This window comes from Impatiens glandulifera, chromosome 6, assembly GCF_907164915.1.
Source record: "Impatiens glandulifera chromosome 6, dImpGla2.1, whole genome shotgun sequence".
Taxonomy (NCBI): domain Eukaryota; kingdom Viridiplantae; phylum Streptophyta; class Magnoliopsida; order Ericales; family Balsaminaceae; genus Impatiens; species Impatiens glandulifera.
The window spans coordinates 984194-1045141 of NC_061867.1; the positions used below are offsets into that span (position 1 = coordinate 984194).

The 60948-nt window shown below is 30.4% G+C and overlaps 7 protein-coding genes, 1 non-coding gene and 1 pseudogene across 9 annotated transcripts; 5 read left to right on the top strand and 4 right to left on the bottom strand.

The window, feature by feature from the left end:
* The first annotated feature begins 8099 nt into the window (after positions 1–8099).
* LOC124941755 (G patch domain-containing protein 8) lies at positions 8100–10539 on the top strand. The gene is made up of 9 exons (XM_047482108.1): positions 8100–8240; positions 8388–8449; positions 8531–8608; positions 8728–8914; positions 9094–9248; positions 9496–9639; positions 9717–9820; positions 9912–10065; positions 10378–10539. Exons 2-9 carry the CDS (start codon positions 8423–8425, stop codon positions 10459–10461), a joined length of 933 nt encoding a protein of 310 aa, XP_047338064.1. The 5' UTR covers positions 8100–8240; positions 8388–8422; the 3' UTR covers positions 10462–10539.
* Positions 10540–10891: 352 nt separating this feature from the next.
* LOC124941174 (aspartic proteinase A1-like) lies at positions 10892–13823 on the bottom strand. The gene is made up of 14 exons (XM_047481460.1): positions 13802–13823; positions 13355–13707; positions 13211–13271; positions 13041–13135; positions 12844–12956; positions 12593–12761; positions 12314–12353; positions 12149–12216; positions 11935–12048; positions 11782–11846; positions 11563–11710; positions 11367–11486; positions 11193–11281; positions 10892–11104 (listed from the first exon to the last, which is right to left on the bottom strand). Exons 1-14 carry the CDS (start codon positions 13812–13814, stop codon positions 11017–11019), a joined length of 1536 nt encoding a protein of 511 aa, XP_047337416.1. The 5' UTR covers positions 13815–13823; the 3' UTR covers positions 10892–11016.
* Positions 13824–19196: 5373 nt separating this feature from the next.
* Positions 19197–22543, top strand: LOC124941175 (probable L-cysteine desulfhydrase, chloroplastic). The gene is made up of 2 exons (XM_047481461.1): positions 19197–20732; positions 22227–22543. Exon 1 carries the CDS (start codon positions 19374–19376, stop codon positions 20730–20732), a length of 1359 nt encoding a protein of 452 aa, XP_047337417.1. The 5' UTR covers positions 19197–19373; the 3' UTR covers positions 22227–22543.
* A 6967-nt stretch (positions 22544–29510) lies between these two features.
* LOC124941188 lies at positions 29511–32322 on the top strand (annotated as a pseudogene).
* Positions 32323–33470: 1148 nt separating this feature from the next.
* LOC124941187 (inactive glucose-6-phosphate 1-dehydrogenase 4, chloroplastic) lies at positions 33471–39083 on the bottom strand. The gene is made up of 12 exons (XM_047481476.1): positions 38847–39083; positions 37847–38111; positions 37485–37702; positions 37086–37180; positions 36489–36603; positions 36030–36235; positions 35774–35882; positions 35538–35699; positions 35258–35463; positions 34682–34882; positions 34314–34585; positions 33471–33615 (listed from the first exon to the last, which is right to left on the bottom strand). Exons 1-11 carry the CDS (start codon positions 38967–38969, stop codon positions 34348–34350), a joined length of 1938 nt encoding a protein of 645 aa, XP_047337432.1. The 5' UTR covers positions 38970–39083; the 3' UTR covers positions 33471–33615; positions 34314–34347.
* Positions 39084–40511: 1428 nt separating this feature from the next.
* Positions 40512–44693, top strand: LOC124942306 (mediator of RNA polymerase II transcription subunit 17). The gene is made up of 9 exons (XM_047482783.1): positions 40512–40627; positions 41194–41293; positions 41373–41580; positions 41827–41940; positions 42068–42153; positions 42280–42631; positions 42965–43375; positions 43455–43733; positions 44251–44693. Exons 2-9 carry the CDS (start codon positions 41205–41207, stop codon positions 44563–44565), a joined length of 1854 nt encoding a protein of 617 aa, XP_047338739.1. The 5' UTR covers positions 40512–40627; positions 41194–41204; the 3' UTR covers positions 44566–44693.
* Positions 44694–46523: 1830 nt separating this feature from the next.
* On the bottom strand, positions 46524–46597 carry TRNAN-GUU. The gene has a single exon. It is a non-coding gene; the product is annotated as a tRNA-Asn (tRNA).
* A 2655-nt stretch (positions 46598–49252) lies between these two features.
* On the bottom strand, positions 49253–54596 carry LOC124942325 (shaggy-related protein kinase NtK-1-like). 2 transcript variants are annotated; one of them, XM_047482804.1, is made up of 13 exons: positions 54464–54596; positions 52673–52792; positions 52133–52225; positions 51553–51612; positions 51192–51464; positions 50759–50833; positions 50471–50527; positions 50239–50379; positions 50100–50150; positions 49907–50002; positions 49749–49832; positions 49562–49664; positions 49253–49487 (listed from the first exon to the last, which is right to left on the bottom strand). In XM_047482804.1, exons 2-13 carry the CDS (start codon positions 52787–52789, stop codon positions 49405–49407), a joined length of 1233 nt encoding a protein of 410 aa, XP_047338760.1. In that variant the 5' UTR covers positions 52790–52792; positions 54464–54596; the 3' UTR covers positions 49253–49404. The 2 variants fall into 2 exon arrangements, with proteins under 2 accessions (XP_047338760.1, XP_047338759.1); XM_047482803.1 differs by lacking the exon at positions 54464–54596 and adding an exon at positions 53922–53942.
* A 4225-nt stretch (positions 54597–58821) lies between these two features.
* Positions 58822–60366, top strand: LOC124941561 (protein FAR-RED IMPAIRED RESPONSE 1-like). The gene has a single exon (XM_047481901.1). The coding sequence runs from the start codon at positions 58822–58824 to the stop codon at positions 60364–60366; it is 1545 nt and encodes a 514-aa protein (XP_047337857.1).
* The last annotated feature ends 582 nt before the right edge of the window (positions 60367–60948 follow it).

The window sequence follows — 60948 nt, forward strand, 5'->3', positions numbered from 1 at the left end:
TGTGAAATCCGGTAATTATGATTCAGATATTTTGTCTAGTTCGTTATTTTAATGGTTTTTCTGTGCTAAAACCATTGCAGGTTCCGTTGTATCCTAGGAAGCAGTCACCGACAAAATTCTCCAACATAAATGGGAGACGGTGAAACTGTTTTAAGATAATTGTGATTTCATAAGTCTCAGAGAAAACGAGAAATTTTTTTCTTCATTTTATTTAATAATATATTGTATTTTTTCTATTATCATTTTGTTGTATTGATATAATATTTATTTGTGTAAGCACTACAAATCTATATCCCAATTTATAATATTAAAATAATTATTTAGATTTATTTTTAAATAAATACAATAAAATTAAATAACTCCGTATGACAAAAATCAATTAAAACAATTAATTAGGCTAATTATTATGATAATTAAAACCTAATTAATTAATGAAATTTTCAAAATAATAAAAATAAAATTATTTGGAATAAATGTTGTACACATTTATCTAATAATAATTTTAAAAAATTTAAGGGGCAAAAATAAATAATTTATAATGAATTGTTATATAATTTCAATTAAAACAATTATTTATTTAACCCTAAAAACATACTAATTTTTTTTTAAAAAAATGATAAAATATTTATCATATTTATTTTAATATTTTATATATTTAAAAAGATCAAAATTAAAGCCAAAATGATGAAAGAAAAATCAATTTCAAACAAACCCTTAAGAATTTAATAAAAATATATTAGTAATCCAGTGCAGTCGAAACACAAAAAGATTCATTACAGCAGGATTTACAGCCCTCAGAATCTAGATTTTCATCCAGGGCCCAGGAAGCATCCGTGTAGCCGGTTGTAGCCGAGGAGAAGCGCACGCATCACACCGGATCGGCTAACATCCATTAGAAAGATCGCTAACTGACTACCCAAACGCCAACGGCGTTGAACGGATCGCTAACGGAGCGCATCCCAGCATCAGAACGACGCAGTTTTGGACTCTAGTCTTCTTCTTCATCGCGACGTTGTCTAGAGTTTGAAGATTCGTAGTTGATTTCTCTAACTTGGAACTCCCTCGTTAGTCAATCATTTCGTTTCATTTAAATTATGAAATGATCACCCTATGATGGGAATCATTTCTCCTTATCAAAATAGGGATGATTCATCCTTATTCCGGCGATTTAAGCCAAGAACAGCCAGAAGTCATTAATGACTTTTGACCGATTCAGACCACTAGAAGCATCCACCGACTCTGGGAAGCTATAAATAGACCCCCCGAGTTATTCCAAAAAAAGTGAATCCAATCTCCACCCTCAAATCGCGATTTACAGAAAATCCACCATTGAAGCTCAAAGCTTCTGGATTTTTCAAAAATTCGTTTGAAGCCTTAAAACTTGGATCTGAGCATCTAAAAAGCTTCCCTAATGATCAAGGAGTGCTCTCCAATCCTTGGTACGGTTCCAATCACCCTCTAACTCATATTTACAATTTGAATTTGAAACTTTTATATTCAAATTGTATAAGCTTGTATGCTTGTTGTTTATGATGTTTTATGGTTAGAAATTCATCCTAGATGATTTAGAAACTATCTAGATATGATAGAACCGATCAATCGATCTAAATAAAAGAACCCAAATTTGAAATTGAAAATAAAATAATGGGTTTGTTGTTCTTGGGTTAATTCTGTTGAATCACATCCCAGAAAGTTTTCCAACATGATTGTAATGATGTTAGACAATTGTTTTGATCATTTTTTATCAAAATCAAAATTTTCAAATTAATTGAAATTTTTGAGTTCTTTATTTGGTTCAAACAAGCAGCCAGTGTTATTGTTTTAATACCAATCAAGTATATGTAATATAAAAAAGCTATTGGACAGCTCCTTACACCTCAAAACAGCTTTAAAATCAATAATCCTATTTTTTATCACAAACTATTTTAAACAAAATGATCATCATTCAGGTCGATCCATACCTTGAGATGATGAACAACATGTTCATGGGAGTTTTGTGAACCTATCCAAGCTTTTAGATCAAAGAATCAAAGCTAAAAAAGAATTTAAAAAACCCGCACTTTTGTGTTCCTGAGGATTGAGGCTTGTTATCCTAGGACTAAGAGGTACGACCGAGGATCCTCGTTCTGGACTATAACCTAGAACCAAGAAAAAAATGGAACAAATGGGACAATAAATTAAGTATGTAGCCCACAAACACACGTAACCATTTAACTAGGCGCAGAACTTGCTTCTTGACGGGCTCGAACCCAGGAACTTAGGGTAAGTATTTACCTCTTATTGTCACTACCTAGGACCGAGACCTAGGACCGATGTTCTTGGGCTAAGACCGAGATGTTCAATCTTGGGACCGATAATCCTAAACCTTAGGACTGATAGGTCCGACCTTGGGACCGATAATCCCAAGTCTGAGATCGAGAATCCTAAACCCTAGAACTGATTGGTCTGACCTTGGGACCGAGAATCCCAACCCTGAGACCAAGAGCTCTCGAACCCAAGACCGAGAGTTTTAGCCTAGAGCTAGCCTAGGACCGAGAGGTTCATACACCTTGACCGAGGGACCTAGCCCCAAGCTAGCCCAAGACTGATAGGTTTGTACACTTAGACTAGTAGATTAGCCAAGGACCGAGAGTCCTTAGCACCTAGACCGAGGGACTTTAACACCTAAACCTAAGATCTTGAACCTTGATCGAGAGGCTCCTAGACCCAGGTCGAGGGTCTTCTAACCTTGACCGATAAAAATGAACCTAAGACTTAGGACTCCGGTCCTAAGGCTGTTTGGTTCCACTTTTCAAAATCCAAAATTATTTTTGTAAGTTTAGGACTCCATATCATTTTATAAAAATCCCTAAAAATTAGAAAATGCTTTTAAAATATTTTTGGAATATTTCCATAAAATATTTCGATAAAAGCTCATATGGTGTTTATTTTTAAACCCTAACGCCTTTAAAAATGATTGATATTTTTTCATTCCTAAGTGATCATCAACAACAGGTACCAGCATTTAAATATTGTTGTTTCAATATTTTAAATAACGCACAAACTTTAAGTATTAGGACCGGAAGAATAATTGGTTAAAACGCAAACGTTATACAACCGATTTTCAAAAGTCAACTTTATAAGTAGAGACTGTTTTAAAATGGGTACGGAGGATGAAGCGCGAAAAATATCAGAAAAGTCTTAGAATTTAAAAATAATTCCAAACAGGGTTTTGGCCAAAATATTTGTTTGGGAAATATTCCGAAAATATTTAAAATTCATATTTTGACCTTTCGGGATTATTTGAAAATATATTAAAGTTCCAAAATTAAAAAAAAAAAACTAATTTTGGATTTTAAAAAGTGAACCCAAACAGGCCTTAGGACCAGAGTCCTAGGGCTTGGGTCCGTTTATATTGATTTGGGCTTGGATGGCTCGGTCTAGACCGGGAGTGGTCTAGATTAGGGCTCGAGACACTCGGTCATGGGACTGGAGGGTTCGGTCTTAGGGTTCAAGAGGCTCGGTCTTAAACTCTTGTTTCTCGGTCCTTGGTCTGGGAGTCTCGGTCCTAGATCTAGGATTCTCAGTCGTGGACCTAGGAGTCTCGGTCCTAGGTTAGAATCATCGGTCGGATATCTTGGTCCTTGCTCAAGAACACTAGTATTTGGTCTCGGTTCTAACTCAAGAACATCGGTAAATGGTCTCGGTCCTTGGTCTTGGTCAGGACTGAGAATTCTTGATCTTAGTCCTACAGGACTCGGTCATCGGGGACCGAGTGTTCTTCATTTGGTATGAAGAATTGCAGGCTTGTATCTTTTGATACATATTATGAAATCATGATCTATAAGTTGCAATCAACTCATATGAATGTAAGGATCATAATCTCTTACCCTAAACACGATCAATCGAACTCTATAACAATTAATTTTTCAAAATTATTTTTAGGGGGAAAATTGGAAACTTTTGAAATGGTGATTATAGTCGAACACAACCAAAACAAGAACATCATACAATCTTTGTAACAACTTTCAAAACCAAAATTCAAACTTTATTTTTTTTAATTTTAGTTGGATCAAACATGATCGAGATGTTAATTTTATGATTTAGAAATTATCCTAACATATTTACAAACATACTAGGGAATTATTTGAATCAAAATTCAAGCTTAAAAGTTCAAGAACACGAAATTCAAAATTTCTAGATTTTCAAATCAAATTTGAGTTTTTTTATTAAGGTTGAATTGATCAAATCTCTTTCGACAAAAAACTTATAAATCATCTAGGGATTGGTTTAAAACAAAGAAAATGCAAAATTGAACCATAAATATGATCACCCGATCAAACTTGGAAAAATCCAATTTCCAATCATAATTCAAATTATAGTGGATCTGGAAGCTTACAAGTGATTGGAGAACACTCTAATGATGTGTATAAAGTTTTCCCAAACCCTAGATCGAAACTTTGATCGCCGGAGAAGATTTCTACAAAAATCAGTTCGCCGGATTTCTTCAAGATATTCAATCAAGCTGTAATATTTGATGATTGTTTGATCGATTGGAAGAAGATCACTTGAAGACTATTTAAACCAAGTTAGGTCTGTTATCATGGACGAATTCAACTTCAATTTCTCTTCTGAAATCCTTCTTCCTCGTTTTTATTATGACTTTGACAGCCTAGCTAGGGTATTGGTTTTGACTTCGCATCCTAGGGGAAATGATGGCGAGGAAGAGACGTGCACATGGGTGAAAAAACTGAGGGATAAGGTTGAGAAACGGGGAAGATATGCCTTCTAGAAGACCGTCGGTGTCCGTCGCGGGCATTCGAAGTTTGCGAAGGAGACGAACGAAACAACGTTGTTTCGTTTAATTGAACACTCTGTTGGCATTCCATTGGAGATCCGTCAGCATTTGGGCGATCGAGCTAACAAGGTTAGCATCCCGTTAGCTAATCCCGTGTGGACCCAGGTGCAAGCGTTTGGCTACAGCCGATAGGCGTGGCGTCAACCTGGTTGCTGGATGAAAATCTAGCGTTGATCCGATGGTCCTAAATCTTGCTGCAAATTTTAAATATAATTTTTGTCACATAAGATTATGAGTTTATATTTTTAATAAAAATGGTTATTTGTAATCCTTTCTTGCGTTTTTCTTCACCAATTTAATACACAAAAATATTTTTGACAACATAATAAAAAGTATGATCGTTTATTTTATTTTTAAGTATTTTAGGGTATTTATTTAATTGTTTTAAGCCATAAATTATACATAATTTATGTTTAAAATCATAATTAAATAATTTCAACCCTTTTGGGGTTTAATTTGGATAATATAATTACAATATTTTAACCTCAAATTATTTTTAGATTTTTATTTAATTTTTCTAATTATGGTTTAATTATCACAATAATTAACCCTAATTTAATTTTTAATCTCTTTTTGGGTTATTTTGAATTTAAAAATTCAAAATATTATTTTAATATTATTATAAATTGAGGCATGTCAAATTTTCATATTTATAGATGTTCTATGTGGTCAAAAATAGAACATGTCACTAAAGTTACGAAAATCAAAACGAAATAGTCTTAAAATTAGTTTATTTAATTCTTTTTATGTAAAATTAGATGTCATTGTTGATATATTTGATTGTCGTTATTTTTAATTTTATTGTAAAAGTTTTACGGTCAAAAGTTTCGAATTTAATTACAATAAAAAAAATTAAATTAAAGTGGAACATAAGTATAATTATAATTAGGAGTGCAAATGAAGCTAGCAGACTCGTGAGCTTTTTAAATCGTCTCTATATATATTTGATTCAAGTTCGAAATTATTGAATTCGAGACGAATTCAAATATGTTTGATAATAACAAGGATCGTCAATGTTCTGGGTTTTGGTATTGGTGTCCTCCCGTCGTTATATCTAGGTATGTCATTGGGTGCTAAAGTTCGTTCTAATGTCTCTTAGGACCCGATTATCACTAAGATGGAAGGTAAATTATCAATATGGAAAAGTAAATTGATCTTGAAATTAAAGAAGGTCGTTTGGTTCAAGAGTGTTTTGGTATATCTATACCCACCTTTGTGATGTCCTTATTCGTTCTCTCCAAAAGTGTGGCGGTGAAGTTGGGGAGAATTAGTGTAAATTTCTTTGGGGGTCGTCTAATTCCTCATTTGATCATTTGGTCGGTTGGGATAAGATCAAGCGATACAAGGATTATGGAGGATTGGGTATCTAGGATCTAGTTTATTTTAACAAAGCAGCTGCTCACAAAATGTAGTAGATTAGCATATGAGTCGGATAGTCTTTGGGCATCATTGATCAAATGTATATATGGTCATGATTGGTCTGGGTTATTCACCAAAAAATCTAATCACCTTACGGGATATAGTATTTAGAGTGGAATATATTTTTTATGAAAGATTTATCACGATCAATCTAGATTCACGGTGGGGGATGGGGCCTCAATTAGCTTTTGGAAAGGGTTAAAAGTCTTGTTTTTGTATTTCCTGAGCTCCCCTCCATTGTCATTTGTAGGAATGTCATTGTTAAGGAAATGTTTGATTCTCTAACTAGCGATTTTGCTAGTCACGTCAGATATAAAAGGAGGTTGAACACCATGAAAAGCTCTTCTCATGTTAGGGTTTTGATCAAGGTGAGGCGTAAAGAGGTAAACTGATCATACGTGATGTTATGCGGTGACAAGATGTGAACTGTTTTCATGTGGGCATTGATATAGCTTGTATGTTGAGTTGCCCCCGTACAATTATTATTCTCGTTTTTTTTATGGAGTGTTAATCATTGTGGTATTTTGATGGACGACATTTTTTCATACTAGTCGAATGTGCCTTATAGAGGTTGCAACATCGTCTCACCTTCTTACGCATTATCGTGGGGTTGCAGGTATTTGGAGTCTTCTTTAGAGCATGACATATTCAGTGGGTGATGATACTTAAGTCTCTTAGTAGTTGTTGGAAAGTTTGGATTTAAACAACATATATGGAAAGTCTAAATCGTTTGGTTATTATTTTTATTATCTTTTGATGGACTATTTGACTTGAAAGGAATTGGTGTAGGTTTAATGATTGTATTTGACCGATGTGTATAATTTATAAAGTCATTATTATGATATTATCTAAAATTATTTGGAAAGCCTGTAGAGTCGATCAAGGAGATCATTGCCCTTAAAGACTTTTGTGCACGTCATTACTTTGTTGTACGTGGTCAACCGTTTATTTTATTTTATTTGTCTTTTTTCTTATGTCAAGCTTTGATTTTTTTTATGCTTGATCAAATCACATTTATTTTATATGCACTTTAAAAAAAAACATATATATTTCTAACTGAATTGGAATTCAAAATAATTTTTTTAGTTGTCCAGGCTACTCACACACTTTTGTTTAATATTTTTACTCTTTCTAAAAGCTAAATAAATATATTTTAAAAATATCACATTTTCATTTATTTAAACCTAATATTTTGAATTCTTTATTTGACTTGGTTTTGCAAAATCTCTCATAAATCATTATCTCATATTTCCTCTTTATCCTCATCTCTCATGGCTTAGTTGATATTAATTGAATAGGAATATAATATATACGTTTTAAAAAATACGGAATTTACTTAGGGTTCGGGTTGTATCCTAAATAAATAAATATATATATATATATATATAACATTATTTTGTAATTTTTTTATTTTTGTAATTTAATATATTATTTTTTATCTAATTTTTTTTTTAAAAAAAATTACATTTATATATTATCGTTTTATCTATAATTTTCTTGTTATTTTTGTTAATACACATCTAAAATAAATCAATCTCACCCAATTCAAATTTCTAGATCCGTCATACACGTATTTCATATATTAGAAGATAATTAAACTCAAATTTGAATTGTTCAAATAATTCAATTTATTTGATTTTTAAATTTTAAATCAAATTCTAATAAATTTCGAACTTAAATATTAATTTTTTTTATTACCATATCTTTTTAGCTTTATTTATATAAGTTTAATAAAAAAAAAATACTAGCAAAAATAATACAATAAATTTTCAAACAAATTTTAACTTAAAAAAAATAAATATATTATAATAAATTAATAAAGCCACAAAATCGTCTTGACTACTCGGGATAACCAAGCTGAGTAATCTCTCTCCAGGTTCGTTTAGAAGGAAGAAGTTATTACGCAGGCGGGCGGCGGCAAGTGTTGCCTGAACGGCGATTTGATTCAGCAGTTGATTCTCTTCTTGTGTTTATTCGGTGACTGGTAAATCCGATTCCAAGCTACATTTTTTGTTTGATAGGATTTGATTCATCGACCATAGAATCTATCCCCCTGTTCTCGTTAGAACTAATTGACTGAATTGATTTCCGATTTACTGAATTCGTGTACCCTTTCTTTCGTTTATGATAGGTCAACTGGGTTTTGAAGGAAATGGTTGGTATTATATGAGATTAGAAATTCGAATCCCTAAAGTTGGATCTTTTCTCTCTGTGATTAATTGGGTGTTTTTCGTATCTTCTTTAGTTTTAAGGGTTTTCGTTTAATTTATACAGGATAAAATGAATCACCAAAGATGGTATAACAGCAGACAAGGAACGAATCCGGGAGATACACTGCCGGAAAAGGTGGATGTAAGTATTGAGATGTTTCTTAGGTTGCTGGTTGCTAGTTGTTGGATTTCTACAAAAGTAAATTTGATTGTGTTACATGTATACTTCAGATATTCATACTCTTGTGTTTGATTCTATAGGAGACAAGTCTTGAGGATCTTGTAGAAGACTTTTATCTGCCAATTAATCACAGGCCTACTGAAAATGTTGATCTAGATAATGTAGAACAAGCTTCATTGGATACACAATTGTCATCTTCTAACATTGGATTTAGGCTTCTTCAAAAGATGGGTTGGAAAGGAAAAGGTCTTGGGAAGGATGAACAAGGTAAAAATAAACTCCAATTCTTCTATTGAAATAGATTGATTATAATATGTTATAGCAAGGTTTTATGGGTGGATTGGCTCTCATGTGATCATTTCTTGAGGAACTTCATCTTTTGTGCATCTGTTATGTTTTTTTACCAAATAATTGGGTTTTGATTTATTTTTTCTGTTTATATTAAGGAATAACTGAGCCAATAAGGTCTGGTATGCGAGATGCAAAACTGGGAGTTGGCAAACAGGAAGAGGATGATTTTTATACTGCTGAAGAAAATATCCAAAGGAAGAAACTTGACGTGGAGTTAGAGGAGACGGAGGAGATTGCTAAGAAACGAGAGGTATGTTTTTTGCAGTTTGTATGTGTGCATACCCGAGAATTGGAGCTTGATGCTTGCTTCCTTTTTTTTTTACAAAACCTACATTTAATAGCAGAAGGCAGCACATATTTCTTTTATATGTGTGTCTTTTGAGGGGAATTGGTATCATCGAGTTTGGAAGGTCTTGAGAATTTCGTGCAGTTTTTATTACCTGGTTGCTTGCTTCTACTGCCGTGTCTTCCTTCCTTCCTGCACATGAAAAATCCAGGTTATAGCAGAGCGAGTGCAGAAAATTGAGACTGAAGTTCAAGACATCCGTAAAGTGTTCTTTTGTCAGCTCTGCAACAAGCAGTACAAATTTGCTGTGGAGTTTGAAGCTCACCTGAGCTCGTACGATCACAATCATAAGAAGGTGATGAAAGAAATCTAACATTACTACTCAATAAATAAACAAAAACAAAAATTGACAATTTGCTAGAACATTTGCAGCGATTCAAAGAGATGAGAGAAATGCATGGAGCTAGCAGCCGTGATGACAGGCAGAAAAGAGAACAACAACGTCAGGAGAAGGAGATGGCGAAATTTACTCAGATGTCAGAACCATTTTGTCTCTCTTTCTCACTATTATCGATATTTTGTTGACATAAAATTGAATTGTATGTCCATGTTGTTGACTCCAAACAGGGCTGACGCCCGTAAGCAGCAGCAAAACGACAACAAGACAGATAATAATAGTCCTTCAATTACTGCTGCTGGAAATCTTGCTACTGCAGTTGCAGATCAAGATCAACGCAAGACATTGAAGTTTGGATTTTCCTCAAAAATTGCTCCAACAAAGGTATTTTGCATAATTTGGTTATTTGAAAAAGTGGTTACTTTTGTAGACACTCATTTACAACTTGTAATTATTTGGATTGAATGACTAAAGTTTATTATGTATTTAATATTTTAAAATGTTCCAAAATATAAAATAAAGGTATTTTGAATAATTTGATTGATGGTTAAATCCAAATAACCCTTCATCTAACAAGGTCCAAGAATCTGCAAAACAAGCTAAGCCAAAAAGGGAGGCAATTGTTTTTCCTTGTTACTTCTGTTGGGACTCTTGTCATTGTTGTTTCCTAATTAGGCAGTTTCTTATGTTGGCCAGATGTCAAACAGTAGCTCGATAAAGAAGAAGGCAAAGATTCCAATAGCTTCAGTTTTCGGGAATGATAGTGACGAAGATCAGTGAAGTATGTTTGTTGGGTTGAACCAGAATTTGTTTAAGTTTGTAAACTATTACTGTTTTTATGTCTCTCTTTTGCATCATCTTTAAATCTTTAAGCAAACACTATGCCAATTACAGTTAATTTATGTAATTTTTACAGTCAGATTGTTGAGTGAAAATTACAGTTTATTTGTGGAGTTTTACCGTCAGTTTCTATCCAAATGTTTATTATTTATTTTTGCTAAACCCATTATGTTATTAAGACCGCTGGCTGAAAAATGGGAAAAAAAGAAAGATGTTATCAATATACTCGATACCCGTTTGGATATGAAAACCGAAATCAGATGATAATTGACAAATCGTTGTCTAGTTTCATTTTATGAGTACAAATTTATAAGCATTTTTCATCATAAAATTTGCCCAACCTCTTAAAGTGATATCTAAAATATCCTCTATAAAACATACAGATTTTTCTTTATTTCATGTCAATCCGACAGACTGATGCTTCAACAACTATAATCTTAATGGAATCACATCACAATTGCACAAAAAGGGTAAAGTAAAAAAAAACTATTTTCACTAATATATCGCCTTTGCAAAGCCGAGTTGGAGATTTCCATAGTCGAATATTGTGTGGTACACGCCCATGAAGACATCTCCAAGAATCCTGCATTTTCAATCAATAAGTTAACTTAATCAGCTCTCAGACTCTTTTAACTTGTAATATTTAACTATCTTTTTCTTTTAAACATTACCATAGAGGGCCACGAGGCGGAGGGACATCAAGTGCGAGGAAACCGCTAACACAGACCTCAACCGGGCCTTCCCCGGATCTCAGGATGTACTGAAAAGATTGATAAAAGTTAATAATAATAATAATAATAATCAGAATTGTCGCGATTAAATGAATTTCTTTTTTGAAAATGAACCTGTTCAGGAGTGAGTTTATAGTTTCTGCCTCCAATTATGAATGTCAAGACAGGCATGGTGGCCAATTTGGAACAGTCTACAACCGACTCGCCCATCGGACTAGGAAGGCTCTCGCAGAGCTGTTTATTCGTCGAGGAAGAAACAGTTAAACCTCGGTTCTATATTTCAAAAATGAAGGAAAAGAATAATAATTACCTGATTAGCATATTCAAAAACTGACTCCTTGGTTTGCTTTTGTTTCAGTTGGTTTTGAATCCAAACAACAAGCATCTCACAAGATGTGCAAAATGGGATTGCTTTAACTTCATTTTCTTTCTCAACAACTGTCTTTATCTTTCCATTACTGCAAATATATACATAAAAGATCAAAAAAAGCACCAAAAAATTGATGATTTTTATGAGCTTTTTCCAAACCTCTCAGAATGGGGATCTTTCAAAATGCATAACCCAATCCTTTGACAAACTTCTTGAGGTTGTACCTATAAAAACATTGAAACAAATATAAATAAAAATACACATTTTTTCTATTGATGTTAAAATGAAAGAATAGGACATAAAGAAACAAACCCCTGCAACTAGAAGGTCCCAAATCTGTTCTCCATATTGTATCACTATTTCCTTACATTGCATACTCGCTACGCCTTCAGCTCCGATCGCGTGGTTTATTTCAGCTACCACACTCTGAAATTTTCGTATCGAAATATCAATAACTTAACTCAGACCCATGTGAAAAAAAATTAAAAAATCTACTTAAAAAACATATAATTCAGATAATACATACACTTGGACCAGCAATTAGCGACGTTCCAGAGTCCACAATAGCGGCGCATCCACCAACGCCGCATAAACCTACAACCACCCATTGAAAGTTAGAGGAAAAATGTCACAAAAAGAAATTTTTAATATTTTTTCTGATTAGAAAATAGAGAATTATAAAGATTAATACCTGTTGTGTGGTTTCCAAGGATAAAATCATCCATTTGAAACTGCAAAAAAAAAGAATAGATTAGTACTCAATTAATACGAGCTCGATAATCGATTTGATAACATGTTCGTATTTTTCTTATTTTTATGTGTTTTGACATCTTTTTTACTTTCTCATGTTATTCTTTATTATTTTGATTAAATGATTCTTATTATCTTTAAATATACATCGACCATTTTAAAAAATATATAATAATCTTATTAGTGACATTAAGAAATGGAATCGCAAAGTTTATTTTACCTGCCAATAACCTTTTTGAGTCAATGGGACATAGTTATGTTTCTTCTTGAAACGTCTCGTGTTTACGCCTCCCAAAACAATCTCACCACCTTCTTTTCCGTTAGGATCGCGGTTGATCCAAAAAGAGAACACTTCCTCTTTCAAAAGCTCTTGTTCGACCATGTTGTACCTGAATTTATTTATATTTTTGTTATGTTTTTACGATTAAATAAAATTGTACCAAAATAACTCCCGTTTAAATTAAAAGTTACCAGACTGGAACTACGTCTCCAACTGCGATTTCCTGAAAACCGAGTCCAAATATCCCATCGAATTGAGATGTTGCGAAAGAAAGTCCCCCTTCCCTTGTCGCCTCCATAAATATCTTAACACAAAAATACAAACAATTATTTGGCCATTAGAGATAAACCTTTTACGTCGCTATATGTTTCTTTAAGAATTAACTAACCTGATCATGAACAATAAGTTCACCAATCTGAACACTATCTTGACTGAGAACTCCAGAAACCGTCCCAGACCCATAATGTATTTTACAACGATCACCTAAAAATTATATCAAAATTCAATCAACAAATGTTCGTATAGCGACATATTCATAAACGGTCGCAAAAAGATTACCAATATTTTTATATGTGCTGGATTTCTTGTGCTTGTATCTGTTATGAACTAAGCAACCAATCTGCAAACAAAGAAAACATTCAATTATTAATGAATAAGAAAAACTTAAGGTGTTTTAAGTGATAATCGAACTCGAACACTTACGGAAAGAATGCATTTTGAAGATGGAATCCATAAATTGGCGCTGCCGGTATCGAAAACAACAGTGAAATTCTGAGGAGGAGTGCCAATACTGATTTCTCCATAGTATTGTGCATCAAGATAGTTCTTCAAGATTACAACTTCTCCATCAAAATCTCCAAAACTGTTATCTTCTCCAACATAACGTTTTTGAAGTTGCAATCTGGATACTCTTGCAGCTTGAATAGAATGTAAATCCAAAGGTTTCTTCTTTAAACCAATTTTAACTAACCCATCTGAAGATGATGAAGATAGAGCAAAAAGAAGAGAAAAAATGGCTGCCCAGATATAGGAATTTCCCATGATGATGATGAACCCTGTTTCAATAAAGAGAAAAAACAGAGGATGAGTATTAATAATTAAGTAGAGAAGAAGGAATGATGAATTAGGGTTAGGGTTTGAGAGAGAGACGTTGTTGTTGCATGAAGATGAAGATGATGAGATCTTTAGGTGGAAACCAGAGACGTTTTTATCAACAGAGATTAAGGAAGGCGGGAGAGATTGATTCTATTCACAATCATCATTAACAAAACAACAAAAATTAATCACCACGCGCATGGTCTCTTGTGGAGGAGCGTGGGTGACACTTATTTCTTTTTTTTTAAATTGTTTAGTGAATGTGAGATAATTATTTAGGAGCAGGTGTTTCGATTTTTTTTTTTTAACTGTATAGATTTGAGTTCGTATTATATTTGGTTCGGTTTAGCATTTTATTTAGTTGGATTAAATTTTTATAATTTTAAATACTTTTTATAAATTGTTTGTCGTTCATACTCGTCAAGGCATTGACGATGTTTTCTCGAGTTCTTGTACCTCTCGTTAAGAAGGAAAGGAAAGAGATATGAATCTGATCTTTCATTTGGAAACCATCTTATATGTATTTTTTTATTGATTTGTACGGTTTTTTTTTATCATATAGATAAATAGTCAGTTATCACTTCACAAAGTTTTTTTCGGTGTTGCTTATCAATTCACGAACAATAACAAATTTACTACCACTCAAAATATTTAGTAAAAATTTTTCCGACACCCCATTATTAGTTTATTTTATTTATTTTACTTTCTCATCATCGTTATGGAACTCAAACGAATTCATATTTAAAGTCACTCTTAAGAAATTTCAAGATTTTAGATATTTTCATTAAAATTTTAATTTAAAAAAAATTGTTATAATATTTAATATCTAAATTTTTATTTAGTTATTTTTATTTTGTAAATGTTATTTTTATTATTTACAAATTAATATTTCATACAAACTTTTTATTTGAATTAATGAAAAATTAACAAAAATATACCGACCAACCAAAATAATTTAAAACTACCGCAATGAAAATAAGAAAAAAAAACATAAATATTATTATCCAATAAATTATCCTTGAAAAAAATGATTAGAATTCACCCATATTCCCCTTAACATCTATTTCAATATAAATATATATATATATATATATATATATTGTGATTTTAGTCTTTTTAAAATTATAGTTATATTTATTTATTTTTTAAAAAATATTAATTTAAAATGATCATTTTAAATAGGCTTATTAATTTATATAAATATATAATTTATGTAAGTTATATTTTATAATGAGTAAGAATACATTATAGAACTAATATACCAAGTTTTTAAATGGGATATTATTATTATTAATATTTATAATATAATATAATTTAAAACAAATGGGATATAAAAATAAATAAAATAACTGTAGATAGGCGCGTGTTAGAAGGAAGGTTACATGTGGCGGACAAGATGATGTGAAGTTACCCAGAAATTTCATTTACAAGCCATTGCATTGCACGTACTATCTCTCTTTATTTAATAAAACACCATTTTTTTTTGTATTTATTAATGAGAGATTTTTAATAATATTTTCATTTTTTATGTTGGATTATTTCAAATAAAACATTTTTTTTTATCAATTATGAAACATAAAGTTTAGTTTGTGATTCACTTTAAAATTTATTTGAGAGTATATTTTTTTTTTTAATTTTGTGATAGTAATATTAACTAGATGGATCATGCATAGAACTAGATACTCTACCGAATTATTGATCTTCCTCCCTATTATATTATGTAGCTAAGATTAATGGACATTACTCTATATATAAATGATGTTTTTTAATGATATTGTTTTCGTTTTTTTTATTGGTTGAATTGAAGAAAAGTTGTGATATATGGTAATTATGGAAGACTCTTGTTTAGACATGGTTGGTTTAAAACAATTTATGGGTAATTGTTCTATTTGTATATATAGTATACACTAATATCAAGGGGAAATATTGCCGATTGATAATTTTTTGTCATTAAAAAAAAATAGCAATAGTTAACGGATTTATTTTCTTTGTTTGCTTGATATTATTTTCGTTCTAATCCGAATAAATTTTAAATTTTAACTCGTGGCACATATTTGATGTATTTTTGTAAAGAACATCAGATCCGACCCAAAAGTCTCTAACCATTTTGATGTCCGAAAATCGGGCAAGCAACTAGAGCTAGTGCAAGAGGGTAGAATTGGGCCTAAAATATGATTAAATAATTTTGAGCCAACAAACTTATATTTGAAAACTTTCTATAAAAGCTCAATGCATCACGGGATTTAAAAATAATTAATTAATTCGAAAATGGAGTTATGTGTTACGAATTTACGAATTAATTATAAATATCGAATATATTTTAAACAAGTTAGAATAATACAACTAAATAACTATATAACTAGTTTAGATGTTATTAAATAAAAAATGTTGAATTTGTGTTTGTAATTTTGTAGGTAAACAAACAAATATCCGGCCTAAATTCATATAGAAATTAATATTTCATGGATCCAAATAGGAAATAATATTTCTCATACAAAGAGGAAATCACATTAATAATAATAAGAAAAATAAATACTACCTAGTTGAGCGATCATAACAATGCCGCACTCACCTTTGGGCATCCTCAGTAAAAAAAAATCACATTAACAATTAATATATAATTACTATTACAATATATAATTACTTAAATATACATAAATAATAATGGTTTTTTTATTTACGGTTTATAAATATATAAAATATTTTAAAAAATAGTTATTACTAAGATTTTTAATGGGTTTGTCAAGAGCAATGCTGAATCAGTATAATCCTAAACGATGTCTAAACAAATAGGTTGAAATTGAGAATTTATAAAAAAATCTTTAACTAATTATAAACTTATAAAATCTGGAATTTATTTTTGAGAAAAATTAGTTATATATTATCATTATTATTATTATTATTTATATATAATTAAATATTTTATACCTAATTAATTTTAAAAAATTATATATTTAAATATAAAATTAATTAAAAACAATAATAAATAAATAATACTATAAAAAATTATATTTACAAAATTAATTATATTAATTTATTTATTTAAATAAATAATAAGTTTTCTTTAGTTTATAAAGTATTAATTTGTTTTTCTAATTTAAAATATTATAAAAACGTAAAATCGAAATTATTTATAAACTCGTAATACTTAAATAAATATTAAAATTTTAAAAGTAATCTAAACACTTCTTCTATTTTTTATTGTTAATTTTTTTTACCATAAGACACGTTGAATATTAGAGCACAAAAACACAAAGTCATGAATTCGAATATTTATATTAGAACCATTTTAAAAATTAAATCTACATGGTCATAATAAAAGAAGAAAGAGCTTGGTCCAATAGTTTTTTTTAAACAATCTTTAAATGATTTAAAAATATTGATGTAGGGTAATTTTAAAAAAGTATATTTTTTTATATAAATATTTAAAGAATATTAATATATAATGATAAAAAAAAATAGTAATTTGTCTAAGTTATAATCCCTAAGAATATTATTATACTTATAATATTCAAGACTATTTAAATAATTAATTACTCTGTATATTTAAAAAAACTAAAATATAAAAATTATATATATTAACAATTTTATAAATTAATTTTGAAAATTTTGTTAGTTATGTTATTTTAGTTTAGTTTTTTTAATTTAATTTAATTAAATTAAGTTAGATTAGTTTTGAATTCAAATAAATTTGTGTTTTTATTTTCCAATTCTTTTTATTATAAGATTAAGTTTATAACTTTTCAACTTAATTTGTTTTAATGGTTAATTAGAATTATTTATTTAGAATATGAAAAATAAATAAAATCTTTTTTCCTTTTATTTATTTTTGTTTAACATTTTGTAGACAAAATAGGAGAAATCGTGTGATTTTCAAGAATTTCAAGTACGTCCAAGATCCAACCCAAGAAGGTGGTGAAATGATCTAAAAGTTCCTAACTATGAGCAGGAAATGTGGAGAACTTCTCATTATTTGAATTTTGAGTTCAAAACCAAAGGAAGGTGGTGGAAAGATTTAGAAGATTCCTATCTATGAGAAAGAAAGAGAGAGTTCATGACTTGCTATTTTTTAATTTCAAGTTCAAAACGAATGGAGGGTGGTTTTACATTAATGTGTAAATGATTTTAAATGACAATTAGCTATATATATTTCAATTTTCAAGTCGTATTTGTACATGATTCAGTTTTCAAGTCGTATTTCTTGTACATGATTTAGTTTTCCAGCATTATAGGTCGTATTTGAATATTAAACCAAATATTATAAATGATTTTAACAAGTTATTATTTTTTATTTTTTAAGCACTTCAGTAAATCGCATTACATGTATGAAATACGGTATACATGAATGTAAAAATGGTTTTACATAAATATGTAAATGATTTTAACATGATAATTAGTTGCATATTCGGTTTTCAAATATTTTAAATAGTATTTCATGTATATATTTCAGTTTTCAAGCATTTTAAATAATATTTCTTATATATATTTAAGTTTTCAAACATTATAAGTCGTATTTGAACATTTTAAACCTTATTTGAACATTCTAAATGATTATAGCATTTAAAATGATTATCTAAATGAACTAAAATTAACTTATTCATATAAACGAATTAAAAACAAAGCATTGATTTTTACATGTTATCAATTTCTTGTTTATATAATGAATACTATAAAAAAAAAACTACAATACTAAGAACAAATTAGAATTTTGTCCTTAAGAACATACATTTTTCCAATGACAGCAAAAAATTTGTTTCTCTTAGAGAAAGTTGGATCAGCTCGAAGGTTGAAATTAAGGAGTGATTTAGTAACGTTCTGGTTCGATCGAAAAAGGGTCGCGTTGAGAGAACCCCTTCGCGTTTAGAGAGAAGATTACATTTTAAAGAGCTAGGATTCGATGTAGCATGGCACATCGTATTCACTACTTTCATTCCATGTGTTATATATATATATATATACTCATTAAGGATGAGAGACAAGGATTACGTTTATCATTCCACACTATTATATTTAGGGATTTTTTTTGTACTCATTAAAAATAAAATAAATTTTTTAATAAAATGATATAAACTATTTTTTTAATATTATTTATATGGTAATAGATTGAAAATTTATATTATTATAAAAAATAAATTTATAAAAAATATATATATTAACGATAGTATATATTTAATTTTTTTTATTTGTGTTGGTAACCGAAACAAAATTAAATAAAGACAGTTACACAAATATAATCTTAGTCTTATCCCCAATCAACTATTAGTCAAACTAAAAGAAAATGTTTAATAAAAATACAATTTTCAATAAAAGTAATAATTATTTTCTTAAAAAAGAAAAGACAATTAATAAACTTACCAAAACAAAAAACAATACTATAATTAGGTATATGTGTGTAAACAGCATAGGGTCACGCAGATATCACGTGACTATCCACTTCGTCGTTCTCCTTCGTTCTCTTCTGTAAATCGGAGCTTTCTATTTCTATTCCCATGTCATCCATCTGTCTTCAAGCCACTATCTCTCTCTCTCTCCTCTCTCTCTCTCTCTCTCTCGATCTCAATCGCAGATGCAACCGCTGACTTTCCAATCGTAATCTCCTTCCTCTGAAACCCTAACCCACAAAAAAATGGATTCAAATAACCATCTCCAATTCGACCTCAACGAAAACGGCGACGGAACCCACCACCACAACAATTCCCCCAACAAAAAGATCAAATTTTCACTCATAACTGATGCCGAAATCCGCTCCGAATTCTCCCACCATCCTCATAACGTTGCCCGTATCAACAACGGCAGCTTCGGTTCCTGCCCAGCTTCAGTAATCGCCGCCCAGCAGAAATGGCAGCTTAAGTACCTTGAACAGCCAGACGATTTCTACTTCAACAAGCTGAAACCCTCCATTCTTCGCAGCCGTCAAGTGATAAAGGAACTGATTAACGCTGATGATGTTTCGGAGGTCTCAATTGTTGATAATGCTACCACCGCCGCCGCTATTGTTCTTCAGCAGACCAGTAGAGCTTTCACTGAAGGCCGGTTTTCTAAAGGAGATGCTGTTGTTATGCTTCATTACGCTTATGGAGCTGTCAAGAAATCTGTTCAGGCGTATGCTACTCGTGTAGGTGGACGGGTAATTGAGGTTCAACTTCCTTTTCCAGTAATATCTAATGATGAAATTATTAGTGAATTTAGGAAGGCTCTTGAAGAGGGAAGATCAAATGGTCATAGAGTTAGGTTAGCTGTAATTGATCATATTACTTCCATGCCTTGTGTGGTGATACCTGTTAAAGAACTAGTTAAGATTTGTAGAGATGAAGGTGTTGATCAAATATTTGTAGATGCAGCTCATGCGATTGGTTGTGTTAAAGTTGATATGAAAGAGATTGGAGCTGATTTCTACACTAGTAATCTTCATAAATGGTTGTTCTGCCCACCTGCTGTTGCTTTTCTGTACTGTCGTAAATCCGAGAAGTCATCGGATTTGCATCATCCTGTTGTTTCTCATGAATACGGGAATGGATTAGCGATAGAGAGTGCGTGGATTGGAACAAGAGACTACAGTCCACAGCTTGTGGTTCCGGAAGTGATGGATTTTGTGAATAGGTTTGAAGGCGGCATTGAGGGTATTAGGAATAGGAATCATGAGAAGGTTTTGGAGATGGCTAATATGTTGGTTAATTCATGGGGTACGGATCTTGGTGCTCCTCCTGAAATGTGTGCGAGTATGGCTATGATCGGGCTCCCAGCTTGTTTAGCAATTAGGAGTGATTCTGATTGTTTGAAGTTAAGGGCTCATTTGAGGGATTCCTTTGGTGTAGAGGTGCCTATTTACTATCAGGTACCTAAGGATGGAGAGGCTAATCCAGTGACAGGTTATGCGCGTATATCTTATCAAGTTTACAACACTGTTGATGATTACAATAAGTTTCGGGATGCAATTAGTAAGCTTGTTAAAGACGGAATGACCTGTACTCATCTCTCGAAATAGGTGCTATTTCTTGCCTAACTCTCTTTTACTTAATTATATCTCTAAGATGAAATGGTTGTAGTTTTCTGTATGAATCCTGGAGCACCATGTTTGATTAATGTTTCACCTTTCAAATCAATACTTTAGTTTCATTGCATGTTTCTATTTAGAACCCCCTCCCCCCCCAACATGGATTTTGCCTACGAATCTAGTACCAAACAATCTAATACAAGTTTCCAAACTTATCATCTGAGATTTGTCTGATTATCTATTATTTTGAGTACGTCAATCCTTAATTGCACACACCATTGTTGTGAATTCTGTTGTACAATATTATTCTTAGATTTCCAAATGTTGTAAAAGGTTTTCAGTGGATATCTATTTTTTTTTCCAAAAGATTCATACTGTATGTCTGTCTTCTCTTCTTAAAGAAAACTGATCATTCTTTTCCACTTTGTCCATCTCCTAGTATCAAAGCTTTCTCCTTGAGTAACTTTCAACTCGACTTGAGTATTGTTGGTTTAAAAAATTATGACTCGACTCTCATCATTTCCTCAGGTTAGTTAAGCCACAAATGTTTCCATTGTTAGGCTTGAGTAAGGCTTTTGTATATGTTTGGAACTCATCTTCAGGAATGTGATCTCTTACCCATGACAGTAATGAATTAATAATTATAACTTCCATAGCATACAAAGTTATTTTTTACTTTCGGAATTATTCAAGCTTGAGATGTTGGAAGAGTCATGTGTACTATTTGCTATCACAATGCTCCCACCCTTGAATAACGATGGTCTTCAATCCAGCCAAACTTTTAACTGTTCTTTCATGTATAGATACTGACCCACTAAGCCTAACTCTTAATTCGACTTTCTAAGCATAATTTCTACCCCTCTAAGCATCGAGTCTCCATTGTTGAACAAATTCCACATTTTGCAAACATTAGAAACCCAAATTGCAATATCTTTCAGTATTTACCTAATGGAACTAAATCAAACTTGCTGATGTGAACATTATAGCAGAACCTACAAGTCACTTAAATGCTCTGATTTTCATTCAGAAAATACAGGGCAGGGCATCTTTTCCCCAAAATCTAGTTGTGGGCATGAGGATTTTGCTAAAGAAATTTGTATACATGTTTTTTCTAGTCATAAGGTGACGAACTTTTCATATTTGAGAGGAGTGTGTTGTATACTATACTTAAATGTATGCGTGCTTATTAGTTTCGTTGCTATGATTTTCCTGTTATGTTTACTTTTTTCCTCAATCTGCTACATAGTTTTGCTTTCTGTGAGGAAATTTCTGTTCTGAGCTTCTTTCAATATTCCTGAAGGATCCTTATTTTGCATTGTAAGCCTCGTGGAAGACAAATTGATTAAGGCCTTTTTTATTTGGATTTATTTGAATAACCGACTTTTTATTTCGAAATAACCTTGTTTGGATAAGAATACATTAGGGGTATATATACAGCAGTTGTTTTTACTATATACTAACTTTTTGATGATTTTGGACTTGTAGTGCAAATGAGGAAGAAGGGGGGGCAAGCAAATAAAAAGGGTGCATCTCAAAACCAAGCTCAATGTGTTTGGTCACATTTTATTACTACAAAGAACCATGAAGAGTTATTATTAGTTGTTTATGGGAGAAAAATGGATGGACCAACCACCGACCGACCACAGCATTCTCCATGTCTGCCTGTTTGTCTGTCTTTCTGTCTGTTTTAAGTAGTTGTTGCAATGGAGATACTTTTTTTTTCTTCTTGTTATTGAATTGCAAGTACTATTTTAAAGTGTTATTAGAACAAATAACCCTTAATTAGACATTTCTTCTTCTGACTTGACTTATTGTTATTAAGCCAGTTTATTTGAAACTAGCAAATTTTCTTCAAATCTAATATTAGAGCTTGTTTGATATTAGTTTTTTTTTTTTTGAGAATTTTACCCAAAACCCAAAATACCCTTTGTTCAATATCTTCTTTTTTAAAAATTTTCCATTTCATCTATCAAACAAAATCCAAGATCAAACAAGCTCTTAGCTGTGGGTCTGGTCTGCTTGGCTAGGTGGTGGTTGGGTTTTATGATGAGAGTTTTAAGACAGACTGCCCTACTATGCTTTGTTTGGTTATTGAAAAGCCATAACCCACAATTCAAAATGTCTAATTTTGTAAACTTAAATTATTGAAAACCTCAGATCAAACAAGTCCTAGATGTTATGTGTCGTGTTTGACCGTATAATTAAAACTTAAAGAGAGAGAGAGAGTAGTACTAAATTAACTCAGTAGTACGATGTACGTTTATTGGTTGATGGATTAATCTTTTTCTTTGTTGTATAGAAAGTGAAATGTTTTTGTACTTGTTCATCAATTGAAATACTACTTTTGTACTATGAGGGATCGAATGGCTACTTGTTCTTCTTCTTCTTTCAAGTACAAAGTACAAATTAGTTTGTGATGATGATTATAAAAGAAGATGCAACATCTTATACAATTCATTGATTCATTCATCAATTTATTTCAATTCAATCCAATATAGTATATGTATTAATGTATGATTGTTGTTATTAAAGAAGAGAAGAGAATAGACGGGGACGAGACAGAGCATGAGATGAGATGAGAGTCTTCAATTATCTATTAATTGCTCTTCCCCTGCACTGCCTCTTCCCTGGCTATCCTCTTTCTAATTCATAGATTGTTCTTGTTCTTGCTCTTCTCACTGTTGTTTTGCAGGTATCTATCTATCTAGATTTGTGCAGGATGATCGATCGAGACTGATGGGTGGATGGATGGAGGCTTCTTCTTCATTAGATTGCCCTGCACGAATCATGATCACAATCTGCTGTAACCAATTTCAGATGATGATTGATTTTCTTCAATTTCAGGGGAGACTTTTAAGTTCATTCAGAGTCTTCATTTGTATAGTAGATAAGAGAAACATGGGGCTGAGAATCACTAATGTATCATCGGACTCGGACGAATCTTCTTTAATTAATATATATCCATTAAAAAAAATGCGACTTGAATACGAAAAACATAGGTTTAATTAATGTATTTTTGGGTTCGGGTCGGAATTAGGTAATATGATTAATAAACATGTTAAAATTAGATCGACGTCAAATGACTCAAAATATTCATGAACCCATTTTTTTTAGGGTTTTGTGTCGCTCCTTTTTCCTTATTTTGTGTTTATGTTCTTTAAAGATATATGATCTTGGGTTCGAGCCGGTAGGATGATTAAGTGTATTTATATGATTAATCTGCGGGAATAAGTCGCATTCAAATAGAAACAAAAACGGAACTCAACCTGCAAACCTAAATTCCATCATGTCTGAATTGTCACCCATGAATTTAATATTATACCATTTTCATTCTAAATTATTATGAAATTAAATTGTTCGTTTTCAGATAATGTTCATTATTATTTTAATAGGTGATTTGTAAGCCATGAGTCAAAATTTATTAACTATTATAACATTATATGAGAATTTAGAAAATAAAAATACATAATAAATACAAATTTTACATAAAAATAAAACAAAACAAAAAAAAAAAGTTGAATAATTAAAGTTTATTTAGTTTATAATTTGTTTAGAAAAAAAATTTTAAGTTTGGAATCACGAGTATTTCAAAATACGGTCAAAATTATTTATAAATATTTTAAATAAAATTAATATTATTCAAATTTAATTAATTTAAAATTATTTTTAAGTCGTAAAAGATAAGTTAATTTAAAATTTATGTTAAAATTCATTAAATATCAAGTTTAAAATTAGTTTTATAATTTGAAAACACTTCAAAGATATATAGATTTTTTCTTAGTGAAAATCAAGTCAATTACACAATTTATCTTGTTAATTTTTATAAATTGATTCAAATATTTATTTAAAGTTGTGTCATATATTTTGTCATATCTAAAGTAATATTAGACGTATTTTACACTATTACCAACCTCTTATCTATTATTATGACTTTTTTTTATTACTATTTGGACAAACCAACCACCAATCACATAGTTCACATCTCATGTCATGACTTCAGACACTTTCACATACCTATCATCTATCGTCAAATTAACCACAAATCGCAATCGACCTCTCATATCATGACATCACATTTTTCACATGCTACTTATCACACTCGACAAATCAATCACCAATCTCAATCGACATCTAGTATCATGAGCTCACACATTTTCACATTTCGATCAATTAAAATTTCATTCATATTATTTTTAACTTATCTCCTTTATTATTAGTTTTTTATCCCCACAAATCCCACCTTTAATCTCATAATTATTACCCTTACCTTTTTTTTTATCACAATCGACTTTTTATCTTGTGACTCACACTTTTTCATATTTCTTTTTATCCACTTGGAAAATCATTCACAAATCTCAATTAACATTTAATCTCCTTATCTCACACACTTTTACAATTCGATTAATCAACATCTCATTCATATGTTTTAACCACTAATATCTCATTTATTACTATCCTCTTTTATATTACCACGACCTCTTTTTTTGTCCCATTTTTGGTAAACCAACCACCAAATCTCAATCGACATTTCATCTCATGATCTCACACACTTTAACACACCTCTTATCATTGTCAAACCAACATCAATCCCTCAATCTACCTCTCATCTTGTGACTCACACTTTTTCATATTTTTTTATCACCTCGACAAATAACTCACCAATCACAATTGACCTTTAATCTTATGACCTCACACACTTTTACATTTTGGTCAATCAATATCCCATTCATATATTTTTAACTATTAATATCTCATTTGTTACCAACCTCTTAAATTATTCTCCACTTCCGACGAACCAACCACCAAATCTCAATCGACATCTCATCGCATCTCACGACCTTACACACTTTCACACACTTCTTATCACCCGTCAAACCAAAATATCAATCTCCCTAATCAGCCTCTCATCTTGTAATTTACACTTTTTTTATATGCCTCTTTATCCCCTCGACAAACCACTCATCAATCCTAATTTTGACCTCTAATCTCGTAACCACACACGTTTATACTATAGTCAATCAACATCTCATTATATATTTTTAACCGTTGATGTCTCCTTTTATTATCGATTTCTTATCCCGACAAATCAACCACAAGTTCTCACCTCGCATCTCATCATATTTACTCTATCGCGACTTCTTTTATCCCCCACTTCAACAAATCAATAACCAATCCCCTAATCAACCACTTCGGTCAATCAACATCTCATTCAACAATTACTTTTAACCACTAATATTTAATTTACTAAGAAGACCTCTTATATTTACCCTCACTTCGGCAAATCAACCACCAAACTCAATCGACATTTCATCTTTATAACATCACACACTTTCACACACCTCTTATCCCCTCGGAAAACTACCCATGAACCTTAATTGACCTCTTATGACTCACACTTTTTCATACGCTTCTTTATCCACTCGACAAACCACTACCAAATCTTAGTCGACCTCTTGTGACTCACACTTTTTATATGTCTTTTTATCCCCTCGACAAAACATCCACCATTCTTAGTCGACATCTTTTACACCCACTTCAATAATCAATTTCAATTGATCACACGCTTCTTATTCCTCGTCAAACCAATCACTAACCCTCAATATATCATCATCTTTTAACTCATATTTTTTCATATGTCTCTCTTTATCCTCTTGGCTAACAAACCACCCACCACCCAACCTCTATCTCGTAATCTCACATTTTCAAAAGCTCATCAAACCAACCAATAAATTTGACCTTATACATTCCTCCTATCCCTCGTTTTAAAGTTGTGCCACAATATATTATACTCAAAAATACATTTTTAACATTAATCTCTCAAATATTTATAATACTCACATTTAAATTTGGAGTTTTGGGGATTCGAACCCTAGTCTTAAATATAAAATATGAACAACTTAACCACTAAACCACTTGAGATTATCAAAATAATTTTATAATTTTGTGTATGTATATATATTTTATATTTATTATTTATTACGTCAATTGACGGTAAATTTAATCCAAATTATAATTAAATATTAATTATTTAATTAATATTTAATGCCTAATTAGAAAATTAAAGTACGATAAATATTTAACTTTAATTGGCCTATTAATTGACTAACATATATACTCTTCAATTAGCTAGCATTTGAATGTCTAATATTGTATTTCAATAAATTATCGTATAATATTCATTGCTAATTGACAAATTAATGAGAAATATTTATTGCTAATAAAAGTTTCATGGTTTTATCTGAAGATTTAATTCTCAACAATATATACCCATTCTTTATCCATTTCATCACACAATACATCAAGTTTTTGCTCGATATCTTTCGTTGAAACCCGGTGATAATTTAAGTACATTGATCAAGTTTGATGCGTAGTGATTTCAGTGTAGAATCACTACTAGATTCGTTGTACCATGGGAGATAATCATCTACGATAAGCTCCAGCACAAACGGGAGACGATTGAACTATTTTAAAGAAAATGTGTTAAGCACATGTCTTGAATCAACATCTCAATCGGTGATTTTGTTTTTGTATATTTAATTTAATTTTATTTATTTGTAACATCATATGTACATATATTTATGTTTATTTCAAGATAAAATTTCTAACAAAACCAACCACCAATCTCAATCACATTTTCAAACAATTTTTATTCCTTAAAAAATCAATCATCAATCACAATTTCACATGTTTTTTATTCTTCAGCAAACTAACCATCAATCTCAATCAACCTTTAATCTTGACCCCACGATCATTTGTTACCCACCTCTTATCCTTTGACAAACCACATCTCAATCACACTTTCACACGTCTTTTATTCTTAGGAAAATAAACATCAATCTCAATCGATATTTAACCTCGTGACCTCACACTTTGGTCGATCAAATATTTGATTCATATTTTTTAACCACTCTCATTTGTTACTGTTCTATTATCCCTTGGAAAACTACACATCAATCATACTGGGTTAAAGGGTTTTTGTTAGGTTTCAAGTTCGAAACATAACTATAACATTTTTAAATTTATTTTTAACCGTTTTAAATTTATGGGCGGGTCAACCTACAATCCGACTCAATTATCCAATTACTCTCACATATATATCTAAATTAACCACAACTCTCGACCCGACAATCTAGACACTTTGAAATTAAGCATTATTATATATATATTAGTTAGTTAAAAAGTTAAACTTATATTATTAAGAGTGTCCACGTTTATAAATTTTGTGTTGAATTTAAAATATAAGGTCTTATTAGTTTAGTTGGTTAAAATGTTGTACTTGTTTTGTTAGGTTGCAAGTTTGAAACATACATATAACATTTTTTTAACCGTTTCAAGTTTATGAGCGGGTCAACCTACAATTCAAACCAATTATTCATTTACTCTCACATATATATATATATATATATATATATATATATATATATATATATATATATATATATATATATATATATATATATATATATATATATATATATATATATATATATATATATATATATATATATATACAAATTAACCATAACTCTCGATCGTCAAATTAAACAAATTCAAATTAAGCATTATTAGTATGTATGTATATATATATAATATTTAGTTAAAAAGTTGATCTTATATTGTTATAAATGTCGAACGTTTGTCAAATTTGATATGAAATTTAAAATATAAAGTCTTATTAGTTTAGTTGGTTAAAAATTTGTATTTATTTTGTTAAATTGTAAATTTGAAACAAACATATAACATTTTTAATTTAATTTTTAATTATTTAAAATTTATGATTGTTCAACTAATCATCCAACCTAATTATTTATTTACTTTCATATATATCCAAAATAAAACATCATAAAACAAACAAATTTAAATTAAACATTATTATATATATTATATATGCTATTCCTGAATTGATTAAAAATATATATATATTTAAAGTTATTTTCAAATAAAAGCATAATATTAATAATATAAAACAAATATCTGACTAAAAAGTAAAAGCTGCAACACTTTTATCATAAATAAACCAAACTTTATTCAAACAACTTACACAAATCCAGTAATTTCAGTGTAAAAAAAATAATTTTAAAAGTGAACACCTAGATCTTGATTGATATTGGTTTTATTTTATTTTATTCAAAATCTAATATTTTCTTTTTTTTTAAAATATCATTTATTTAAATTTTTTATATTCTCATCTATTTAAAATGATTAAAAAATATTAAATAAATAATATTTAGATGGATAAAAAATACCAATATCAAAGTTCTAAAATTTGGAAAAACTAATTTTTTTTTTTTAAAATTAAGTAAATAAATATAAAAATTCAAGATTAAACTCCCCATCTTGAATCTGGGTTTGAATTAATTTTTTTATTATCTTATTAGATTAGATGAAATAATGATATATATTTTAATTAAATATATAATATTTATTCATTTAAACTTATATTCACTCGAATTCAAACCAAATTTAAGTATACCATGATTATGTTTACTTTTAATTTAAAATTTTATAATAATAAAACAAAATTTTAATTAATTTACTACATTTTATTTAAACATACCATGATTATGTTTACTTTCAATTTAAAAATTTATAATAACAAAATAAAAAATTACTACATTTTATTTAAACAAATGCAATTATAATATATTATCCCACTATAGTTATTTGATTAAATGACCATTAAATGACTTCTTGCTAATTTATTAAAAAAAAAAAAGTAATCAATTTTTTTGTATTTGATGTCTGTTGTCCCGCTTTTACTTCATTGTTAGGCGTTTTCCAAATCACCCACCGCCCACCGCCACCGCCATCTCCGACGATCTCCTCTTCATTACCAGCTACCAACTTCTCTTTCTCTTCCTTCAACCTCAAACCAGATCCATTCATCAAATTTCTTCAAAAAAAAACACCATAGATTTGATCAAACACAACCAAATCTCACAATGCTGCTCATACCCACCTAATTTACCTTCCTTCTTCTGCCATGAATACCCTTTCTCCACTCAGATCTCACCTTCAAGTACCCATGGATCAAATGACATGGAATATTATTGATGGGTTTTCCGAGATCTGACTCCTCCACTCTTCAAATCGGTAAACACACCAAAATTTTATCTTTTTTACTTTTTCATCTTCATTACTGTCTTATCTTTATATTTCTGTAGGTATTTTATACAATTTATAAGTCAACAACAAGAACAAAGATATGGGTTCAAATCTAAATGAAGAATTATCAAAAAATGTGATAGGTAACAGTGTTAAAGTTTGGGAACTAATAGCAATTGTGGTTAGTATATTCACTGTTACTATCCTCTTAGCATTAACATGTTATCTAACTTCACGAAAGAAATCAAAAGATAACCTTTCCACTCAACCATTCAACCAAATCCCTGTTATATCCAAGGAAATTAAGGAAGTACGATTAGAACGAGTTCCTACCAATGAACGCCAAGGTATTCACTTAACAATCCATGACAAATCAACCGACAACAACATAGAGTTGGTTCATAGTAGCCGATCAGGTTCATTTCATAAAGAATCAGGGGGAGAAGAAGGAGGAGGAAGCTCTGGTTCATTTGCTGTTTTAAAACCATGGTCTAATAATTCATCACATCCAATAACTGCTCCTTCACCATTGGTGGGTCTTCCTGAATTTTCTCATCTGGGTTGGGGACATTGGTTCACTTTAAGGGATTTAGAAGTTGCTACTAATCGATTCTCAAAGGAGAATATTCTTGGCGAAGGTGGATATGGAGTTGTTTATCAAGGATGTTTGATTAATGGAACTTCAGTTGCAGTCAAGAGACTTCTCAACAATATGTATGATTTTGTTTTGTTCCATAATTTCATAGCATCTTCATCATTCGTGATTCATGATTCACGATTTCTTCAGGGGACAGGCTGAAAAGTAGTTTAGAGTTGAAGTTGAAGCTATAGGCCATGTTCGACACAAGAATTTGGTCAGACTGTTGGGATACTGCGTTGAAGGAACTCATAGGTTTGTTTGTTTGTTTAATTTGAAATTATTTGAAATGATCATCTCTTAAGTATGATATGGTTTCAGGCTGTTAGTATATGAGTATGTTAATAATGGAAATTTGGAACAATGGCTACATGGAGCAATGAGGCAACAAGGGTATCTAACTTGGGAAGCTAGAATGAAGATTCTTGTTGGCACAGCCAAGGCGTAAGTTTTTGATTTTTGTAAATTTTGGCAATGTTTCTATTTTAAAAATAACGTGGTTAATTGGTTTGAGACAGGCTAGCGTACTTGCACGAGGCGATTGAACCGAAAGTGGTGCATAGGGACATAAAGTCGGGTAACATATTAATTGACGATGAATTTAATGGGAAGGTTTCTGATTTCGGTCTTGCCAAGCTTTTAGGAGCTGGAAAAAGCCATGTTACAACCCGAGTTATGGGGACATTCGGGTCAGCATTTTGTATTCTAAAAAAATGTAAAGAAAATAATTGACTTTGCTTTCGCTTGAACTAGTTCTGTTTGGATCGGTGCAGGTATGTTGCTCCTGAGTATGCAAATACAGGCCTTTTGAATGAAAAGAGCGATGTTTATAGCTTTGGAGTTGTGTTGTTGGAAGCAATTACAGGTCGGGATCCTGTCGATTATGGTCGTCCTGCAAATGAGGTATTTCAAATACATTTATTTCTTCAAATTAAGGTATTAATTTGTAAGCTAGGAATGACTTAGATAGTATAATATGAATATACAAAAGACAACTTTAATTAAAATAGTTTGTAGGTATTTTTCAATATTAATTTCACATTTGTCATTCTAACACTTAATTTTAAATTTTATCAAACACAACCCTTAGTCAAGTTTATACAAACAAACATATGAAACAATTAGTGGTGATGTTTGAAAGGTGAACCTGGTTGAATGGCTGAAAATGATGGTTGGGGGAAGGCGATCAGAAGAAGTGGTGGACATAAATATCGAAACAAAACCTTCGACAAGAGCACTAAAACGAGCTCTTCTAACTGCTCTTAGATGTGTTGATCCGGATTCAGACAAACGTCCTAAGATGGGGCAAGTTGTACGCATGCTTGAATCCGAGGAATACCCTATACCAAGAGAGGTAACTATCAAATATTTTGTCAATCACTTTTTTGCGAAATTTGTTGATCATGCTACAAAAACAAGCACCATATCGATTGGTTTTGCAGGATCGAAGGCATAGAAGAAGAAGTCGGGGAGGTAGCATGGAAATCGAGGCTCAAAGGGAGAATTCCGATACTGACAAGAGCGATCACACTACAGACAACACAACATAAAACATGGGAACATAAGCATCTTGTTTTTCCACTACAAAACTTACATTAGCATCTTGTTTCTTCTTCTACTTGTTGATTTGGGGTTTGTTGAATTCATTCTTTCCTTCATTTGACTTATTTGGAATTTGAAGTAAATGGGTAGTCAGAGTCAATCTATGTTTTATGTTCTTCTGTTCATGAAAATTGATGTTTTCATTCATTTTTTTTTTTTGTGTTCTTGTTGTTGTTGGTGTGTACAGTTTGATTGTTAAGTATATTTTGTTAATCTAATTAATGTCTCTATCATTTGTCAAAGCTTAGTTTGAGTAACATATAAAGAAAAAAGAAGTCAAATTATTTCTTTTATACAAATGAATATAAAAGAAAGATAAGGGTATGTATTGAGTATTGACCACTTTCTACTTTTGTCAATTAAAATTGTTTTTTTCCTAAAAACAGCAAAAAAAAAAAAAAAAGACATAAGATTCTTATCTAAACAAACAAATATTTTTATTACCCCCACAAAACAAAAACTAAAGATTACAATGAAAGATTGAGATCAATTCCTTTGTCTTCATCTTCATCCATCTTTTTACTTTCACTCTTTGAAGGTTGAGGTTCAGTTTGATTGGCAGGGGCTGCAGGAGCTGGTTCTTTCATGAAGTCCTCAAGCTTGAAACTTGGATTCCAAACACCTTCTCCGGCGACCTGTTTTCCACCTTCCTCCACCACCTTCTTCCTAATGGTGGAGGCGCCGGCGCCGGCGCCGGCGCCGCCGTGGAGTAATCTCTCATGGGCTTCTCTGCTGGTCTTGATAAGATCAAAGAATTTGTTTATCTTTTCTTCTTCTGATTCTTCTTTTTCTTCATTCTCCATTTTCCTCTTCCTACTTCTCTCACTATCCATGGCTGGCTATAATATTATTGACTATTAATTATGTAAGCAAATATATATATATATATATATATATATTATTCTCTTCTATTTTCCACAAATAATAAAGTCATGTTTGTTTGGTTGGGGGAGTTTTGGACAATATGTCCATGGTGGTTACAACTTTAAATTATTCAAAGTGCATTAATGAATTCTAGATTAAAATTATTAAAAAAAAAAAAATTTTGATTCTAGTTGGGAACATTTTGAGTTGAAATAGAGATAACATATTAGTTCTCCTTAATTTAAAATAAAATTAAAAAAAAACATTTTTTTAAAACTATATATATTTTTTAAATTATATTAGAACTCATTTAAAATAGTTTCTGAACAGAACTAAATCAGAATATGAATTTGAAAAAGTGATTTCAAGGTAATAAAATGAGATTGACTAAAGAACAAAATTGACCAAAAAAAAACACTTTTTTCATACAAAAAATTGCATTTACTTCCATCACACTTTAATAATTTTCACATTGGTAGTGACTATAATGGTAATTGCGACAAATTACCACTTACCAAAAATGCTGAAACTTCAATAATAAACACTCAAAATTACGCTTTTAATTGTTACACAACTCCGGCTTATGAAACATTGAAGTTGAAACATTCAACCAATCCCGAATAACATAAACAATTTTGTACTTGAATCCAGATCCAGATTATAAATCTGTAAGAAAAAAAAGGTGTTTACAAATGAAGGAATATATGAATTCAATCTTAACTAGTTGTTGCCAAAATGGAATAATCCTATAAAACATCATTTAAACAAATCCCTCTGTAAGAAACAGAGTACATGTGTTTCTTATTCAAATAGAAAATAAAATAAAATAAAATAATGGCATTACATCATGCATGACATAGTTAGGCTTGTTTGGATGCAGCTATATTCTTTGCTTGTGTGTAGAAAACAACATAATAGTAGTTCAATATCTGATTAAAAAATTTACATATATTTTCATTATTATTTCTTCTCTTATTTTATAATTTAATTGAATATAAAACTATCACATAACTTAATAATAAACAAATACCTAAAATCCCTCTCGAAACGTTCTTAATGAAAATCGAACTTAAGACATTTGATCTATTATTAGATAAGAGACTTGTCACATGAGCTACTCGTGATGGGTTGAACTTTAACTATTTTCACCAAGAAGAGATTAGGTTATTGTCACTTCAAATAAACATAAAATGATGTTTTATCAGACAAAGTTGTTGCTGAATGGATAGTGGGGACTAGGGAGTGTACAGATGGACAATGTCCAACCAACCAACACATGAAAACAAAAGCAATAACATGATTGATTACTAGAATAATTAATGTTCCTTAAAAATATAACATTATTAGTGTTTAAGAGATGTTACCTTTTGGACGTGGAATCAAAAACCGACGACTAAACTAGTCTTCCACCCAACGAACACCGTGCTTAGCCCACAGATAATAGGCTCCAATAGGACCTCTACCTCCAAGTTCATAAAATTCAGGCCTTATGTTCTTCTTATCTATCTCTTCCAAAACCGGAGACAGGATATTCCAGCCAGCCGATACCTCATCACTTCTCATGAATAGGTGATTGTCTCCATCTATCACATCGAGCAGAAGTTGTTCGTAAGAACAGGGGATTTGCACGTCGTATCTGTAGCATGGAATGACAAAATTATGTCAAACATGATCCTAGGATTGTATATGTAAGAACCTTTTTATTTAATTTTTTCTGGAGGAGAATGCTCACTTGTCCTTGTAAAGCAAATTGAGTTCTGAAGCATCCAACATCATGCCTAATCCTGGAATCTTGTTGTTGATTTTGACAAGGATTGCTTCATCGGGTGCCTCTCGTAAGATTAATTCATTTGTGTTAAGATCGAGATTATGCCCGAAATGCTCTCGATAAAGATTTCCAGGGACATGACGAAACTGTATTCTTATTTCCACCCTACAATGAAAAAGTTAATTGCATTTAATGAAACTTAGGCCTTATTTGACCTAAATACCAAGTTTCAGTAAACATTTTTTTTTTCCAAAAATCATGCAAATCAACTCAACTGTCCCTCATGTCAGACAGAAATAGAAACTGCCAATTTAAGGAAAAACAAATAGTGTCGTTTTGGAACATCCTTTTTTTCACTTTGTCAAAAATTTATTTTTTCATCTAATTCATCACACTTTTCATATCAAATACAAACAACATCACTTTCACTTTTTACTTTGGTAATTTTCCAAAAAGGCAATGACAGCTTATACAACAAAATTTTGGATATAACAACTTACTATGTTAAAAATTCAGAAAACTAACTGCAAAATACCATACCTGTGTTCGAGGAGGCCCAAGCCAGTTCGTATCAAGAAAGGCACACCATCCCATCGTGCATTATCAATGAATAAAGCCGCAGCAAAGAATGTTGGTGTCAAATCATCCACATTATTTTCGATCTTACCTCCTCCATGTGTGTCTTTATACTGGCCAAGGATGAAATCTCTGAGTTCCAATTTACGAATTGATCGCAATAGCTTGACCTGGAGATTTTCGCTTATTTATAAAATCAGAATGTATGAAGGAGTTCACACACTTAGAATCAAGCCTTCCAAACCTTTTCATTTCGAATATCTTCACCAGACAGACTTATAGGTGGCTCCATGGCAAGCAAAGCTATTGTTTGGAGTATATGACTATGAACTATATCTCGTATAACCCCATAGCCCTCAAAGTACTTACCTTGCATCTGCATAGCCATATCCTCTGACAGAATAACCTATAAACCAGAATTAACTAAATAAATGCACTTAAATCCAGAAAGAAAGAAAAAAAGTTAATGAGAAAACTCACTTGTATATTCCTTATATAAGCCCGGTTCCATAGAGGCTGGAAAATTAGGTTAGAAAACCTTAGAACAATGAGGTTTTCGATAATGTTCCTTCCCAGAAGATGATCTATCCTGAGGGAAAATAGATTGAAAGGAATTAATTATAGAGAAATTTTATTAATGATCAAAATATTATGATATCGTTTTTTTTATAAAATGGCCATGAATGCTCGTATCCACGACCTTCAATCAAAATATTATGTTATCACTCATTCATACCTATACAATTGTTTCTCCTCGAACTTGGAAAGAAGATAACGAGTCAAATTGCTAGAAGATGGTAAATCAAATCCAAAAGGTTTCTCAACTATCACACGATTCCAGCCGTTCCTGGTTTGTGCATAATGAGCAAGTGAGGAAGAAACATCTAGGAGAGCTTCTTGGGGTACAGCAAGATAAAATATTCTATTTGCTCCCGAATCTCCCTGATGCAGGTATGCCATTGAAAAAATCAACTACCAGAAGTGGTATAGCTAAGAGCTTGTTTAATGTAGGATTTTTTTAAAATAACTCACATTTTTTAAAGAAAGAAAATAACTGATTTGATGAAAAAGTGGATTATTTGGATTAAATGATTAAAATATAATTTGTAATCAATACGAAAATGTTATAAAAAATAAAGGGTTTTTAAGCTGATGATGGAACAAGCCCTAAGTGATCAACAAAGAATCACCTTACCTCAACCAAATTCATCCGGCTATGCAGTTCTGACATCCCTTCTTTGTTGTCAGATCCTCCATTTAGATAAAATGTTCTACTGAGAAAGGTTTCCAGTTTATCTGCGCAGCTTTGCCTGCAGCATAGCAACCGATTCAAGAGAACTACTTAAGGCATCAAGAAATAAGAAAATGATATGCAAATCAGAATAACGAGAGTTGGAATAAAAAAAAATGCATCCATGTTAAAACGAAAACATTTTCAGGAACAACTTATCAGTGTGGCTCATAGCTGAAATAAGTCAATAAACAGTAGAAAATGTACATGACATCAACATATGCAACTGAAGAGATGTTATACACATTTCATAAGGTAAAAAGGTACACATTATACACATGAAGAGACATTGATTACGCTAGTTTAATACTTTATGATATATATTTTTCTCATTTAAAACTCTTAAAATCCTTTTCGTTATTAATACATGGTTCTTTCTTTTTTGAAAAAAAAAAATCACAGATTTGGTTCAGATACTAACTACAATTCTTAAATTTCAAGACTAAGAAATGTGACATTTAAATATGAGCTGGAAAATAATATCTGACAGAGAGAACTTACTGATGATCGATTCGACAAGTTAAATTTGATGATATCATACACCTGAGATCTTCATCTGATAAACTCTTCCTTGAATAGCCAAACACAACAACATTCTGCAGACACAAGAAAGAGGGACTCATTTCCTTCATCTGTATGTTTTTGTTTCTATATCATGTGAGATAGTTAAAAGACGGGGTTAGTTACCCTTCCTTCTCATATGTAATTTTATGATCGAAATCAGTCTTTCTCGTTGTTTTCTCTCCAAGAAAAGATAAATTGTAGCAGTTTAATACCAATAATCAAAGAGAATGTAACTTACTTGTTATTAAGATTTCCTAGACCTTCACAACAACTTTTTTAATACAAACATTAATTTTTCAAAAGAATAAACTCTACAAAATATATTATAGGTGTTACCTCTGGAAGATAACCAGTGTAGTAAAGAGCAAATAGTGCAGGAAAGATCTTTGACCTAGCAAGTTCACCGGTAGCTCCAATGACAGCAATAACCAGAGAAGACCCTGGACTAGTGAAGACATTAGTTGGCTGCAATGATGGCGCAGATACTAAAGAAGTATGTGTTGGAGTGGAATCGCGATGCTGTGAATTTGTATCTAAAAGATGTGCATGTTTCCCTATTAAATGAGAATAATTATTACAAAACCAGAAGATAGAAATAAATATTTAAGGGAAAGAAGTGGAATGAAAAGAATTATATGCTTTTTCTACACATATTATATAACCAATCAGATTTTCTCGTGTACGAAACAATAACTAACCACTTAACGAACTGATAGGTGATGGTTCGTCATCAATATGTTCTTCACTGGTTGGAGATGCTTCGGTAAACTCTTTTGGCTGATCTGTGTCTAGAATCTGCAGCCTTTTAAATTCATATTTTGATTCACGCTTTTTACTCTTCCTCCAAATGTTTATGTTTCTAAGCATCCAAAGCCTCCAGCCACATAATGTATTGCAGAAATTCGAGGAACCTCCTCCATTGAATACACGGCTGCTGCCATGCACACTGAAAAGTGAAGCTACCTGTGCAGATGAATAAATGATTAGTGAAGAAGCTGCATTATCTGTGTGTGTTCCTCCTTCTTGAAAAAAACAGGAAAAACACTGGCATCTAAGATCAAATGAGAAACCATTTGTAAATCATTTCAAACTCTAAGTTCAAACCATATAATAAGATAAAGTATTGAATACAAAATTTATTTAACGAGGTTCAACCAACATATAATACGAAATATTATTGCAAACTCATAATATAATATCTAACATTTTAGCACTCCATCTCAAATTCAAGTTAGGAATGTCTTTGTTTCCTGCTACTATTCAGGATTCGTCTCCACTCTTAATGCTTTGTTACTCGCTCTTTATTAAGCAAAATGAACATCAAACAATCTAAAAGAACCAGATGATCAAACAATCCAATCCAATCCAATCCAATCCAATAGAACCAAGTGATCAAACGATCCAAGCAAGACAATCATCCATGTACCAACAAATGACAAGTTCAGGATTGATGTCCAAAACACGAACAGGGCAATGTGAAAGTTTCAGAAAACATGGAAACTGAACTGCCACAAACACAATAAATCGCTGATTGATCTAAAAACATTATCTTTATTCGGTTTGAACTGCACTTTAAGTTGAATTAAACTCAACAAGTTCACAACCCAGTTGGATCAAGAAGATTATACGAGAAGATCGAGGAAAATGATGAAATTTATTTTTTGTTGGGGAAAGCTAAAGAGGGAAACGATTACTCACCGGAAAGGCTGGAACTTTAGTCGCCCGGAAATAGACTCTGTTTGTGGAAACAGTGTGCCGGCTAGAGATAGGTTTTACCGACAAGGGCACCGGCGGCGACGAGGAAGTGAGGATGAGGGACATGTTTTTGTTCTATACTAACAGTAACATCACGAGTTTCTTCATTGTAGCTTTAATTCAGCACACTCAATAATGTTCAAATCAGACCAGACCAGACCTTGGAGTTGTATTTTGAAAGAAAGAGAGAATAATAAGGTTACCATTTATAAAAAAAAATAAATTCAAGAAATAGTCTCTATCTGGTCCACAATTCGAAAATCTATAATCCAATTGGTCCCTTTTAACTTATAAATTATTTTTTTCATTTATTGCTAATAAATCTTGAGATACACTCTAATCCTAATTATCTCAAGGTTTATTTTTATCAAAATTTAAATAATTTTATGAATTAAGAAAATGATACATATATGATTATAACCCTTTAAGTAAGATCAAAATTGAGAAAGTCATGGGACAATAAAGGAGAATATAATTGGCGTTTGTTAGTATTAGAATTTTTTTTTCTTATAAACTCACCGAGAGCAAGAATTTTACGGTTACTAATATAATAAATATTTTAAAATAAATAAATAAATTGATGATGATGGCATTAATTCATGAACTTATAATTTTACATTCAATCATAAACATAATGAATATTTATCTATACAAATATTTTAATTTATCATAAAAATTATTCAAATAAACACTAAATGTTTTAATGAGAAATGTGTAACATAATCCTTAAACTTCAAATGTAATGACCTATCAAATAAATGTCAAAGAAACCATAAATAGAAGGATAGAAGAAAAATCTAGCTAGCTTTATGCACTATAACACTGATTTCTTGTATGATTTGGAATCAATCTTAGCAACAGCTCTGTTGTACACCCTTCAATTCTGGAGTAATATATAATAAACATATTAGGAAGAAACCTAAGTTGAGCATATGAGAACTCCGCAATAGTATTAGGATGGGTGACCTTTGAAAAGTTCTCGTATCGTACTTTAAAAAAAAAAAATTTACTAAGATAGTACAACGGTAAGAGTCGGTTTACAAGATCACATATTCGATTCTAACTGAAAACGTTTTAAATGAAAGAGAATACCAAAATGGATGTGGTGAATTTGTATCTAAAAGTAGGGAATGTTTCCTATTTAATGAGCATAATTAAAGAAGAAAATTCTAAAGCAAGATAAAAAAAACTCTTATTCTTACGATCTTATGTGCTTTTTTTTTATTTATATATAAATTTTTTATAGTGCTAGTTCATTTGTTAAGTTTTGATACGTAACTTATATAACCTGTTTATTTATTTTTTTATATTTATAATATTATTTAATAATTAATATTATATATTTAATGTTATATATATTTATATTAATAAATTATTTAAATTAAAAATAATATATTTGAAAATACATTATATTAATATATTAATTTTTGTTAATATATAAATTTAACTATTAACAAATTATTTAAATTAAAAAATAATATATTTTAAAATAAATAATATGAATATATTAATTTTTATATATTTAATAATATTTTAAAATTCTTAGAATTTTCCTATTTTATAATAATTTTAAATATATATATATATTTTAAGTCTGTTCATCTCTTCCAATCCAAGCTCGGCGTTCTTCAGTTCTAGGTCGCGATTTCTTCAAATCGTATCTTCTGATGTGATAAGTTTCAAACTTCAAACTCGTCTATTCCTGTAATACAGCTTCCGTCCAGGTATATTTCATACTTCAAACTCATTTTCTCTTGTAATTGCAAACTGATGTACTTCAGCTTATTAGAATCTGCAATTTTAGTAATTTCTTAGCTTAGATTGAACTGCTTAGAAGCTTACAACCTAGATTTACTAGTAAAGTAAATTGCTTACAACTTATTTGAATGAGTATTGATTGATGTCATTCTTTTTACTTAGAACACATCTCAACAAATTCAACCTAATCACATTGGAAATAGGTTGGAAACATGCTAAAATGTGTTGGGTTTTGTCTAGTTTTTGTGCTGAATTTGTGTTCTTAGAAAAAAGAATAGGCTTTTCAACTCATGGACTGTACTGTATTAGTATAAACTGTATTTGTTATTGAACAATGAATATTTGATTCATTAGGAGCTGAAAAACAGATGAAAACTATACTGAAATATGTATTGAATGTTAGACATTAGTAGGTAATCTGTAGAGTTTATAGTTTGTATTGTAAAATGTTGCTCTATTTTCTCTCGTTATTGTCTCGTCTCACCAAAAATATGTTATCTTTTGCATTGGATGTTCTTGTAAACTCGTCAAGGTGAAAGAAAAATGGAGGAGAAGCTCGAAATTTCTCTAGACAAGCTTCCAATTAAGCGCCTTGAAGCCATTGAGGAAAATGGACTTGAGCGCTACCCTTCGTAATTTTCCTAATCTCGCGTGTTTAAATTCTTCTGCTTTGTCTTTCTCTTCTCTATCTCACTCTCTTTTCCTGGGTAGTGATGTAGGATATGAAGAGAAGAGAGTCAATGAAATTCGGAGAATAGATTTCGCGTGGGCGGTAGGGAGAGAGGATCCTAACAAGAAGCAAAAGACAACCTCTGCTTCTTCTAAGGAGAGTGCAACTTCATGGCCGTGGCAGAGCATGGTGGAGAACTTGCAGTTGGCTCAACAAGAGCTCTCTGTCATCATCGACCTCATCAACACTGTGAGTCTCTCGTTTTTCCCTTGCATTTCTTCTATGGTTTAGGCAGTTTCTTTGTATCAATAATTTTCCTGGTATTCTGTTTAATTTTGTGCTATAGGATTTTACGTTTATCATTTCTTAATTGAATTATGATTCAAGCAATAGAGTGGTTTAATTCGATATAGGCATGGATGTGAAATTGAAATGATGAAATTCTAACAAGCAATGGCTCGATTTACATTTCATGAACCCTAATATTACTTGTAGCTGGAGGCTAATGATGCGGTTACAGTTGCTAGCATGACCAGGCCAAAACCGTTGCCTAATGAACATGTTGCAGATCTTGCTGTATCTACTGCCACTAAGCTACAGTGCTTTCGGGTAATCTCTTTTCCACTTATTCTTCCTCCTATTAACAGAAAGTCACTTATCATCCTTTTATAAAATATTAATAAAGTAGTTATATATAAAGAGCTCGATCGGCTAAGAAAATCTGTTTATTTGATAGCATCTAGGAAAATATTTCAAGCAATCTGCCAACGCATTGGAACGGCAAGTAACTAGAGAAGCACGATTCTATGGAGCCCTTATCAGGTTCTGTTATATTTTATACATGCATTCGAAATAAATACAAAATTTCCTAATTCCGACACTTTGTATCTATATGTGTGTTCACTATACTCTTGGTTATATTTTCTGAAAGAGATAATGGAATTGCAGACTACAGCAAAACTGGAAAGTCAAAAGGCAACGTATTGCTGTCACATCTCCTGCAAATGAAGGGTTTTATATTGATTTATTTGATAATGTGTTGAATGGTCCATCTGCTATATCTCGTCCTCCTGCCATATCAGCCGTTCGCATTGAACATGATCCATCTGGAATGTTGTCCATAAATCTGCCACCACGGGCATGTCGCTTTCTTCAATTTTGTTTTTCGCATTTAGATGAAAAGCCAACACTGCCAATCAAATTACATGAAGCTAACAAAGAATCCTTGGGCGATGATGCAAGTGTTAAAGATACTCATTCAATCCTCCGTGAAGTACATTATGCAATATTCAATGAGCTGGTATTATATCCTTCACATTTATATACTTTTAGTACATTTTGAGTTTTTCGGAGGTTTCCGATATAGTTGAGTTTTCTGATAAACTCATGACTTGATTGGTTTATAATAAAGCTATAATAAACCAACCAACTACTAATAGGATAAGCCCGACCCATTATATCAGGCCTATTCACCTCTGTATCTGTGACTTATTTCACCACGGTTCATGCAATTTTCGCGTAAACTATCGATTATGAAAATATTTAGTTCTTAAAAGTCCAGTTTCATCAGTTCTTTAGTTTATGCAATGGTCCACTCTTTCTTCATTAATTTTGTTTTTAAATCTTGTTCCAGGTTTTTGAGTTGGTTAATCGAGAAGCATTTAACCAATCTTTTGGTGTGCAAGTCATTGTGATGCAAGAAAACTATTTACAGTTAAGCATAGAACAAGGAGTTTCCGTAACCATCCAAATGGTATCATCTGAAAAAAACGATCAAATAACTGAGGATTCCATGGCAATTGAAAGGTCAAAGTTGGGAGAAGGAATCCATGACAAAACAAAAAAGATATCCAAGTTTCCTAGTGAAATTTGTTACCAAATTCTCTTGGAGCAAATTTTTCATCAACATGTGTTGGTAAAGGCAAAGAACAAAGCTCAGTTATCAAACCAGCCAAAGGATGTGTCTAATTTGCTGGGCCATTTTTGTATCTCCCTTGCTCACAGGATCTTTTCAAACAAAGTTCTAAATGAACTTGAATCTTTGGTAAGTATGGAATTCTACTTTACGGGATTTATCAAGCCATTATTTTTGTCGAATAATATACTGTTTTCCTTGTCCAAAGGTTTCGGGGATACCATATGTCCATCTGATGTCGCATCCTTCTTGGCATTCTCGAACTTCTTCATGGACACTCTTCATGAATGTTCCTCAATCAATCCTTCATGATGGAGTAACGTCACAATTCCGAACTAAGATTGTGGTTGAAGATGATCGCATTACCATAGAAGGCGAAGGTGCTCCAAATGTTGTTGGACTTTTCAAAGGAAGACCTGAGATTACCTGCTCTATAAAAAGATATGAATGTGGTTTATCAAATCTTTCTACCATTCTTCTACAGCTGGTATTTTCTCAGTTCTCATTATTTAAAATATTGCATAATGAGAACATTTTGTTCACCCACTTCACTTTATACATCAAACAAGGTTTTTTGAAAAAACAAAGTTGATTATTCAAATAACCCCATATCAAATAAGGCCATATTTTTTTTTGAATTTGGTAAACTCTAATTACCCCTACAGTTATGACCTCCACTTCAGCTACCCGTGTGCTACATTAGTGGGTTCCTCCTTCAGGATTAATCGCATCACTTCTAACCATGAACCAATTTGGTTACCCCTTTCTTTTGTAAATTGTTCGGGTGTGTAGACTCGAGCCCATGACTACTTTTGGTCTACTACCGAGCTATGAGTCTCCAATTTGGTTACCCTGTATTTCTTTTATTAAACTATATTGAAAAAGGGCAAATTGGCAAATAACCCAATATAAAAAACAAGGTTTTATTAAGTAAGTTGAAGTAAGACCCAAATTTCTGAATTTGCAATTCCTAGTATAGAATGGTTATGATTCTTTGATTGCAGATGGCGAGTCAAGTTATTAGATGGCTTCATAAGGAGGCACTTATGGTGGGAGTGAATGCAAAGCGAGATTACCTGTCTTTGTCGTTCGAAGTGGACCAAGGAAAAACACTCGGCTTGGTAGCGCACATTGACCCAGAAGATAGTGTAGGATGTATATGTTGGTGGTTGGTGATTGAACAAGGAATTGTGGAACCCTACAATGGTAAATCATCGGACACGAGAAAGTTCCTTGGTCATTTATCACTCGATGTTTTGTATTCCACATTGTTGGATTTGGTCAGCCTTTGCACTTGCACTGGGAGTGGGGTTAATTAATACAATTTTCTTTCTGATGCAATGTTTTGAAGCTCATAGGCTTGTTTGTTGTGCCTTTTGTTTCATTGGTTTAGGTGAATATCTACCATAACTATTTTTAGAGTAAAAATGAGGTTCTAGTTTGAGTAGTTTAACCACCTATATACTACTAGATATAGTTTTACTTTTTTGAATTTTTGTCTTTATAAGGCAGTATTGTAACTGAACCCTTTTGGATTATTAAATCTGAGTTTAAATATAGAATATATAATTATATATATATATATGATTAATTTAAGTAATTTTTCAAAAACATTATATCTTCAAAGATTGAAACATGTGTTTCTAAAAATATTAAATTTTATAAATAATTAATTATTAAAAAATTTGATAGTTAAATTAATAACATAAATTTTTTTCGTTAAGACCAATTTCGTTTTTTTATAATTTTAATAATAATAAGTATCAAATTGTAAAGGTTAAAAAGTGGAAGTCGAAAATCACAATTGAATCGTCAGTTTGACATTTTGAATTACAATTCTGTCATTTTTTTAATATACATTTTCAAATTGACCGCTTATAATATTCATCTTTAATCAAAGTGTTAAAAAAAATTAATAAAAGATTCAAATCTTACTATTTTTTTTTTTTATCTATTTCAATTATTCAGATCGGGATGCACATCCAGATTCCAGATGATAAATCTGTAAAAAAGAGAAAAGAAAAGGTGTTTACAAATAAAGCAATATATGAATACAATCTTCCTAGTGGTTGGCAAAAAGGAATAATCCTATAACAACATTTAAACAATAATGTACTAATATACATATATCATCAACCATTATTACATCTCTTTCCTCCCATTGTATCCAAAAATATAAATAAGTAATAAATTAATCATAACATTATTTCACACAATAAAACAAATTCATCAAAGTCACGAGTTGTTCGATTTCATAAGGTAGAACTTTGAGTTTAAGCGGGGATAAAAAGTTAATAACTGTGAAGACGCAAAAATTTATGATCACTCTTTTGTTTTTTTTGACAATTTAACTTTTTAAACTGAAACATTAACTTGCTATTATTTTATTTTGAGATCCATATAGTTAAGTAACAAGAAAAAGAATGAGATCTACTTTGAAGAAAGGGTCATTTTTTCATCAAAAAGTCCCAAATGGACATATTTTGAAAGTTAGAAGGTCCCAATTTAGAATGAATGCAGCTGGTAGATAGTTGATTTGAATTCAAAACATAAGTACATAACAACACCAACAATCAAAAAGCTATTTCAAAACAAGTTAACTATCATGATTTTAGAACTTGAATTATTATCACCTAGAAGAGATTAGGTTATTGTCACTTCAATAAAAGTAAAATGATGAGAAGCAAAATAGAAAAAAAAAATATTTATTTATTTTTAAATATGACTTTTCTTCCCTTCCTGTGAGGGGAACCGGGATTCTGTATCAGGGGATCCTAACTTGTATTTGTCTCCATCTCATTTTTTTTTCTTATTTTAAGTACACATGGACCAAGTCCAACCAACACATGAAACAAAAGCAATAACATGATTGATTACTATAATATATAATTTATTATTAGTGTTTAAACTAGTCTAGTCTTCCACCCAACCAAAACCTAAATTAAGTGTAGTTAGGGTTCATGCATCTGATTCCCAATAAACAATAACTAACCATTTAATGCTATGATATTTTTTTCACTTCATCTTTGTAATGTTCTTTCTTTTCTTTTGGGGAGAGACATGTTACCTTGATAATCTCAAAGTATAGAATAGTGTGATCTCAAGTTAAAGGAAAACCTACAAAATGTATGGCCTTAAAGAAAGAACACTCCATATCCTAACAAAAATAAGTTCAGGTGCCATATAGTACCTAGTTTTACTAGTCAAAATGTTGGGTAAATTTTCATTGCAAAAGATATGAACACGAAAAAAATAACATCATAAAAAAACAAAAACACGCTAGAAGGAGGGCTTGAACCTCCGACCTTGTGGTTAACAGCCACACGCTCTAACCAACTGAGCTATTCCAGCTTTTGATTTATATGGGATAACTTAAATATAAATACATTCTCAGAGTTGATCGTATGACAAAACATGGCAATAAAAAAAAAATAAAAATAACAAAGCTAGACCAAAAGATTTTCAGGTTTGATGTTTCAATGAAAAAATATCAAATATAGAAAGTGGAATACCTGCTTTGGCTGCCCATTAATGAGATCATCAACAGTTGTTTACAATTATATGACCTACCTCTATCCCATTACCATCAATAACCATACTTCAACTTCCTAAATTTACAAACAAAAGGTTTAGTTTAGTATCTGAAGGAAATAGGGAATATAATTATGGGCAAGGGAACATTGATACTTGTAACTACAAGACATTTCAAAGCTAGGTTTTACTCAACAATCAAAGGATAAGATGAATGGACCAAGACCTTCCCGCAGTTCATGCAATATGATATAAATTAGAGTAGTTTAAGCATAATGACAAAAACAATATAAAACACGAGTGTTCATCTTGTCACTAAACACACCCGAAACACAACGAGATTAACCATGAAAACAAACCAAAAAATTATCACCAACGAAAAAGTGTAACACAATGAGAAGATTTAATATTAAATATACATAAGTATTAGCACTTGTTACTTATCCAATTAGATTAGGATTATAAGTCATAAATGTAAAGATAATAGGTTAGGGTTTGTACTTTGTATCCATGTGCTCGATTAAAGAGTCTTTTTTCCTTCTTATTCACTTGACCTAAGAACCAACTCCTATCAGATACTTTTCTAGAAACAATTAAAACCTTGTATCAATTGCGAAAATCTTCAAAAACACACATAGAAAATGGATCAATGATACCTGGATCCTTAAACTTTGTATCATTCATCTGAATCATCTCAACAAGAATACTGGAATCCTGTAAAAAGAAAATGTTCAGCCAAAGAAACTGCATTATCTGTCTGTGTTGATCTAAATCTCTCAGATCAAATGAGAAACCATTCGCAAATCATTTCAAACTGTTATCCATACTAAAACAAGAGAATCAACATTCAACAGTGTATCATTAACAAATGACAAGCTCGTGATTGAATCATGAAGAAAATAAACAACGAATCTAAACTGCCGCAAACACAAACAATCATTTATTGATCTGAAACATAATCTGTACCGATTACAATTTGAATCGCAACTTAAATTGAAACTCAACAAGCTAGAACAATAAATTGAGCTTAGAATCAAATATAAGCGAATAGAAGATAATCATTGTTGGCGAAGCTAAAGAGAGAAACGGTTACTCACCGGAAAACTCGAACTTCAATTGCCGGAAAATAAACGGTGCGCCGGTCAAGATAATCGCCGGCGACGAGGAAGTGAGAGTGAGGGATATTCTTCAGTGTAGCTTTAACGCTATCATTCAGTCTCTCATAACCGCCATTTTTGTAGACTGTTATTTTATTTTAAATATATATATTTATTAATTAATGATAAAGAATTCATGTATAAAAATGTTAGAACATGTTTTCTCTTCTTCAAATAATAAAAATAAAAATAATTATACATATACTCATTTATACAAACATTATAGCTATAAATTATTTTTAACTAGTATTGATAGTAATAATTGATAACTATGTAGTATTGTTTTTTATATAAATTTTTTATTATTAATTATTGATATCATATTTAATTTTTTTTTATGTATTTAAAAAATAATAAACTAAATTGTTATATTTATAAAATTCACAAATAATTATTTATGAATATATTTTTTAAAAGATATAATGTAATATAAATGATAATGATTTAAATATAACAACAAAAATAATAGAGTTTATATTTTCATCAAACACGTTTAAACAAACAAGATTTAATTATTTGAGAGTAATAATAATAATATAAAAAAATACAATTATTTATGTATATTTAATTTATATAATCAAGTTATTTGTATAAATGCATGTTTAGCTGAAAAACTGGAATGAAATGAACCCATTACATTAATCCATTACATTAATGATTTCATCAATCAAATTATCAAAATAACTTTATTTTTATAAAAATTAAATTTTAAATAGAAAACAACGTTCTAATAATTCTACCATCTAAAAACTCAAATAATATAATTTTTATTATAAAACAAATTTTTTTTAAAAAAGTCAATAAAAAACTCAGATAAAGAATATTTAATATAATCAAATTATTTGCATGAATACATTTAGTTTTAAAAAAAAACTCAACCTAATAAGCCTATTACACTCATGATTTTATAAATCAAATTATACACTCATGATTTTATAAATCAAATTATCAAAATACTCTTACTTCAATTTTTTTAATTTAAATAAAAAACAACGTTATAATAATTCAACAAACTAAAATTTCAAATAACTAACTTTTAATATCAAACAAATTTTTTTTAAAAGTCAATAAAAATCTCAAATAAGCTCACTTCAGTGTAAAATATGAAAAATAGTTAATCTTTTAAAGCATTAAAAACCTTTTTTCTTAAACTAGAATTAATTATTGGAAAGAATTTAGCATAAATCTATCATAATACTTTTGATCTACCCCCAAACTTTCGAATATACTAAGATAAAAAGTTACCAAAAAATTGTTTGTATTTTTTAGCAACAATGAGATGAAATAAGACTTGTACAAAGCCTTAAATTTCAAAACATAAAATGTCAATTTCCATGTTCTCTTGCACAATCTAAGTCTGCTTTTAAAAAACAATACCAAATCACATTAAACAAAGTAACAATAATAAACAGAAGGATCAAAGCAAATAAGAAATAATCTAGTTAGCTTTATCCTATCCACTTCTCTTCTTTACATCCCCGGGAATGTGCATTGCTTTCTCGCATGGCTCGGAATTAGTCTTACCAACACCTCTGGGTGCACACCCTCCAGTTCTGCAGTATAATAAACGCGGTTAGGACAGATTCGTAAAATTAAAATCCAAAAATCACAGTGGATATTGCTTTACCGTTAGCCTTAAAGTTAAATAACGGAGGAAGAAGCCGTCCATTTGGCAGGCGTGTGTTTGTATCACGCAACTCGTCGAAGAAAGGATGTATCATTGCATCCATCTGCAATAATAAATAAACAATGTTCAAGTGTATTCAAACGTACATTTTTAATTTGTTTTTCGAAAATGAACAATGTGTACTCACAGCCGAGCTGCGTAGGTCAGGAGAATATTGCAGCAATCTTGAGACAAGGTCAACAGCTTCTGGAGGCATATGTTTGTAGAATATCTGACAAAACAAAACATTTCATTAATATATTATCGTTTTCAAATAAAACATACTTTAAGGCTTGTGTAAGTAACCTTATGCCATGGGTGAGCTTTGATCTGTGGAAACCTAAATTCATTGTAGTTAGGGTTCATGCATCTGATTTCCTCCCTAGTCGGAGTACCCAAAACCTGTTTAACACAATTTAAAACATCGTGATCCATTCCCTAGCAATAGAATATTAGAATATTAGGAATTTAATGCGAATTTTCTTCATTTGTGGATTACCTTAATAATCTCCACTAACTGATCTACTCCATTTTCACCGGGGAACAAAGGCTGAGAAAGTATTCTTAAATTTAAGGAAACCCTAAAGGAAAAAAAAGATAGAATATTTCATATTCCAAAAAGAAATTAAAAGTTTAACCTGTCCAAGTAGTAGTTCAGCGAGAACACATCCAGCTGACCAGATGTCAATAGCTGTACTGTACTCCGTGGCTCCAAAAATAAGTTCGGGTGCCCTATAGTACCTAGAGCATATATAAGAAATGTTCGGCTCCCCTTTTACCTGTCCAAATGTTGGTAAATATTCATTGTAAAAGATATGTGCATGATTAAACAGATGAAAACGAATGGAATAATAAAATTGCTCTACGTACCAAGATTTTTGCACTTCCAAAATCACAAATCTTCAGCTGGTGAGTATGAGGATTAACCTGTAGGAAAATAACTGTAAAGTGAGAGCTATGTAGATATTCATTGCATACTTAAATTTTACAAAGAAAGAAAAAATAAAAGTCACCAAAGAATTCTTATTATCTCTTGTTCCATTACAAGGAACCCTATTCATAGATAAAACGTTTTTCGAGACCAGACACATTGTTAGATTAAAGAGCAGTTGATCATACTACAAAGCATGACAATCAACAAAAATCAGAAAGCCATACCAGAAGATTTTGAGGTTTGATGTCTCTGTGACATACTCCAATGGAGCGGTGTATGTATGACAAAGCCCTGAATATCTGCCAAATGGTAAACAAATTATGGCCTCTAAAAATCGAGGATTGCACACCAACAATATCTTTAAAAAGAGTACAGTCGCTTCTAAGGAATGTAAAAGTAAAATCCAAAAACATAAATGCAACATAAGTAATAACTTTCGGGATGATAATCCAAACTAAATATGATACATAAGAATTACAACTAGAACATAAATGTTTTTCATCAAGAAAGATTCAAACTTTAACATTTCAAAAAAATATATAAAAGTTTTTCATGAAGTATAATTGAAATGATCAGCAAAGAAGTACATCCATTCATTTGAAAAATCTAGCCAAAAGCACAGATTTTACACTTTTGCACTAGAAGGAAGAACTATACCTGATAGGAATAGAGCTTCACATAAATAATAGGCATCCGTTGGTTCAGCTTATTGTAGTGTTTAATTACTCGATACGCTGTCTCTGGAACATACTCCAGCACCAGGTTAAGAAATAATTCATCCTTATCGGTTGTGGAGAAGAAACAATGTTTCAAAGCCACTACATTCGGATGGTCAAGAAGACGCATCGTTTGTAGCTCCCTGTTCTTGTATCTTTTGTCCTGAAGAACCTTCTTTATTGCTACAGTTTCCCCTGTCTCTAAGCACTTGGCCTGCACAATAAGAATCTCAACATTATTTCATTTTGTTATGTCATTACTTGGCACATAACCCTTAAAATGTAGGAGAGCATAATCTTACCTGGAATACAACTCCAAAAGACCCTTGTCCAACTGCACGCTCGGCCATGTAGCTGATAGTCTAATATACGCAAGCAAGTCATAATGGATGTATTCAGTGCAAGTAATAGAAAAGGGAACATAAATAAAAATAACTAAATAATAACAAAGAATGAATTGGCATCGCTAACAAGCAATAATTAGCGACCGGGGAAAAGAATGCACACTTAATTAACTTATTCAATAAAGATGAATTCAAGTAAAAGAAAGGGAGGGATGTAAGTGAATGATTTCAAGATTATCTATTTTTATGCAAACGAATGCATGTAGGGTTGATGTTCTTGATATTTGTTAGCTTCATGCAAATTCGATTCATATCAAACCAAATTCACCATGTTAAAAGGGGATTGACACACTTCCATTCCTTTAGTGTTGTAATTGTTTGTTTGGACACTTCCTAGATAGTACAGCATAACAATCTAGTCATAAATAATCATGAAATGTGACAAGAACAAAAATACATGCAAATTTTAGTTCTCCATGAATGTGGCATCTAATTTATCATTTTCAATGAAAAATATCAAATATGGAAGGTGGAATACCTGCTTTGGCTGCCCATTGCGACCACCAATAGTTGTTACAATTATATGACCTGTCTCTGTCCCATTACCATCAATAACTGTAGCTTCAACTTCCTAAATTTATAAACAAAGGGTTCAGTTTAGTAACCAAAGGAAATAGGGAATATAATTATTGGAAAGGGGACAATGATAATGTTACAGGAGACATTTAGAAACTAAGTTTTACTCCGCAACCAAAGTCTACGATGGAATCGCAATAAGTAAAAACAATCAAAGGCTAGGATGAACGGGCGAATTAAAGGAAAACACGACCAATGGGAGGAAACTACGTTAGAACTAGAAATTAGATTATGATTTATAATTATCATTAAGAGTCATATATATACATAATAGCTTAGGGTTTGTTTCCATGCATCGCTTGACCTAAGAATCAACTCCAACCAGAAACCTCTCTCGAAACAATTAAAATCCTGTATTAATTGCGAAAGTCCTCGAAAACATACAAGTGCAAGAAATCATAGTTTCACAAATATTAAGAAAGGGATTTATCAATTATGATACCTTGTCATCCCTAATCTTCATATCACTCATCTCAGCAGGTAACTTTTCTACACCAGCAGCATGATCACTGGAATCCTTCATCACCCCGGACATTGGTGCAACACCTACTGAAGTCATTAGCTGGAAAAATAAAATGTTCAGCCAAATGAATCTTCTACAGTTCTATAACCCAAAACAGCTTATGGAATTTTCCAATCAAAAACATGTCTTCCTAGCACTACGGTTTATATAAGTTACAAAATATTTCAACAGGCTTGAACATACAGGATTAAGAAGCAGATGCGCTATTCTTGTGTGATTACACAAAACCTACTAATTTTGAACAAAAATTCATGTCATTTTACTGATGGCCGACTAATAAACTGTACAATTAGTAGAATGTGAATGAGACAAATGATAGCCAAATAAGCAATTCACTTCCAGTCACATGAAGTATGTGCGTTTCAACGCTAACTAGAACTGCTCAACAACTACATAAGAAAGTAGTCATCATAGAACGAGCTGACAAGAGAGTAGACTCAATCAAAAATCGATGAGAGTAGATTCAATCGTATGATCACAAATAAACATCATAAATTTCATAACACATTTAACCTCAATTTGAGCACATTCATCAGCTCAAACGATAGATATGCAAACACAGTCCGAATAAACAGTTCACTGCCAGTCCTATAACTGCTCAACAACTACATAAGAAAGCAGTCGTCATAGAACAAACTGACAAGAGAGTATATTCAATTTTAGCAAAAATCGAAAAGAGTAGATTCAAATTTATAATCACAAATAAACATCATAAATTTCAAAACACATTTAACCTCCATTTCAACACATTCATCAGCTCAAACGATAGATACGCAAACACAGGCCAAATAAGCAGTTCACTTCCAGTCACAGCGTTTCAACGCTAACTAGAACTGCTCAACAACTACATAATCAAGCAGTCATCATAGAACAAACTTACAAGAGAATAGATTCAATTTTAGCAAAAATCAAAGAGAGTAGATTCAACCGTATGATCACAAATAAACATCATAAATTTCAAAAACACTTTTAACCTCCATTTGAGCACACATTCATCAGCTCAAACAATAGATACGCAAACACAAGCCAAATAAGCAGTTCACTTCCAGTCACATGAAGTATGAGCGTTTCAACACAAACTAGAACTTCTCAACAACTACATAAAAAAGCAGTAGATTCAACCGTATGATCACAAATAAACATCATAAATTTCAAAAACACATTTAACCTCCATTTGAGCACATTCATCAGCTCAAACGATAAATACACAAACACAGGCCGAATAAGAACTTCACTTCCAGTCACATGAAGTATGAGCGTTTCAACACAAACTAGAACTGCTCAACAACTACATAAGAAAGCAGTAGATTCAATCGTATGATCACAAATAAACATCATAAATTTCAAAAAGCACATTTAACCTCCATTTGAGCACATTCATCAGCTCAAACAATAGATACACAAACATGCTAATTAGAACTGTTCAACAGCTACACAATCAATAGAACGAACTAACAAGAGAGTAGATTCAATTTCTTAACCGTATGATCACAAATAAACATCATAAATTTTCAAAATAACAAGTATAACCTCCATTTGAGCACATAAACAAGTTTAACCTCAAATCGGAGCCTGATTCATAGCAAAACATTCAAACTTAACAAACAATACAGTCTCAAAAGAACACTACTCGATCCAGTAATTCCATAACAAATCCATAGACATGAATCAGCTCAAAATGAAGCGGCGAAAAGAGACGAGAGAAACTACCTGTTAATAAGAAAACTGCAATGGAGCTGGCGCTGCAAAATCATCTCCAAATGAGAGAAAGAGAGAGAGAGATGGATATATAGTACTATTTGGCTGTGATTCTTCTACCTTTTGATTCTTCCTTACTAAATCATTTAATCATTATTGTATTGTAATTAATTGCTTTGGGCCATATTCATTCAGAAATTGGATTTTTTGGTAATAAATATTAATAACAATCTATTATTTCAATTTATTTAATATAAATAATTAAGTATATTATGAGTATTTCACAATTTGTATTCTTATTTATACAATTTATCGTTTTTTTTTCAAAATAATATAGTTTATTTTCATGTTATTTGATACGAAAATAATCATACTTTTAGTTAAGAAAATTTAAAAAATAACATTTTTGATTTTCTTATAACACGATAAAACACTCACTAAATAATTAATTTTCGAAAAACAAACCTCTTAACATTTTAATGAACTGGATATTAATCTTTATTTCCGACTTAATACGACAAAATACAGTTGTGATGGTATTTAAATTATGACGTTTTTTGTATGACGACAAATAAACTTAAAGGGCTTGCTCGGTTAGAGCTGTTTAAATAACTCAACATAATCAAATATCATTTAATTCACCGGTTAATCAAAATACTCTTTATCTTAAATTTATTTTTATTTATCATTGTAATTAAGAAAGAAAAAAACTCACTTTTTTAAAATTATCATCAATTATTATTTTTAAATAACTAAAGTTTTATATAAAAAATATGAATCAAAGCAATCCCTAAAAACAAATTGACCAAAGATTTAAATGACTAAAAAAAACTGTATTTATAGAAAATAATCTGATAAAGAAAAATATTGAAAGTAATTAATATAAATTATAACACTAATTGTGATGAAATTATTATCAATTTATCTATAGATAGACAAATATTTAATCCATTTGAAGACAATTTATCTATAGAAATCTATAGAGATATACAATTAGATTACCCTAAACTTGGTTGGAAAAATAATCATGGTATTAATATTAAAAAAATCATTTATATATATATATATATATATATATATATATATATATATATATATATATATATATATGAAGGATGACCATATTTAAATGAAAGAATTAACTAGATTTTAGTCTCTTAATTAAATTATTTGTAGCAATAATTAGATTATAGTTATTTACATGTTATTTTTTTAATTTTAAAATGCAATTTATTTTAACAAAAAGATATGCATTTTATCAAATAATACAAAGTTATCTATAATATTTCTTAATTTCTAAATTAAATTATAAAAAAGATCTTGACAATTTTATAATCTTTAACAAGCTTTTTATCTTCTTCTTTAAATCCATTCCTAACCCAATAATTGATTAGATTTGTAGCTAAATTTTGACCTAACAAGACAAAACATGTGATAGTAACTAAATTATAATGTTCTTTTTATGGTATAGAGAAAACTTCTAAACACAATCACACCCAAAATTAATATATTATATTACTATTAAAAGAAATTAACATTTGATTTTCTTATAACACGACAACACATTACGATAGTAATTAAACGGGGATATTTTTTGTATAGCGTGTCTGAAAATTAAAACACCTAACATTTTTATAAAGAATTAACTTGTACAAATAAAAATCATCCTTTGATTATGGCACAATACAACAAACACACCAATAACAAAAAAAATTGAATATTTAAATCATTTGAACTTAAAATAAAATGGTAGATTGTGAGTTCATATAAATCATGCTTAAAAGAGAGTATCCTAATTCAAATTATGATAAAAATAACTTATAATTTTTAAAATATATCTTAAAAAATTGTCTAAAATTAAGTTTAATATATAAAAATGTTTTAAAATGGTCATTGAAAAATAAAGAATTCAAAGCAAATGGTTGATTAGGGAAGCTTTGCTGTCCTGTCTGTAGACAGTTAGGAAATGATTAATGGTCAAAATAAAACTAATAAATTATTAATTAATCCAATTATACAAATAAATTGGGCCCTCTCTTCCAGCCCTGATGCCCCAATCCTAGATATTTCAATTATTTCATTTTTCAATGTAACACTTACTTGACAGTTGAGACAGTTTATTGTAATAAATTGAGAATATTTAAATAAGGATGAGTGGGGTTGATTTTAAAAAAATAAATATTTTTTTTATAAAAATATTTAAAAAGTATTAATATATATAATGATAAAGGAGTTTATTTATTTTTTAAATAAAAATTATTTTAATATTTTTGTTAATGAATTAAGTGATTAATTGATAAAAGATAAATGAAATAATTTAAAAAAAAACTTAATTAAAAATACTTTTGATTGATAAGGTTTTATTAAAATAATTGGATTTTTCAATGTAGATATGTTCATTTGACTTTGTATAGTTGATATTTTAAAAATAATTATTACATAATTGAACATTATTTTACTATTTTTTTATTAATAAAATAATTCAATTTATTAATTAAAATTAATTTTATTTTAAAATTTCTTTTATCATTATATATTTATACACTTTAAATTTCTTTACCAAAAAATCATTTATATAAACATATAACCAAGATTATTGAAATAATTCAAAAATTATTTTAATGAGTCTTTTGAGTTATTTATATTAAATAATCAAAATATTTGACCAATTATTTGATGAAGCATCAAACCTAGTATTTTATAACATAAGTTTGGCATGTGCGATTTATGCAACGTACTCTGAAGGATTATTGAGTAATGTCTACAAACTATCTTTTTGAAATAAAATTTGTTTTTAGGAGTCTAATACGACTTAACTTATTAAGTTTTTAGGGAAATTGATCAGATTCATTTTATCTTTATTAATTACATAAGATTATGAAAAAAATTGAATAATTGTGAATATGATTAAAGATGACATCTTGAAACTACATTATAATCGAACTGAATTAATTGTCTTGTTTGTGATTTTTTTTCTCTGTTTAGAGCATCTCTATCAATAACCCATTTTTGGTCATTACCATAGTCATGATTCTGAAAAGAACTTTATGACTAAGATTTTGGTAATTGTGCTTATCAATAATCAACAAAATATTGATCCTGAATTAAAAAATATTATTTTTATTTTTAAATTAAAAAAATAATAAATAATTTTTAAATATAATAATAATATTTAATTTCTAATTTTTATACATAATAATAATATTTTTTAATTTTTTAAAATAATAATTAATTTTGTTGGGAGTTTTGATAAAAGTTTTGAGGCGAATTCTGAGATATACCGTAATTATCTCCTGACGACATCATATTTTGCCACACTGGATTCTTACGCTTGAATTGTCGAAAACTTTCATATTCAAGATAAAATCAGCGGGAGTGTTTGGATTATTGTTGTAGTTATCCATAATAATTTAGTATTAATTATGGATAATTGTAAATAGAGTAATGATAGGGGAGCGAAAAATTTGTAGCGAATGGGGCAGCGAAACGACATGCTGACTCATTATTTATTTATTTCTCTTTTATATTTATTAATAATATTCTCTCTTCTTATTAATTACATTTTCTCCCGCTCTCTCTTAAATAAGACGCATTCAATAAAAATATTATTTTTTTATTATTAAAAAACACTTAATAATTTATCTCTTTAATTTTTATTATTATAAATATTCTTTTTTTAAAATTATTGTAAATGTCACTATAAACACGCATTTTAATTATTTTTCTCTCTCATTGTTTTATTTTATTTATTGAAAAATATAAATTTTATTTTCAATAATAAAAATGACTCAAATTAAAATAAATAATAATTAATTGTGTTAATTAAAATTTATATATAAGAGAATAAAAAAAATATATTTTTTAATTCAATTAATTAATTCTATCATCTATCCATTTAATAATATATATTAATAATAAAAACAAAAATTATTAATCATTTTACTCAACGGATTGATTCTCTTTTTTAAACTTAAGTGTTATTTCTCTCTATTTTCTCTCCTTAAAAATCTTTTTCTTTTCATGTCGGTTCATCTTCCGAATTTATTAGAAACTCAATCAACTATTGAAGCTCAATCAACTACATAAAGGTCAATCAACTACAAAAGCTCAATCAACAACATTCAACTTGCACACCATGTTAGTTATTCTCTCTTAGTGGTATTTTATCTATGTTGAATATTAGTTGTTGGTGATTTGAGTTGTATCTATCTTGAATATTAGTAGTTTGTGGTTTGAGCTGAATCATGTTAGTAGTTAAGGGTTTGTCTCCTAGTGGTCCAATTTCAAATGAAGTGAAAGATAACAAAAATGATGTGCATCATGACCCATCTTCATCTAGTTCAAATGAGATTAAACTTCTTGAGATTGGAATGATTTTTTCATCTGAAGACGAAGTTCGTAATTTTTATAAATCTTATGGTCAGAGTGTTGGTTTTGGTATCTCCAAACTTGGTGGTAAAAATGGAGATGATAATAAACAAAAATATTTTTCCATCGGATGTGCCAAAAGTGGTAATAGAGTATCTCGTTCGAAAAATGTATTACAACCGAGACCTTATACTAAGACGAATTGTAAAGCCAAAATTAATGTTATTGTTCGAGATGATAAAACTTTTGAGATCACTTCTGTACACCTTCAACACAATCATAATTTGAGCCCTGGAAAATCAAGACATTTTAGATGTAATAAAATGCTCGATTCAACTACAAAGAGAAAATTGGAGTTAAATGATCAAGCTGGAATAACTTTAAGTAAAAGTTTTCAATCCTTTGTAGTTGAGGCTGGAGGTTATGATAATCTACCATTTGATGAAAGAAGTTGTAGAAATTATATTTCAGAAGCTAGAAGATTGAGGTTAGGGGATGGAGATGCTGAAGCATTAAGTAATTATTTTTGTCGAATGCAAAGTAGGAACTCAAACTTCTTCTATGTGCTTGATTTAGATGGTGAATCTCGAATTAAAAATGTTTTTTGGGCGGATGCTAGATCAAGAGCTACATATGATTATTTTTCTGATGTCATTACATTTGATACAACCTATTTAACCAATAGTTATGACATGCCATTTGCTCCATTTGTTGGGGTGAATCATCATGGTCAATCTATTTTACTTGGATGTGGATTATTATCTTGTGAAAATATAGAATCATTCATATGGTTATTCAAATCTTGGTTGACGTGTATGCTTGGACGTGCTCCAAAAGCTATAATTACGGACCAATGTCGCGCAATGACAATTACAATTGAAGAGGTATTTCCGAATTCTCAACATCGTTTATGTCTTTGGCATATAATGAAAAAAATTCCAGCTAAATTAGGTAGTCATTCTCAGTATAAAATGATAAAGAAACAATTGAAGACCATTGTGTATAACTCCCTTACAGTTGATGAATGTGATGAGAATTGGCAGAAAATGATTAAGGAGTTTAACTTGGACAATAATATTTGGTTGACATCTCTGCATGAAGAACGTAATAAATGGATGCCTGTATATGTCAAAGATAAATTTTGGGCAGGTATGTCCACATCTCAGAGAAGTGAAAGTATGAATGCATTTTTTGATGACTATGTGCATTCTAAGACATCATTAAAACAATTTGTTGAGCAGTATGATAATGCTTTGAAGAGTAAGATTGAAAATGAAAAAAAAATGGATTTCATTTCTTTCAATTCAATCATGCCCGTAATAACTGGTTATCCTATTGAGAGACAATTTCAAAGTGTGTACACTAACACGATATTAAAATTGTTTCAAGATGAATTAAGAGGATTAATGTTTTGCAATGCCTCACTAGTAAAAGAAGAAGAAACAACTTTGATATTTGAAGTAGTAGAGACTATGTTGGGGACAAAAGGAGAACCCCTACGAAAAGTTTGTTTTGTGGTACATTACACTGGTAAATTCCGAAGATGAACCGACATGAAAAGAAAGAGATTTTTAAAGAGAGAAAAGAAAGAGAAATAACACTTAAGTTTAAAAAAGAGAATCAATCCGTTGAGTAAAATGATTAATAATTTTTGTTTTTATTATTAATATATATTATTAAATAGATAGATGATAGAATTAATTAATTGAATTAAAAAATATATTTTTTTTATTCTCTTATATATAAATTTTAATTAACACAATTAATTATTATTTATTTTAATTTGAGTCATTTTTATTATTGAAAATAAAATTTATATTTTTCAATAAATAAAATAAAACAAATTATTGAGAGAGAAAAATAATTAAAATGCGTGTTTATAGTGACATTTACAATAATTTAAAAAAAAGAATATTTATAATAATAAAAATTAAAGAGATAAATTATTAAGTATTTTTAATAATAAAAAAATAATATTTTTATTGAATGCGTCTTATTTAAGAGAGAGGGGGAGAAAATGTAATTAATAAGAAGAGAGAGAATATTATTAATAAATATAAAAGAGAAATAAATAAATAATGAGTCAGCATGTCTAATCAGCACTCTTCGTTCGTTGCCCCATTCGCTAC

Coding starts and splice junctions, on each gene's coding strand:
- LOC124941174 (XM_047481460.1), bottom strand. Junction 12,217..12,313: donor CCTTGGAAACCACACAACAG/GTATTAATCTTT, acceptor GGGTGGTTGTAG/GTTTATGCGGCGTTGGTGGA. Junction 11,711..11,781: donor AAAGATCCCCATTCTGAGAG/GTTTGGAAAAAG, acceptor ATATATTTGCAG/TAATGGAAAGATAAAGACAG.
- LOC124941187 (XM_047481476.1), bottom strand. CDS start 38,969: ATGTCCCTCATCCTCACTTCCTCGTCGCCGCCGGTGCCCTTGTCGGTA. Junction 34,883..35,257: donor TTGGGCCTCCTCGAACACAG/GTATGGTATTTT, acceptor TTTTCATTGTAG/GGTGGAAATAAGAATACAGT. Junction 34,586..34,681: donor AATTTGCTTTACAAGGACAA/GTGAGCATTCTC, acceptor TCCATGCTACAG/ATACGACGTGCAAATCCCCT.
- LOC124942306 (XM_047482783.1), top strand. CDS start 41,205: ATGGAGGAGAAGCTCGAAATTTCTCTAGACAAGCTTCCAATTAAGCGC. Junction 41,941..42,067: donor CTAAGCTACAGTGCTTTCGG/GTAATCTCTTTT, acceptor TTTATTTGATAG/CATCTAGGAAAATATTTCAA. Junction 43,734..44,250: donor CTACCATTCTTCTACAGCTG/GTATTTTCTCAG, acceptor CTTTGATTGCAG/ATGGCGAGTCAAGTTATTAG.
- LOC124941755 (XM_047482108.1), top strand. CDS start 8,423: ATGAGATTAGAAATTCGAATCCCTAAA. Junction 9,249..9,495: donor AGATTGCTAAGAAACGAGAG/GTATGTTTTTTG, acceptor TGAAAAATCCAG/GTTATAGCAGAGCGAGTGCA. Junction 9,821..9,911: donor ATGGCGAAATTTACTCAGAT/GTCAGAACCATT, acceptor GACTCCAAACAG/GGCTGACGCCCGTAAGCAGC.
- LOC124941175 (XM_047481461.1), top strand. CDS start 19,374: ATGGATTCAAATAACCATCTCCAATTCGACCTCAACGAAAACGGCGAC.
- LOC124941561 (XM_047481901.1), top strand. CDS start 58,822: ATGATTTTTTCATCTGAAGACGAAGTTCGTAATTTTTATAAATCTTAT.
- LOC124942325 (XM_047482803.1), bottom strand. Junction 50,834..51,191: donor TGAAGCTCTATTCCTATCAG/GTATAGTTCTTC, acceptor ACCATTTGGCAG/ATATTCAGGGCTTTGTCATA. Junction 49,833..49,906: donor AAGCTCACCCATGGCATAAG/GTTACTTACACA, acceptor TTGTTTTGTCAG/ATATTCTACAAACATATGCC.